Source organism: Suncus etruscus, chromosome X (assembly GCF_024139225.1).
Source record: "Suncus etruscus isolate mSunEtr1 chromosome X, mSunEtr1.pri.cur, whole genome shotgun sequence".
Classification (NCBI taxonomy): domain Eukaryota; kingdom Metazoa; phylum Chordata; class Mammalia; order Eulipotyphla; family Soricidae; genus Suncus; species Suncus etruscus.
Genome location: NC_064868.1, coordinates 54,221,070 through 54,284,985, shown reverse-complemented (window position 1 = coordinate 54,284,985; position 63,916 = coordinate 54,221,070). Strand labels below are relative to the sequence as shown.

Here is a 63,916-nt window from a genome sequence, read left to right as displayed (position 1 = left end):
CCATTAATTACAAAAGACTGATTACAACAACAGTGATGGAATAGAATTCCTAGAACCATAAAGACTCTATCCTAGCCTTCATCCTATGACCTGTGCAAATACCAAGATCTCTAGCTACAGAAGTCTGATACTATTATCCACAACTGAGCAGAAAATTTCCTGGCACCATAAAAAGACCTTAAGGTGTGAAGATGAGCGTGTATGGAGCCTGTAGTAGTTCCCATGGCAGTATGCTTCAAGGGCAGAGAAACACTGTATCTCTTAGGCCAAGGGAATTCCCTGTTTAAATTTCCCAATATTTACTGTGCCTATGCAAAAAAAGACACAAAACTTTGCCACACCATTTTTTCTTTTTCTTCTCTTTTCTATTTTTCTTTCCTTTTATTCTTTTTTATTATTTCAATTTTTTAATTTACTTTCGTTCTCATGGTTATTATATGATGGTGGTTGATTTTTAGTAGCTGAGTGCCTTTTTCTTGTTTTGTAGATGCTGATTTTTTGTCTTTGTTTTAGTTTTAGTTTAGTTTTATTTTGTTTATTCCTTCTTCACTTTCTTCTTTTAAAGAGATATTTATAAACTCTAGAAGGAATCCTCCCAGTTTTGTGGTTGTTGCTATTGTTGTTTTTGTTTTTGTTTCCAACAGAACCACATAACATGAATAATCTTGTTCTGCTTCATGAATTGAGGGGAGAAAATGGAGGGTACCATGAGTGGAAATAAAAAATGATCAGACTCAAACACCAAACCCAAAGTCAGTATCAACAGAATCGATACCCAATCTACAATAAGCTATACACAGAAAGGAGCAGTTAACATTAGCAGATCGGGGTTGGGGAAGCAAGAGTGGGAGATATGGGATGCATGCTGGGAATAGGGTTGGAGGAAGGACAACACTAGTGATGAGAATGACCCTGATTTATTGTCACCATGTACCTTAAATATTACTGTTACAGTGAAAGATTTGTAATTCACTTTGGTCACAATAAAATTATTTAAAAATGGATCAAAGTGAAAAATTTGCCAATATTTTATATGTATATTATTTGTGTTTTTATGAATGAAGCTGTCATTATTTTTTATGCTTACAATCATAAGATTTGGTTATTTCCTTTTCTTTAAAATTGATATATATATGCACTGTACATTTTCACTGACTTTTGTATATTTACTAAAATATATCAATTAGGGGCCATGAGATAGCATGGAAGTAAGGCATTTGCCTTCCATGCAGATCGACAGTGGTTTGAATCCTGGCATCCCATATGGTACCCCGTGCCTGCAGGGGCAATTTCTGAGCGTAGAGCCAGCAGTAACCCCTGAGCACTGCCAGGTGTGACCCCAAAACCAAAAAAATACAAAATAAAATAAAATATATCAATTAATAAATAATAGACTGATAGAATTTTAAAATATTTATAGTTATGTTAACCTATTAGTTCAAACTTGTGTTCTGAAAGGGTCAACAGTATATTCAAAGATATCTACTAAGTAATATAAATAATCTTATTATGATAGAAAAGACAGTGAGATTTATTGCAGGGTATTTTCATAGATTTCACTGGGTATACTAAGTAATGTGTTCCAGTCTCAATTTTTCAGGTTTAACCTACATATTCCCAACTGTCTTAAGAATTATTATACTTGGGGGCCAGAGAGATAACACAGCGGTAGGGCATTTGCCTTGCACGTGACCAACCCAGGAGGGACAGTGGTTTGATTCCTGGCATCCCATATAATCCCCTGAGCCTGCCAGGGGCAATTTCTGAGCACAGAGCCAGGAGTAATCCCTGAAGTCTACCGGGTGTAACCCAAAAACAAACAAACAAAAATTATTATACTGTAACATGTCCCAGGGAATAAATCATTTTATTTTTAAACCAATTTAATATCTGTATTTATGTCTATGTAATGCATTCATCTGAAAAAGTATGTACTGAACATATTTATGTAACATATTATAAAATTCTGTATATGGAATCTAACATAATAGTAATGGAGAAAATGTTTATAATTTTATTTCTAGAAAAGGTAGTACATTCACATAATACAGTTTGCTTAAGTTGTGAAAAGATATACAATTAGCTATTTCCCAACTTCATTTTCCTAGTTACTCACTTCCCCATTCTTTTCCCAGAGGTAATCATAAATCCCAACTTCTTGTATATCTTTCCAGAGATAGTTTATACATATACTCTTAATTATGAACTTACCATTTATTCTCTTTATGTACAAATGGTAGCATTTTATACCACTATACTCATAATAATAAAGTATGTTGGACCATAAAAATGGTATCCAAGCCACTAATATTTTTATTTATTTGCCTACCATTGAGTTTTCTGTAAGAACATAATAGTTTTGCTTACCAGAACCAGGACATGTCTTCTAGGCAACTTCAATTTTTTCTTACATACAGTATATAACAAATACCTCTATGTTACTATTTTGTACATGCACAAAAATTTATACTCATACAAGTAGAATTTCTGGTTCATATGTCATGTACATTGTGGATTTGATTACTTTGGAATCATTCCTTTCTGAATAAAAAATTTCCTGGACTTTTAGTTGGAAGCCATGTAAAATAAAGCCATATTTTTGGAAGATTATAATTTTTCTTACATCTAGTATATTTTCAATGTGGCAGTTCTTTTAGAATCTATAGCTCTGGATTTGATTAACAAGAATATTGCAGGTATCTTCATAAGAAAATCCCCTACACTTGTACATAACTTTACTCAAGAGTACAGACTCTGAAAATATGGCTTATATTAGTGATTCCTGTTTAATATCTCATGTTGTCTTTTCTCAGCCCTCAAATAGGCATAGGAAACACCCAACCTCCCACATGCTCATACACTCTATTACTGTTGTTGTAAATATGTGTTTGACCCTATGTTATATTAATATATATATTCATATATATATGGACTCAACTTACATTTTGAAACTCAGCTAAGTCTTTATTAGCTGTCTTATAAGTATAGTCTAGAGCAGGGGTCTCAAACTCAATTTACCTGGGGGCTGCAGGAGGCAAATTCGGGGTGAACCTTGAGTGTAAAGTCAGTAGTAAGCCTTGAACATTGGGGGGTGTGATCCAAACAACTAAAACAAAACAAAACAAAAAAGATTCCTCTAGGGCAGGGCCACAAAAAGTTGTACGAGGCCATGAGTTTGAGACCCCTGGTCTAGAGTGATCTCTGAATTCTCCTGTGCTGGCTCTTGTTTTCTTCTGCCAGTCTTCTAATCTAATACATACATTATATTTCTGCTCCTTTTCTTACTTTGTATCCTTTGAATGAAGACTGAGATGAAAAATTAAGATAAAAATTTTGCTTTGGGGCCTATACCCAGAAATGCTTCGGGACTACTGCTAAGCTACTTCTCAGTGCTTAGGTATTATTAAGAAGCTATAAAAGTATATCTGGTGCCCAGCATAGGAATCAGGCCTTCTGCATACAATAGATACCCAGTACATTGAGCTCTCTCCAAACCTGAGATAAAAAATTTGAAAAGGCTGAAAATATTCTCCATAAATCAACCAGAAGTTCAGAATATAATTCAAAATTATGATTAATGGATCAAAATAATAACAGTAGGGAAGGCATCTACTTCAACACAGCCGATCAAGGCTCAATCCCTGCCATCCTATATGGTACCCCCAAGCCAGCCAAGAGTGATTTCTGAGCACCACCAGTGTGACCATAAACCAAAAAATAAAATCTTCCTTCAGAAAAAATAATAGGCACTCTTAATTTAACTTTTAATGCACACTGAGCTTTGATTTCTGGGAGTGATTTTTCCCACAGGCTTTCTTTCCTGTATGTGTTCTCTGATGTACAATAAGATTTGATTTCTGGGTAAAGGCTCTCCCACATTCTGTACATTTATAAGGTTTCTCTCCTGTATGAGTTCTTTGATGTACAGTGAATGTTGATTTTTCTCGGAAGGCTTTGCCACACTCACTACATGGATAGGGTTTCTCTCCTGTGTGTGTTCTCTGATGTATTATGAGCTGAGATTTCTGACTAAAAGCTTTCCAACATAGCGTACATTCATAGGGTTTCTCTCCTGTGTGAATTCTCTGGTGTATGATGAGCTTTGATTTTTCTCTAAAGGCTTTGCCACATTCATTACATTTATAGGGTTTTTCTTCTGTATGAATTCTTTGATGTATAATGAGATATGACTTCTGAGAAAATGCTTTTTCACATTCATTGCATTCATAGGGTTTCTCTCCTGTATGACCTCTCTGGTGTAACATGAGATAGGATTTCTGAGAGAATGCTTTCTCACATTCATTACATTCAAAGGGTTTTTCTCCTGAATGAATTCTCTGGTGTACACCAAGATTAGATTTTTGAGTGAAGGTTTTCCCACACACATTACATTCATAGGGTTTCTCTCCTGTGTGAGTTCTTTGATGTACAATAAGAGTTGACTTTTCATTGAAAGACTTTCCACATTCAGCACATTTATGAGGCTTTTCTCCGGTGTGAGTTCGCTGATGTATAATAAGAGTTGACTTATCACTAAAAGTTTTCTTACACTCATTACATTCATGTGGTTTCTTTCCTGTATGAGTACTATGGTGTATGATTAGGTCAAGCTTTTGTATAAAAGATTCCCCACATTTAGTGCATTCAAAGGTTTTCTCTCCTGCATGTGTTTTCTGATGGACAATGAGATTTGATTTCTGAGTGAAAGCTTTTCCACATTCATTACATTCATAAGGTTTCTCACCTGTGTGAGTCCTATAATGAATAATGATGGTTGACTTCTCTCTGAAAGCTTTTCCACATTCAGGACATGCAAAGGGTTTCTCTCCTGTATGAGTTCTCAGGTGTATAATAAGCTGAGATTTTTGGCTAAATGCTTTTCCACATTCAGTACATCCAAAGGGTTTCTCACCTGTATGAGTTCTCCAGTGTACAATGAGGTGTGATTTCTTGTTGAAGGTTTTCCTACATGCAGTGCATTCAAAAGGCTTCTCTCCATTTTTAATTCTCTGATGCAAGCTTAGAACTTTATTTTTCTTGAGGACCTTCCCACACTCTTTATATCCATAACGTTTTACTCCAAGATTTGTTTTCTCAAATTCATTATGAAGGAATAATTTTGCACATCCATTATCATATTTCTCTCCTACAGAGCTGCTACTAAACAAGTCTAAATTATCTACCATATTATTTCCAAACGACTCAGGTTTATAAGGTCTTTGTATGGAAGAAATAAGGTTTGTACACAGATGAAAAGTAGTGCCAAATTCATTATAACCATTCTTGATGGGGGTAAATATTCTCTTGTTAGGGAATCCAATATCCATCAACAAGCAATTATCTTCATTTTCCTGGTATTGTCTCTCAATCTGTTCTTCTATTTGGTATAATCTCTCAATCTGTTCATCAACATGATATTCTTCTGAAATAAAAAGTATAATAAGACATTTTTATAACCTAACAATAGGAAAAATACATTCTTTAGAAACTTCCTGCCATATGAAAGCCGATACTATCTCAGTTTCTAGAGAATCTTTATTATGAAATTGTTGCATCTTTATTAAGTGATGATTAAATCTTTCCTAGATATTTCAATCATTTTGGGTATCTTAACCTAGGATATGAACTCTTAGTTGTACTCTAGTTATACTATATCCACATAGATAGAATATAGTGTTAATTCATTGACTTAAATCTTAAAATGTGGGGTTGGAGCTGGGCTGGAGCAGTATGTAGGGGACTTGCCTTGACATAGCTGACCCAGGTTCAATCTCTGGCACCTCAAATGTTCACCCGAGCCTTCCAAGAGTGATACTTCAGCATACAGTAGTAAGCTCTAAGTACTTCTAGATGTGGCCCAACAACTAAACAGAAAAATAATAAAATATTTGGGACGGAGAGATAGCACAGCGGTAAGGTGTTTGCCTTGTATGCGGAAGGGCGCTGGTTCAAATCCCGGCATCCCATACGGTCCCCCAAGCCTGCCGGGGGCAATTTCTGAGCGTAGAGCCAGAAATAATCCCTGAGCATTGCCAGGTGTGACCCAAAAACCAAAAAATATATATTATCAATGCTGAATGCACATTCTCAATGAATAATAATGCCCTAAAATAATTTACCAAAATCAATGAATTTACCAAAGCAGTGAATAACCTAAAATCTTTTCACAAGCTAAATTTACCTTTCTATGTATCCAAGTTTTGGACCAGGTATAGCCCATAATAATTTTTAAGTACAAACTTAAAGGCAAAGTATATCCTTTCAAAAGAAAAAAATGTAACATGTTATCTCTTGACTAGGAACCCAGGTTGTTTTATTCATTTTCCTTAAACTTCTTAAACCAAAATCAAGCTGAAATTTTTCTAAACTAGTTAACGAGTAGTTCTACATTTAAAATTTTTATTGGGAAAAAATATTAGTAGATCAATTGTCAAAATTTAACATAAAGATATCCAAATTATTAAAGTGTTTCTCACACTCAAATTGCAACTTAAACTCAGTCAAAATTATACAATTGAAGGCTAACTAAAATATTATGAATAGGTAGATTAGTAAATTAGTATTCGAACATGAATTCCTCAATAATGCTTAAAATATTTTATTAATTTAATGTATATTATTTAGATTTAAAACAAACCATTTATACATCTAAATAAAAACTGCCATAGGAAATGTAAACAAATGACGATTTTTGTACACTGTATGAGTTTAACTCAATTATGAATAACTTTATCTATGAAAAAACTATTATAAACATCCTTGTAACCACATTTAAATTGAAAAAATTGCAACTTACAGCTTTGAGAAATAATTTCCTAAAATTTCTGCATGCTCTATGTTTAATTACTTAGTGGATGACTCTATTTAAAATTAAATTGCAGTAAATTGTACTAAGCACTAAAAGAATGCTAATTTTTAGCTTTTGATGTATGTGTAAATATATAAAGCAGCTGAAATTATAATTTGGAGTAAGAGATGCATTAGTTTAATTCATAATAAAGATCAAGTAATAAGTAAATACTTGGGTTTATAGTTCTACAAATGATACTTTAAAAGAAAATTAGTCACCTTTGATGCTATATAATTTTATATATTAAAGGAAATGCATTTTAGAAGTATTTCACTCAACACAAATGGAATAGCAGAATATGATTTTAATATTAAATAATTTGTATCTAAGCAATAATCACTAATGAATCATGAAAAAGAGACAACCATCCACTGTACATAGTAAAATCCTGTATCTGAACAAGCTCTAAGTGCCAAGTTTTAAGAAAAAGCAGAGGATTGAGGAGTATATAAAATATACCAAGGATTCTTAACCAGGAAATACAGAATGTGGGATCTTAATGAATAGTGAATTAAAAAATAAAGACATGATATGTGAGACCAGTAGGAGCAGCCATAAGCAGTGGCCAGAGATTTCATTTAAAAGGTGCTAATTGGAAAATGGGAAAATCTTACATATAGTAAGTTCTTATCTAATAGGGAGAGTAACTCATAAATTTTATAGTGCAGGGCTGCCTTTCACATTGAATGTTTGTCATAGAGACTTGACTTTGGCCTCAATGGATAGGATAGCTATTGTATAACCCAGAACCTCAGATCCCAACATTGGTACCTGAAAAGTTTATGGCATCAGCACCAGAAATAAAACTTCCCCTGGAGGCCCATGTGCCACCCTGGAATCAACCTGACGATGACAAGGAAACAGTTACAACTTGATATGCAGGTAAGTCACCCTACCTCACCACCCAACGGTGAGATGAAATTGGAAGACACTGTCCTAGGATCTGTGCAAGAACCAAGATCTCTAAGTACACAAGACTGACTACAACTGCAACTATGCAGAATTTGTCCTAGGGCCAGGAAAAAAGACTTAAACCTAGGCTTCATCCTAGGACCTATGCAATAAACAAGATTGCTAACTATAGAAGACTGACCTTGACAACCACAACTGAGCAGAACTATCTCTGGGATCATAAAGAGAGAGATTGGGGTTAGATAACCAACAAATTTGGGACTTGTAGTCAGTTTTTTGACAGCTTGGTACATGGGTGGAGACAGCCTATATCTCTTTGGCTGGTAGAATTTATTCTTTAATTTCCACAATGTTTGCTGTGCCTATGCAAAAATAAAGAAAGCCACATCTGCCCCTCTAGCTCTACCCCCTTTCTTCTTTTCTTTTTTAATTTTATTTATATTATATATAGAAGCTCCTGCCTTTTTCATAAAATCATAGAACTTGAGCCATTTTCATCTGTCTCATATTTCTATGTCTTCCTACAAATTGAGGGGGGGAAGTGAATTGGACCCAGGGGCCAAATGGTCCCAGGAGCATTGAGTGGTAAAAAAAAAGAGATCACATCTAAAAACCCATCCCAAAGTCAATGAAAATAGAATCAAGAGACCCAAACTACAACAAGCTACACACAAAATGGACCTGTTACACTGGTAGTCCTGGGAGCAAAGGGTGGAGGTATAGGATGCATGTGATGAACTAAGGTAGAGTGAGGTCAACACTGGTGGTGAGAGTGGCCCTAAATCACTGTCTCTGGTACTAAATGCCTGAAATACAACTATGAAAGACTTGCAATTCACAATGATCTCAATAAAAATATAGTGCTAGTGGAATCAACCTCCAGACCAGAAGTAGCTGTCTGTCAATTGTGGTTAGAGTTTAGGCGGGGGAAGCCCAAAATTCTGAGATGGGTGAGACCAGTAGGAGCATAAGCAGTGACCAGGAATTGGTTTTAAAAGCATTAGTTGGGGGGCCAGCAAGGTGGCGCTAGAGGTAAGGTATCTGCCTGGTAAGCACTAGCCAAGGAAGGACCACAGTTCAATCCCCTGGTGTCCCATATGTTCCCGCCAAGCCAGGGGCAATTTCTGAGTGCTTAGCCAAGAGTAACCCTTGAGCATCAAACGGGTGTGGTCCGAAAAACCAAACAAAAGCATTAGTTGGAATCAAACCTCTGGTCCTTGAAACCATAGGTAACTGCCTATCATTTTTGGGTGGAGTTTGAGAAAAAACAAGCCCCAGTTTAAATCCAGCTAAGGTGGGTGTGAATAGCAGGAATAGTCATAAGCAATAGTCAGAGACTGAATTTACGAAGTGCCAGTTGGAATCAAACCTCTAGTACATAAATCCAAACACAGTTGCGTGCTGGTTGTGGGCAGAGTTTGGGGGATGAGACCAGCAGGAAAAGCCATAAGCAGTGGCCAAATATTAGATTTAAAGAGTGCCAGTTGGTATCAAATCTTCAGTATGTGAACACAGATGCAGCTGCCTTTCGGTTGTGGGAAGAGTTTGGGGGGTAAGCCCCAGTTTGAATCTAGGTGAGACGAGCAGGAATGAAACTGAGCAGTGAAGAAAGATTGAATTTTAAATGTGCCAGTTGAAACCAAACTTCCAAGATGAAGCTGTCTGTTGAGAGAAAAGTTTGGGAAAAACAAGCCCCAGTTTGAATCCAGCTGAGGTGTGTAAGACCAGGAGGGAAGTTGCTCTGCTTTACTCCATGGCTGTGCATTTCTTCCAGTCAAGGAGCTGCACCACAACACTTAAGAACAGTGCCATACACCAAAGATCACAATGAGAAAACTACACAAAACCAAAACACAACTTGTTACTGAAAGTGCTAATTCTGGAGACCAAACACCTGCCGCCTACATTAAATCTCCAATCAGGACTTTATATATATATATATATATATATATATATATATATATATATATATATATATATATATATATATATGTTAAGGATGTTCAAAGAACTTACATGATGGAATGAACAACTAATGAGATTCAGGATGATATAAGAGTAGAAATGAGAAAACTACCAACTGGAAAGCCTCACCAGCAGAGTTGCAGCTGCTGAGGACATAATCAGTGATGCAGAATATTAGCTGCATGAAACCTCCATACAAGAGAAGAGACTGCATTAAACCTCCATACAAGAGAAGAAGCTAGACAAAATACTCAAAGAAAGTAAACAGATGTCAATAAATGTCTGAAGTAACCTCAATAGAAACAACATAAGAATTATTGTGGTCTCAGACACTGGAAAAAAAAAACCATAAATAGTCAACAGTCAGGGACATAATTGATAAGAAATTCCAAACTAAAACATGCATGCAAGCACATACTGGATGCCCAAAGAGTACCAATTAAAGAGACACAAAGAAAAGCAGCCCACGGCACATACTACTCATGATGATGAAAACCAGATAGGGATAGAATATTGAAAACTCCAACAAAAAGGTAGCATTTAATCACATGACATTTATTTATCTCGAAGTCAATGGTTCACTCAAAGTCAATGCATCAATTAAAAGACAGAGTGGTAAAATGGATCAAAATATTAAATTCAGGGCCAGAGAGATAGCATTGAGCTAAGGCATTTGCCTTTCATGCAGAAGGACGGTGATTCAAATCCCGGCATCTCATATGGTCCCCCGTGCCTGCCAGGAGTAACCCTGAGTGATGCCAGGTGTGACCACCACCACCACCCAAAAAAAAAAAAAAAAAAATATATATATATATATATATATATATATATATATATATATATATATGCAGAGCAAGCATAGACACTAACTCAAAGGGTGGAGGATAATTATTCAAACAAAGAACTCCCTTAAAAGGCAGGTGATCATTATCACTATGTGCCTTAAATATTACTGTGAAAGATTTGTAATTTACTATGACCACAATAAAAAAATCAGGTGAGGTGCCAGAGCGATAGCACAGCTGTAGGGTGTTTGCCTTGCATGCAGTCAATCCAGAAAAGACAGTGGTTCGAATCCCAGCATCTCATATGGTCCCCCAAGCCAAGAGATATTTCTGAGTACATAACCAGGAGTATCCCCTAAGTGTTACCAGGTTTGGCCCAAAACAAACAAAAAAAGGGCAGGTGAGGCCATATTAATATCAGTCAAGACAGATTTTACCCTTAAAAGGCTATAAGAGACAGAGATGGGGCAGGCTTCTGGCAGATCTCTGTATGTGCCAGAGGCCTCTTGGCCCGGCCTAGGGTAGGGGGGCCCGGACCTGGGTCACCCGACCCCCCTCTCCCTCTTTCCTCTGGATCCCCAAGGTGGGTTCCTGGGAGGACCTGATGGGGCACCCTGGGTTTTCCCCACTTCCAGGCCAGATCTGGAAATTGGCTTAGGGGGTGGTGTTTGATCTGGGGGGTGGCAGATAGCTGCTCAGCTATACTCAGGCTGTCACTGGCAATTTCATACCAGTCTACATGTTGCAAACCGCGCGGGGGCTAGCGCCCCTGCTTGAACATATAATCCTCCCAACCATCAGTACCCCAGATTTTCCCTTCTTAACTTCAGAAACACACAGTTCTAATCTCAGATCAAAGACATACAGTGGATCTAACAATCCCAGAACTATTTAGAAGGACATAAATTGAACACATATCTTTTGAATATTTTATGTGTATTTTCTTTAACAGCTATAACTTTCTCTATATATTCTTCTACCATGATGTTTCTATCCACTTTTCATCTTGTCTTTCCTTTGTAAGCTGTTCAGTAAGGATTGTTGGTGGAACTGTCCCTCAGTTTAATGCCTATGATTGAACTATGTCATGGAAATTGCTGGTCTTGTTCCTATTGCCTCCAGATGCACTGATAACGCTACATGGCACTAATCCTTGTTTGCATAGACACATTAAAATGGGAAAACACTATACATACAGATAAGTTCTTATCTAATAGAGGTAGAAACACAGAAATCTCAGTTCAATGTACCTTACACCCTGAACATTGATATAATGACCTGGCACAGGTCTCAGAAGAATGGGCATCCTCCATTCACGCCGGAACCAGGCAAGCTATCTACGAAACATCCAAGGTCTTTTATAGCAACAACTGGAAGCAATCTTCTACCAGGAAAGACACTACCAAGGGTCTGACATCAACCTCCTAAAAAGAGACTTCCCTTTACACTGAGAAGACTTGACAACAACAATGACCTGCTCTACAGGACATGGTTCTCTCTATTGCCCCTTAAGTGTAAGGTGAAACGAGAGGATGCTCTGCACCATCCTGACTGCAATATGGGATATGCAGACTCCAGGATCTTTAATACAGAAGCATGATACCAACAACAGAGACTACGTGAGGAATGGAGATGTATTGCCACTACAGACGATGACTTGGATTGGACAACTAGTTTGCCTGGAGCCCAGAGTCAGTCCTGTGCCAGGAAACTTCAGGGGTAGGGTCTCCTTGTATTTAGGCCATAATGTTTCTTTCCATGTCCCTTATATTTTGGTGGGCCTATGCAAACAAATGCCATAACACCGGTTTTTACTATGTTCCCTTGACTCCAATCCTTAAGAAAAACAACCCACTAAAAATCTTGAGGTTAACTTAAACTAGTAAGCATGCGCATGGAACTAGATGAATGTACTTTGCCCTCAATGTTTAAGGAGTTACATAAGTCTAATGTCTTTAGATTATATTATGTGCTGCTAAGAAATAGTATGTACTACAACTGAGGATTTGAGAGACAAAGTAATTGTATTGTACATGGGTTCAGTTTTGCTTTTCTTAAAGTTCTTTGGCTGAAAGTTCAAGGCTGGGATATCATCAATGGGACTACCGAGAATTCTGTTTATGGGTGATTCTGCTTCCACTGTAACTTTACCCTCTCCTCTTTCTTTGCATCTTTGTTGTCATAATTAAAATTTAAAAAAAAGAGACAGAGATGGATAATTCTTTTTTTTTGGGGGGGGTCACATCCAATCGCGCTCCAGGTTACTCCTGACTCTGTGCTCAGAAATCACACCTGGAAGGCTTGGGGGACCATATGGGATGCCAGCATTCAAACCACTGTAAGTCCTGGATAGGCTGAGTGCAAGGCAAATGCCCTGCCACTGTGCCATCTCTCTGGATTCTAGATGGATAATTCTTAATAATCAAGGGATATCTACAACAGGAAGAAATCTATCTCCTTAAAAATATATGTACCCAATGAGTGGCCAACAAAATATTTAATACAATTGCTGATAGATTTTAAGATATCAAAAACAATAAAATAAAAGTGGGAGAAAAGTACGCCTGCCCAGTGGGGCCAAACTGTGAAAAATTGTGAGTGCTGCCTGTGTGTGTCTGTCTCCTGTCCTGTCGCGTGAAACTCTTGGGAGTGGGCCGAAAAGAGGCTCCAGAAAACTAACTCTCCCAGAAGCTCATTCTAGGGCGGGAATGCCAAGGAACTGCTTCATAATGTGAAAACCGGCGATAAGCAGTACTTTGCAGAAGCCAGGTCCCCTGTTTGTGACATCAGGCTGGGAAAATCTACAAAACTACGCCTGCGCATTGGGGCCCGACTGTGAAAAATTGTGAGTGCTGCCTGTGTGTGTCTGTCTCCTGTCCTGTCATGTGAAACTCTTGGAAGTGAGCCGAAAAGAGGCTCCAGAAAAGCACTTTGCTCCACTTCGCTACACGGCCGTGCGCTCTTTCTAAGGAAAGAACACCATTGTAACAAGAAAAAAAAATCACACTAAGAACTGTGCTGGATCACTGAAGCCCAGCATTTTCTCCGGACTGTCTTCTCTGCTGCATACTCAGGCCTAAGATTTGATCCTGTGAAAGGCTTCATCCATGGAGGACTCCCCTCCCTTGGAGGCAAGTCAACCCACCCAGAAAAGGTGGAGCCAGAGGAGTGTGGCTGCCTACATCATTTAGCCAATGAATACCACCACAACACGTAGAAAAACCCACAATAATTAATCTCTTCAAGGCGTGTCTCGCTGAGGCGTGTGTTTTCTGTTGGAGTTGTGGATTGTGCTGGTTTCTTTAGCTTGGCAGACATTTGGGGACTTCTCCTGGCATCCCCTGACGGCTTGCCTCGGCTGAGGTGAGTGTTTGGGGGCCGGAGTTGCGGATCAGGCTGACTGCTGGACCCCTAGGCCCGGCAGACATTTTGGGACCTCCCCCAGCCTGCATAAACCTGGGAACTTTGACCTCCTTCAGCATTAATCTCTTCAAGGCGTGTCTCGCTGAGGCGTGTGTTTTCTGTTGGAGTTGTGGATTGCGCTGGTTTCTTTAGCTTGGCAGACATTTGGGGACTTCTCCTGGCATCCCCTGACGGCTTGCCTCGGCTGAGGTGAGTGTTTGGGGGCCGGAGCGCGACCGCGCACTCCACCTAGCCAATGAGTACCACCACAACACGTAGAAAAACCCACAGCGTAAGCGTGACAATGGGGAGACTACGCAGACCAACTTCAACCATAGAGAATGAAGATGGAAACTCTGATGACCCAACAACGACCAACTACCTAAGCAGTCTTTCAGAAATGGAGTTTAGAGACGAAATATGGAGGTTGCTAACAGATATCAAAGAAAGTATAAATCAGAACACTAATAAAAATCAAGAGAATATGAAGATAGAAATCAGAAAACTCCAAACTGAAATATCAGATCAGATAACAGGTCTGAAAAACTCAGTAGACGAATTGAAGAACATAATGGATGAGCTTTCCAACAGGTTAATAGCAGCTGAGGATAGAATTAGTGCTTTAGAAGACGAGATGCATAACAACTTTACACAGCAGAAGAGATTGGAAAAAAGCCTCAAATCAAATGATCAGACAATGGAAAATTTACTCAAAGAATATGAGAAGATGAAAATAGAAGTCTTTGATAAGCTCAACAGAAACAACTTTAGAATCATTGGAGTTCCAGAGACCCAAGAAGAAAATCTTCAGGAAGAATCAATGGTTAAGAACATCATCACAGAGAAACTACCAGAGCTAAAGAAAACATGTGACCAAATCCTGCATGACCGAAGAGTACCAGCTAAAAAAGACCCCAGTAGAAACACCCCAAGACATCCTAGTCACCATGATGAAACCCACCGATAGAGATAGAATACTGCAAGCAGCAAGATCGAAAAGGGAAATTACATTCCAGGGAGCATCCTTGAAATTTACAGCAGACCTGTCACCAGAAACACTCAAGGCCAGAAGGCAGTGGTGGGACGTAGTGGCAAAACTCAATGAAATAAATGCTTCGCCAAGAATATTGCACCCAGCAAAACTAAGTTTCAGGTTTGACGGATGTATACACGGCTTCACAGATAAACAACAGCTCAAAATCTTTGCAGACTCAAAACCAGCCTTAAAAGAAAAACTAAAAGATCTACTCTAAAAACAAGACAGAACAAAAAACACACCAAACTTCTACACAAAGATGGCAATAAATCCCATGACAATTATTTCTCTCAATGTCAATGGACTAAATGCACCAGTTAAGAGGCACAGAGTGGCGAAATGGATCAAAAAACTGAAGCCAACCTTCTGCTGTCTACAAGAAACACACCTGAATAGTGAGAATAAACATAGACTCAAAATCAAAGGCTGGAGGAAAATCATTCAAGCAAACAACACCCTTAAAAAAGCGGGGGTGGCCATACTAATATCAGATGACACAAACTTTATACTCAGAAAAGTTGTAAGGGATAAAGATGGATATTATGTACTAATCAAGGGATTTGTACAGCAAGAAGAAATCACTCTCCTAAACATATACGCACCGAATGAGGGTCCAGCAAAGTATTTAATACAATTGTTGACAAATCTGAAGAAGGATATCAATAATAACACAATAATTGTGGGAGACCTCAACACAGGCTTGTCAACACTTGATAGGTCAACCAAATGGAAACCCAACAAAAATATACTAGACCTGCAAAGAGAAATGGATGAAAGAGGCCTAGTAGATATATATAGGGCACTCTATCCTCAGAAACCTGGATACACATTCTTTTCCAATGTACATGGATCATTCTCCAGGATAGATCACGTGCTGGCACATAAAACATAACTCCATAAAATAAAAAAGATAGACATTTTGCAGGCTGCCTTTGCTGACCACAAGGCTCTGAAGTTAGATGTGAACTGCAAAGGGACACAGAAGAAAAAATTTAACACCTGGAAGTTAAACAGCCTCATACTCAATAACCAGTGGGTCCGAGATGAAATCAAGGAGGAAATCAAAAGGTTCCTGGAAACAAATGACAATAAAGACACAAACTATCAGAACTTATGGGACACAGCAAAAGCAGTACTGAGAGGAAAATTTATAGCTTTGCAAGCACATATCAGGAAGAAGGAGCTTACCTGAGTAGCTTAATGACACAGCTAATAGAACTAGAAAGTGCTCAACAAAAGGACCCAAAAATAGGGAGACAGAAGGAAATAACAAAGCTGAGAGCAGAAATCAACGAAGTGGAAACCCAAAAAACAATCCGAAATATCAACGAAAGCAGAAGTTGGTTCTTTGAAAAAATAAACAAGATTGATAGACCATTGGCAAAACTCACAAAGCAAAAGAAAGAGAAAAACTTGATAACGCGTATTAGAAATGAAAAGGGGGAGATCACTACAGATACTGCAGAGATTCAAAGGGTATTCAGAGAATACTTTGAGAAACTCTATGCCACTAAATATGAGAACCTGGAAGAAATGGATAAATTTCTGAACTCATATAACCTTCCATGGTTGAATAAAGAAGAGGTAGCATAACTAAACACCCCCATCACTATTGAGGAAATTAAAACTGTAATCAAAAATTTACCCAAAAACAAAAGCCCAGGCCCTGATGGATTCACGAATGAATTCTTTCAGACCTTTCAAGAGGAACTACTACCAATTCTGGCCAGGCTCTTTTATGAAATCGAAAAAACAGGAATACTTCCAAATAGCTTTTATGAAGCCAACATCACCTTAATACCAAAACCTGATAGAGATGCTGCCAAAAAAGAAAATTACAGACCAATATCCCTGATGAACACAGATGCAAAGATCCTCAACAAAATCCTGGCGAACAGGATCCAGTGCCACATCAAGAAGATCATTCACTTTGATCAAGTAGGTTTCATCCCAGGAATGCAAGGATGGTTTAACATCCGTAAATCTATCAATATAATACACAACATAAACAACAACAAAAATAAAAATCACATGGTCATATCAATAGATGCAGAAAAAGCATTTGATAAGGTTCAACACCCATTCTTGATGAAAACTCTCAGCAAGATAGGAATAAAAGGAACCTTTCTCAATATAGTCAAAGCCATCTACCAGAAGCCAGTGGCAAATATTATCCTCAATGGAGAAAAACTAAAATCCTTTCCTCTAAATTCTGGTACAAGACAAGGCTGTCCTCTCTCACCACTCCTATTCAACATAGCACTGGAAGTACTTGCTATAGCGATTAGGCAAGAAAAAGATATCAAGGGAATCCAGATAGGAAAGGAAGAAGTCAAGCTCTCACTGTTTGCAGATGACATGATACTCTACTTAGAAAACCCTAAAGACTCTACCAAAAAGCTTCTAGAAATAATAGATTTGTATAGCAAAGTGGCAGGATACAAAATTAACACACAAAAATCAATGGCCTTTTTATACACTAATAATGATAGGGAAGAAATGGACATTAAGAGAACAATCCCATTCACATTAGTTCCACACAAACTCAAATATCTTGGAGTCAACCTGACTAAAGATGTGAAGGATCTATACAAATAAAACTACAAAACACTGCTCCAAGAAATAAGAGAGGACACGCGGAAATGGAAACACATACCATGCTCATGGATTGGCAGGATCAACATCATTAAAATGGCAATACTTCCAAAAGCATTGTACAGATTTAACGCGATTCCTCTAAAGATACCCATGACATTTTTCAAAGAAGTTGATCAAATACTTCTGAAATTCATCTGAACAACAAACAACCTCGAATAGCTAAAGCACTCCTTGGGAAAAGAAATATGGGAGGCATTACTTTCCCCAATTTTAAGTTGTATTACAAAGCAACAGTTATAAAAACAGCATGGTATTGGAATAAAAACAGACCCTCAGATCAGTGGAATAGGCTTGAGTACTCAGAGAAGGTTCCTCAGACATATAACCACCTTGTTTTTGATAAAGGAGCAAGAAATCCTAAATGGAGCAGGGAAAGCCTATTCAACAAGTGGTGTTGGCACAACTGGTTAGCCACTTGCAAAAAAGTGAACTCAGACCCACAGCTAACACCATGTACAAAGGTAAAATCCAAATGGATTAAAGACCTTGATATCAGAACTGAAACTATAAGGTATATAGAACAACATGTAGGTGAAACACTCCAGGACATTGAGACTAAAGGCATCTTTAAGGAGGAGACAGCACTTTCCAAGCAAGTGGAAGCAGAGATAAACAGATGGGACTATATTAAGCTGAAAAGCTTCTGCATCTCAAAGGAAATAGTGCCCAGAATACAAAGGCCACCCACTGAGTGGGAGAAATTATTCACCCAATACACATCAGATAAAGGGCTAATATCCAAAATTTACAAGGTACTGACAGAACTATACAAGAAAAAAACAACTATCCCCATTAAAAAATGGGGAGAAGAAATGAACAGACACTTTGAAAAAGAAGAAAGGCAAATGGCCAAAAGGCACATGAAAAGATGTTCAACATCACTAATCGTCAGGGAGATGCAAATCAAAACTACTATGAGGTACCACCTCACGCCACTGAGATTGGCACACATCACAAAAAAGGAAAACAAGCAGTGCTGGCGGGGATGTGGAGAGAAAGGAACTCTTTTTCACTGCTGGTGGGAATGCCGTCTAGTACAACCTTTATGGAAAGCGATATGGAGATTCCTTCACAAACTGGAAATTGAGCTTCCATACGATCCAGCTATACCACTCCTAGGAATATACCCAAGAAACACAAAAATACAATACAAAAATCCCTTCCTTACTCCTATATTCATTGCAGCGCTATTTACAATAGCCAGACTCTGGAAACAACCAAGATGCCCTTCAACAGATGAGTGGCTGAAGAAACTGTGGTACATATACACAATGGAATACTATGCAGCCATCAGGAGAGATGAAGTCATGAAATTTTCCAATACATGGATGTACATGGAATCTATTATGCTGAGTGAAGTAAGTCAGAGGGAGAGAGAAAGACGCAGAATGGTTTCACTCATCTATGGGCTTTAAGAAAAATGAAGGACATTTTTAACAGTATCTCAGAGACAAGAGAGATGAGGGCTGGTAGGTGCAGCTCAGGACATGCAGCTCATCACACAGAGTGATGAGTGCAGTTGCAGAGATGACTACACTGAAAACTATCATAAAATGTGAATGAATGAGGGAAGTAGAAAGCCTGTTTCGAGTACAGGTGTAGGGAAGTAGGGAGGAGGGAGATCTGGGAAATTGGTGGTGGGAATGTTGCACCGGTGAAGGGGGGTGCTCCTTACATGACTGTAATCATACAACTATAATCATGTTTGTAATCACAGTGTTTAAATAAAGATAAAAAAAAAGAAAAACCCACAATACAAGTGTGACAATAGGGAAACAACGCAGGCCAGCATCAGACATAGAGAATGAAGATGACAATTCTGATGAACAGATAATGACCAACCAACTAATCAATCTCTCAGATAAGGACTTTAGACAAGCAATATGGAAGATGCTCAGAGAACTCAAAGAAACCATGGATCAAGTTGAACAGAACACTAACAAGAACCAAGAAAATATGAAGACAGAAATCACAAAACTCCAAACTGAAATAAGATGTCAACTAACAGGCCTGAAAAACTCAGTAAACAAAGTGAATGACAAAATGGATAAGCTCTGGGACAGGGTAACACAAGCTGAGAATTGACTTGGTGCTGTGGAAGATGAGATAAATAACAATTCCATACAGCGGGAGAGATTGGAAAAAAAACTTAAAGCAAATGAACAGACAATGGAAAAATTAGTCAAAGAATGGGAACAGATGAAAATAGAAGTCTATGATAAGATCAACAGAAACAACTTAAGAATCATTGGAGTCCCACAGACCCAGGAAGAAAATTTCCAGGAAGAATCAATGGTCAAGAACAACATTAAAGAGAAACTTCCAGAGCTAAAGAATATATGTGATCAAATCCTGCATGCTTGAAGAGTACCAACCAAAGGAGACCCCAGAAAAAATACCCCAAGACACATCTTATCACAATGACGAATCCCACAGATAGAGACAGAATTCTGAAAACAGCAAGATCAAAGAGGGAAATTACATTCAAGGGAGCATCCTTGAGATTTACAGCAGACCTGTCACCACAAACACTCAAGGCCAGAAAGCAGTGGTGGAATATTGTGACAAGACTGAATGAAATGAATGCTTCACCTAGAATACTGTACCCAGAAAAACTTACATTCCGGTTTGACGGAAGAATACATGGTTTCACAGACAAGAAAACAGCTCAGAAACTTTACAGACTCATAACCAGTCTTAAGAGAAAAACTGAAAGACCTAATTTAAGAGAAGACTAACCAAAAGACACACCAAATTTTGATATAAAGATGGCATTAAATTGCAGGAAAATTCTTTCTCTCAATGTCAATGGACTAAAGGCACCAGTTAAGAGACACAGAGTGGTTAAATGGATCAAAAAACTCAATCCAACCTTCTGCTGCCTACAAGAAATGCACCTAAATAGTCAGAACAAACATAGACTCAAAATTAAATGCTGGAGGAAAATTATCCAAGCAAACAACACCCATAAAAAAGCTGGAGTGGCCATACTAATATCAGATAATACAAACGTTATACTCAGGAAGGTTGTAAGGGACAAAGATGGACATTTTATATTAATCAAGGGGTATGTAGAACAGGAAGAAATCACTCTCCTAAAAATATATGCACCGAATGAGGGGCCAGCAAAATATTTAATACAATTGTTGTCAAATCTGAAAAATAATATCAATAACAACACAATAATTGTGGGGGACCTCAACACGGCTTTGTCAACACTGGATAGACTGAAACCCAACAAGAACATACTAGACCTAAGGAGAGAAATGGAAGAAAGAGGCCTACTGGATATATATATATAGGACACTCCATCCCCGGAAACCTGGATACACATTCTTCTCCAATGTACATGGGACATTCTCCAGGATAGACTACATGCTGGCACATAAAACATACCTGCATAATATCAAGAGGATAGAAATTTTGCAGGCTACCTTCGCTGACCATAAGGCTCTGAAATTATTTGTGAATTCCAAAGGGACACAGAAGAAAAACTTTAACACCTGGAAGTTAAACAGCCTCATACTGAATAACCAGTGTGTCCGAGATGAAATCAAGGAGGAAATCAAAAGGTTCCTGGAAACAAATGATAATAAAGACACAAACTATCATAAGTTATGGGACACAGCAAAAGCAGTACTGAGAGGAAAATTTATAGCTTTGCAATTACACATCAGGAAGGAAGAAGGGGCTTACCTGAGTAGCTTAATGACGCAGCTCATAGAACTAGAAAGTGCTCAACAAAAGGACCCAAAAATAGGGAGACAGAAGGAAATAACAAAGCTGAGAGCAGAAATCAACGAAGTGGAATCCCAAAAAACAATCCAAAAGATCAACGAAAGCAGAAGTTGGTTCTTTGAAAGAAATAAACAAGATTGATAGACCACTGGCAAAACTAACAAAGAAAGAGAGAGAGAAACTTGATAACTCATATTAGGAATTAAAAAGGAGAGATCACTACTGATATGACAGAGATTCAAAGGGTAATCAGAAACTACTTTGATAAACTCTACGCCACTAAAAATGAGAACCTGGAAGAAATGGATAAATTCTTGGACTCTTATAATCTTCCACGGTTGAAGGAAGAGGATGTAGCATATCTAAACACCCCCATCACCAATGCCATCTAGTCCAACCTTTATGGAAAACGATATGGAGATTCCTCCAAAAAACTGGAAATTGAGCTCCCATATGATCCAGCTATACCACTCCTAGGGATATATACTAGGAACACAAAAATACAATTCAAAAATCCCTTCCTGACACCTATATTCATTGTAGCGCTATTTACAATAGCCAGACCCTGGAAACAACTAAGATGCCCTTCAACAGATGAATGGCTAAAGAAACTGTGGTACATATATACATCGGAATATTATACAGTTATCAGGACAGATGAAGTCATGAAATTTTCCTATACATAGATGTACATGGAATCTATTATGCTGAGTGAAATAAGTCAGAGGGAGAGAGATAGACACAGAATAGTCTCACTCATCTACGGGTTTTTGTTGGAGACAGTGTCCTGTCAAAGGATCAATTTTTCTGTCTTCTGTCTTTTATGCAGCCTTTTACCTAAGGCTGCCCATCTGCTGACTTTGCTGTAAGCTTTTGAGCTAACAGGAAAGGTATTTCACAGCTGAAGGAGATTTTTCTTTGAAGCCAAAGAGAAAAGTGAACACCCCCAATGCTAGTTCCAGATCTAGACCACTCCCTTTAGCTTCTTTCCGGAGTTAATAGCTACCTTCAAAAACCTGCCCCCTTTACAGACTGATGTTAGCCCAGATAAGCAGGCTGCAGATCCCACTTTGGAGACATAAGGTCTCCCTCCCTTCTGAATATTTTACTGCCTTTGTTCTATAACCTTCGCGCCAAAAAAGTATGATTGACATGTCCTTTTTCCTGCCCATTTCTCCTCCTCTATATAAGAGTTGCTGAACCCAATAAAGGTACCTCTGATCGGATATCTCGCCTGAGGTCTTCATTTACTAACCTCTCTCAGATTTTTTACAGGTGTGGTTGTTCTTTTAACCCAGCCAAATAAAAGTGCGGAAGTCCAAGAGCCTCCCAGCCGTTTCCCCGCTGGCCGGGCCCCTCCGGGGGGCTTTAGGACCCCGCATTTTGGCGCCCAACGCTGGGCTCGGAGACCACCACACTCGGACGACCAGAGAACGGCGTGTCCGGAGCTGTTTCATAAAACGAGGAAGAAAACCCCATCCGGGTAAGTGTAGAAACAGTCAGCCTTGATCAATATAAACTGCAGTATATTCGTCGTCCCCCCGCCGCCCCCTAATTGGCTTTTGGGGGCTTCACTCATTGGATCCGCGACCATGAGTGTTACGCTAACTGAACTTAAATTCATTTAAAATACACAGTCTGAATTAAAAAGCAGACGCGTAGAGGTTACCAAAAAAGATATTTGTAATTTCTTAATGTTTTGTTCATGATCATTGCCAGAAAGTGTTCCGAGGTTCCTGTCACTTTAAATCTCTCAGTTCCCTCCCTCCTTTAACCCTTCATCTTCGCTTCTGCTGCTTCAACCTCTGTGCTAATCCTGTTAAAGCCGCCGCTTTTTTCCCTTAGCTGCTCCCGCCGTCGGGCGGGCGAAAATCCTAGTCTCTGAGCTCTTAAAGAAACAACACACTTTTTCCAGGTCCTAGCTTGTCAGCAGCTCCGGGCCTAAAAGTCACTCTCCAAAGTGCTAACCCCCGCCGCCACTCCCTTCTCTACGCCTGCACCCCCCTCAGCCCCCCGCGGGGCAAAGTGCCGGCGAGCAAAAAGCTGCAGGCTAATGGATGCTGCAGCCGGTTCTATCAGGCCTCACCTTGCCATTACGGTGGGAGGCAAACCCTTTACAGGCCTTCTTAACTCTGGTACAGACATTACCTGTTTCTCCTCTATTAACTGGCCCACTAATTGGCCTACGACAAGCTCCCATGACACTATCTTTGGGGTCGCAGGCACCGTCACACAAGCCCTTGTCAGCGCCAATGAATTGCTGTGGCAGGACGACAACGGAAACACTGGCTTTATTCGCCCATATATTATCCCTGACCTGCCCATTAACTTGTGGGGCAGAGACCTCATGAAGCAAATGGGTGTCTTTTTCATTAAGTTCAAAAATTCTGCGGTTTTGAAACAAGTAATACGTTAGGGCTACACGCCCTCTACAGGCCTAGGTAAAAATTTACAAGGCATTCCCAAACCCATTTAGCTCGCCCCCATTCCTGAACGCCTGAACTAAATAAATTTGTTCATAAATTAATGTTCATAAAATTAAACCTTAAGTAGCTTTGTCCTTTTTCTTAATTTCAAGCCTAATTTTAAACTCAAAGGTAAGTAAAAATAATTTTGCATTTTCCAAGTTTAATCTTAAATTGTCTCTGTTCATGTTATGGTTAGCCTTTTTTAAAATAATATTGTTAATTAGTATCATAAAAGTAACTAAATTTTATAAGCAAATTAACAAGTATTAAAAATAATTTTGGTCTTAAGCTCTAGGTGTGAAAATACATCAAATGCCTTTAACTATATTTTATAATGTCTGAACATCTTGTTAATTTGGTATCTAATATTTTTTACAAATTATTCACTTTAAGTCTTCATAGTAAAAACAGTTGTTTGTTTTTTAAAGTCAGTTTTTTATACCTTTAATAATCATAGTTCATGCTCTCGTGTTTAATCATAAAAATTTTAACACTTTATTACAGCTGTCTTACTATTCTACTGTGAAACCAATTTATAACAAACCTGTTCCTTTACAGCAAATAATATCATACTTCAAAGTTAAAACTCCTTCTACAGTGCTCATTTTTTAACTGCTAACATTTTCCTTCATGTTTTAAACTTCAAATTACAATTGTTTTAAAAATGTTTGGTATTAAAGATAAACCTTAAAATTTATTTTCAGCAGTTCCATTCCAGCTACATTAAAATAATTTTTTTTCTTCTTCTTTTCTCTCACATATATGCCGGCTAAATACTTTCAAAGCGCTTGTCAATTTTTCTAATGCAAGTTTTCATTCAATCCTTTTGTTCATGTGTGCGTGTTATGAGTGAGAGTGGCCACAATGTTGTGTTTCATGTTGTTTTTGTTCTGTCTGTTTATTTGTTATTTTTGCATTTCATAATAAATACAATTTTTATAGCCTTATCCATTTTTAAAATTTCAATTAATTTTTTTATCTGGCTTAGTCTAGTCATCTATAAACTGTGAAATCCTGCCAAAAATCCTGTGCTAAGCTAGCTTTGTCCTATCAGCATGGCATAAAAAGTGGGAATTGGTAAACCCCAAAATTCTCAAATGGCCATCAGGAATAACTTTTTCCTGGAGAATTTCTGGACTTTGCAATCCCCAACTTTCTATGTGTAGTTAAGGCCAAAAGTATAAGGCCAAATGTAATTAAAAAAAAGCATCTAGCTTTAATATAATAACTATAAGTTTAATAAAAATCATTTAGGTTCAGTTTTTAAGTTTTTAAAAAAATTTAGCTATTGTTAATTATAAAAATTTTTTCTTGTGCTAAAGTCTAACAATGGTCAGAAGGCATTCCCGTGGCATTCAAAAATAACCATTTTGTCTCCTGCCAAGCAGTTTCCTTAGCCTCTTGCAGTCCTCTCTTCATCCAGCCCACCATTCCTGCCGAACCTGTTTCTAACTGACTCTGCCTAAAGGAAATGCTAAATGATACTCTGCCTGGCAGCCCTTCTATAAACCTTCAGCATGCCCACTGCTACCAACGACCCTGCTAACCTCCACTGGGAAGCTGAAACTCATCAAGGCACAACACTTCCATCTTCATTGAAGCCCCCAACTCCACTGAACATTCTCCCAATATTGTTACTGAAATGTTTCTTGCTTATCATAACTATTAGCTTTGTTAATGCCTAGATTAACCATCAAACCTGTTGGTCCAGTTTCCACCCCGAACCTCATCCTGCAGCTGGTCAACGCCTCCACCATCACCAACCCTGCCTGCTTTGGCGACCCCCTGCCTGTCTCTGACCCCTTCGCTCTGCAATCCAGCCCCAAGCCTCACTTCAGCATCACCTTGAAACAGGTGGTGAAACTTGGACTTTGCCTTTTGGTACCCAATATGATTCCCCCTATTGAAAATTGTAATCAAATTCTTGTCATTAATTCCTCCTTTCAGTTCATAATTGCCCCCAATTTAACGTTTCCTGCCTGTTTTACTGGTTTATCTCCCCACATTGTTTCACATTTGTTTTTTCAGTCCTAAAACTACTGTGTTTTCATTGTTTTAATGCCTAACTTACCTGTCAAACCTGCTCTCACCCTAGCCTTATTCATAGGCCTGGGTGCTACCGGTGTAAGCACAATAATTTATTCATTGGTTCATACTTAAAAATCTGTTACTGCCTTAAGTATAACTGTTGTTACAAATGTTTCAAACTTACAATAAGTTTACAATACTTAAAGCACACTATTGTATCCCTAGCAAACATAGTGCAGCTAACCACTGTGGTTTACTTTGGTATTTTTCCTTTTTTTTTAGGAAGGGGGAATCTGTGTAGCCCTTAAGGAACAATGTTGTACAGTGTTCAACACATTGGTGATGGTATGATAGAATTTCTGAACCGTTTTAATCAAGAACAAAGTTGGTACCAGGGCTGGTTTTTCTCTTCTCCTTGGCTTCACACAATACTGTCCACTGTTTTGGGACCCCTCATTAGCCTCATGCTGCTCCTTTCCCTTGGCCCATGGGCTCTACGCAAACTCACGGACCTTGTTAAAAATCTGGCAGATGATAAGGAAAAAACCTCTGTTCAGGTTCACTGCCAACTAGCCCCACGTGTTTCCTGTGAAAACTTGGCTATAGTCACCAAGCCGCCCTTCCAGCCACTAAGTTTCCAGGAGATTGAGCGCATCGCTAACAGACGGAGTTCGCTCCGGTCTTTGTGCTCTCGGCTGTGGAGATGCCTATGACGGGATTAGTAGGGTCCCAGTTAGGGCATGGCCCCAAAAGGCTACGGCATATAATTCGGACCTCCATGGACACCCACCGCGTCCGTAGCCATCATTTTAAATGCGGCTGATGGCCATGTCCGACCTGGTCAAACCCTGCAGGCCTAAGACACGGATCTTCCACCCACTCACGACTTTCCTTCTTTTATTAGAAGAGAAAGGGGGAGATGTTGGAGACAGTGTCCTGTCAAAGGATCAATTTTTCTGTCTTCTGTCTTTTATGCAGCCTTTTACCCTAAGGCTGCCCATCTGCTGACTTTGCTGTAAGCTTTTGAGCTAACAGGAAAGGTATTTCACAGCTGAAGGAGATTTTTCTTTGAAGCCAAAGAGAAAAGTGAACACCCCCAATGCTAGTTCCAGATCTAGACCACTCCCTTTAGCTTCTTTCCGGAGTTAATAGCTACCTTCAAAAACCTGCCCCCTTTACAGACTGATGTTAGCCCAGATAAGCAGGCTGCAGATCCCACTTTGGAGACATAAGGTCTCCCTCCCTTCTGAATATTTTACTGCCTTTGTTCTATAACCTTCGCGCCAAAAAAGTATGATTGACATGTCCTTTTTCCTGCCCATTTCTCCTCCTCTATATAAGAGTTGCTGAACCCAATAAAGGTACCTCTGATAGGATATCTCGCCTGAGGTCTTCATTTACTAACCTCTCTCAGATTTTTTACAGGTGTGGTTGTTCTTTTAACCCAGCCAAATAAAAGTGCGGAAGTCCAAGAGCCTCCCAGCCATTTCCGGGGGGCTTTAGGACCCCGCAGGTTTTAAGGAAAATTAAAGACATTATTGTAATAATGCTCAGAAATAATAGAGATGTGGGCCGAAAGGACCGGCTCACAATATGAAGCAAACCACAGAGTGATGAGTGCAGTTAAGGAAATAACTACACTAACAACTATCATGACAATCTTAATGAGTGAGAGAAATAGAATGCCTGTCTCGAATACAGGTAGGGGTAGGAAAGGTGGGGAAGGCATTGTTAGTGGGAATGTTGCAGTGTTGAAGGGGGGGGTGTTCTGTTTATGACTAAACCCCAACTAAAGTCATGCTTGTAATCATGGTATGTAAATAAAGATTCTATATATAAAAATGAAAAACAAACATATAGAAAATAAAATTAAAAAAAGAAAAATAGTAAAGCATACAGGGAGGGGGTTAGCATTTACACGTATCTATGGTAAACAAAGATGTGCAGAAAGATGTAGGTGAGCACCAACTAGAATGTGGGTGAGCACCAACTAGAGAAGAGGGTGTCAAAATTTTAAATAGAGGCCAGTTTACTGTCCCTCGGACCACTGGAAAGCCAGGCTATAGTTTACAAAAACTATGAACGAATTCCTATGCACACTGCACATGTCTTATTTTAAAGAAAAAAACAAAATGGAAACAAATCAAATAAAGTATTTAAAATGAAGAGCCAGCAAATTTATATCAACAAACTTATCAGTGATTAAATGGGGTTTGAGGACCCCTGGCAGAGACTTAGAGGAAGAGTCGAGAGACAGAGAGAAAGAGGGAAGTAGGAAAGTGCAGCACATTGCAAAAGGGGGCACTGTGGATCCAGGACGAATCAACTGCTAATCAGGACAGACAGCAAGGGCAACAACACCCAGAGGATAAATGTCTTTGGTGGGTACATGTGGCCCATGGGCTGTAGTTTGAGGACTCTGAACTAAAGAGTGAATGGATGTGGGGAAAGGGAAGAAATGCCCATGTTATGTCTGAGTGTGTTTATGTCCTATCCTTCAACACTATCAAAGACCAAAACATTTTGATTCTGTTATACTTGAAATCTGAAATCTCATCCACATCACCTCACACTTGTGAGGGGAAGGGGAATAATTCCCCTCACAAGAGACCTAGTGCTGATACCTACTCAGTCATCATAAACCTTGGGGAAGAGAAGACCTGAAATAGAAATAGAAAGTAACCAGAGTCTCACTCCTCAGACAACAGAGTAACATAAATAATAATAATAATAACAATAATAACAACAATAATAATAAAAGGAACTCAGGCATATCAAGAGGGTGATAGAAATAAAATGGAAAAAACTTATTCAAATAGAAATAAAGGAGCTAAGAAAGTCTCATAAGCAAAATGAATGATAATTGTTTTTTGTCAAAAAAAAGCTTACCTGGGAAGTTCCAAATGGGGATTTTTCCTTCTTCCCAGAACAACTTTTCTAATTCCAGTTTGAGTATGAGGTCTGGTTTGGTAACTTCCTGCCCTGTTAATGAGAAAATATGGCAAAAAGACCTTTGAGAAACAGGAAAATAAGAGTTAGGGGCAGTGCATGGACATATCTCTTGACAGAATGGTAAAATCAATCATTTCACCTGAATGAAAATTAAATTTACAAACACCTTGTAAGAATAGCAAAAGGGAGAAACGAGCTTTGATCTCTGCAATATCACATTTCTCAAGCAATTTAGACATTGCAAGTTTCCAGTATTGACAGAGAAAAGACTCTCCTGGATAAACAAAAGTTTCCAATAATGACAAAGAAAAGGCTCTCTCTAGGGGTTGGGCGGTGGCGCTAGAGGTAAGGTGCCTGCCTTGCCTGCGCTAGCCTTGGACGGACTGTGGTTCAATCCCCCGGCGTCCCATATGGTCCCCCAAGCCAGGAGTGACTTCTGAGCTCATGGCCAGGAGTAACCCCTGAGCGTCACCGGGTGTGGCCCAAAAACCAAAAAAAGAAAGAAAGAAAAGGCTCTCTCCTGAATAAACATAAACAATGAAATTACTTGACAATCATTCTTACCCACAGAAACCAGGTTGCTGTATGTCTCCAACATCACATCTCTGAACAGAATCCTCTGCAGAGGGTTCAGGTACTGCCACTCCTCCTGGGTAAAATCCACAGCCACATCCTCAAAAGTCACTTGTCCCTGTAATTGCACATTTCTTTTATGATAAACTGCTAAATACTGAATGACGCGAATGAAATGTAAGGAAACTACTGTCTGAACTATCTCAATTCATAATGAGGACTTAATGCACAATTTTTACATTAGATAAAACTTGTTACCTATTTTATGTAGAATAAAATCATGGTTGAGGCTCAAGATAGTACAGTAGATAAGATGCTTGCCTTGCATGCAGATGACTTGGGTTCAACCTTCCACTATCCATATGATCCTTCAAAGTTACCTGGAATAATCCCTGAGTACAGAGCCAGGAATAAGCCATGAATATCTCCAGGTGTGGCTCCTCACATGGAAAATCATGGTAGAAAAGTATTTCATTTAATCACAATGTGTAAATGTGATATAAGTATGTAAATAGACAAATAATCTAGTTAAATTAGTATCCAACGATGCATGGACACCTGAGTTATGGCAAAGTTGTCAGAATAATAAAGTGGGGGAGAGAATGATTTTTTGCAAGTAAATGTGCCTATACTACTGGTAATTTCTATGGGAGAAATGGCATTTAATCATGAACTTCCAACAATTACAGCTAATTGTAAATATACTCAATAATATATCTACAGAGTATAGCCCTGGCAGAATTGATAACACAATGCAAACAACAGGAGACATACCCCTTCATCCCAGCCAAATTCCCCTCAAAGAAGACCTAGAGCTGACACCTTCTCAGTCATCATGAACCTTGGGGAAGAGAAGATCTGATTGTAGAAATAGAAAGTAGCTAAAGTCTCTCTCCTCAGAAAACTGAGTAACAGAAACAATAAAAATAAAGGAACTCAGCCATATCAAGATGGTGACAGAAATAAAATGAAAAAAATGTACTCAAATAGAAATAAAGGAGCTAAGGGATACAGTAATAAGTCTCATAAGCATAATGGATGATGCTGAAAACAGAATCAGTAACTTCATAGAGTACGTAACTCCATCAATAAATAAAAAGCAGGGGCCGGAGCTGTATCACAGCAGTAGGGCTTTTGCCTTGCATGCAGCTGACCTATGACAAACTGTGGTTTAATCCCCACAGCGTCCCATATGATCGCCCAAGCCAGGAGCGATTTGTGAGCACATAGCCAGGAGTAACGCCTAAGCATCACCAGGTGTGACAAAAAAAAGGCAAAATAAAATGAGAAAAAAAATGACATGAGATATTATTAACAATACTAGCAGGGGGGCCGGGAAGGTGGCGCTAGAGGTAAGGTGTCTGCCTTGCAAGCGCTAGCCAAGGAACGGACCACGGTTCAATCCCCCGGCGTCCCATATGGTCCCCCCAAGCCAGGGGCAATTTCTGAGCACATAGCCAGGAGTAACCCCTGAGCGTCAAACGGGTGTGGCCCAAAAACCAAAAAAAAAAAAAAAACAATACTAGCAGGAACAACTTCAGAGTCACAAAAATTCCAGAGACAGAAATAAGAAGAAGTGAAGAAAAGCTAGATGAAAAAATAATCGGTAAGAACTTCCTGGTCTGAAAAGGTAGAGGGAAGCAATTATTCAAGAGATACAAAGAGTGTCAATCAAAGCAAAAAGAACAGAACATCAAGACACATTAATCAAAATGGAAAGAACCAAACAAGGAGATAGACTTCTTGAAAAAAAGAGAAATATAGAGATGCAAGTCAAAACAACAGTGAGGTACCATCTCAAGCCACAGACACTGGCACAAATCACAAAATCAATCAATGGTGGTGGGGATGTGGAGAGAAAGGAAGTCTTATTCACTGCTGGTGGGAATGTCATCTAGTCCAGCCTTTATGGAAAACAACATGGAGATTCCTCAAAAAAACTGTAAATTGAACTATGATCCAGCTATACCACTCCTAGGGATATACCCTACGAACACAAAAATCGAATACAAAACTCCCTTCTTCACACCTATATTCATTGCAGCACTATTTACAATAGCCAGACTCTGGAAACAACCAAGATGCCCTTCAACAGATGAATGGATAAAGAAACTGTGGTACATATATACAATGGAATAGTATGCAGCCATCAGGAGAGATGAAGTCATGAAATTTTCCTATACATGGATGTACATGGACTTTATTATGCTGAGTGAAATAAGTCAGAGGGAGAGAAATAGATGCAGAATAGTCTCACTCATCTATGGGTTTTAAAATTCTCAGAAACAAAAGAGATGAGGGCTGGAAGGTGCAGCTCACAACATGAAGCTCACCACAAAGAGTGATGAGTGCAGTTAGAGAAATAACTGCATTGAGAACATCCTAACAATGTGAATGAATGAGGGAAGTAGAAAACCTGTCTGAAGTACAGGTGTCGGTGGGGTGGGAAGGAGGGAGATTTGGGACATTGGTGGTTGGAATTGTTGCACTGGTGAAGGGGGTTGTTCTTTACATGACTGAAATAATACAACTAAAATCATATTTGTAATCAGGAACACTTCTAAATAGCTTTTATGAAGCCAACATCACCTTAATACCAAAACCAGATAGAGATGCTGCCAAAAATGAAAATTACATCCCTGATGAACACAGATGTAAATATACTCAGTAATCCTGGCAAATAGGACCCAATGCCTCATCAGGAAGGTCATATGGCAGGAGAGGTGGCGCTAGAGGTAAGGCACCTGCCTTGCAAGCACTAGACTAGGACGGACCGCAGTTCAATCCCCCGGCATCCTATATGGTCCCCCAAGCCAGGAGATATTTCTGAGCACATAGCCAGGAGTAACCCCTAAGCATCAAACGGGTGTGCCCCCCACCAAAAAAAAGAAGGTCATACAGCACGAATAAGTAGGATTCATTCCAGGAATGCAAGGGTAGTTTAAAATATGTAAATCAATCAATATAATATACCATATCAACAAAAGAAAAAAGAAAACCATATGATTATATCAATAGATGCAAAGAAAGCATTTGGTAAAGTCCAACACCCATTCTTGATTTAAAAAAAACTCCCATCAAGATGGAAATGGAAGGAACTTTTCTCATTATAGTCAAGGCCATCTACCAAAAGTTAATGGCAAGCATTATTCTCAACGAAGATAAACTAAAAGCCTTTCCTCTAAAATCTGCCTTCTCTCATGACTCCTACTCAACATAGTGCTAGAAGTTCTTACCATAAAAATCACGCAAGAAAAAGATATCAAGGGCATTCAGATAGGAAAGGAAGAAATCAAGCTCTTACTGTTTGCAGATGACATGCTACTATATTTAGAAAACCCTAAAGACTCTACCAAAAAGCTTCTAGAAACAAGAGATTCATACAGCAAAGTGGCAGCCTACAAAATTAACATGCAAAAATCAAAGGCTTTCTTATACACCAATAATGTTAGAAAATAAATGGACATTAAAGAATAATTCCATTCATGCTAGCATCACACAAACTCAAATACCTTGGAATCAAATTAACTAAAGAGGTGAAGGACCTATACAAAGAAAACTATAAAACACTGCTTCAAGAGGCCGGAGAGATAGCACAGTGGTAAGGTGTTTGCCTTAGACGCAGAAGGTCAGTGGTTCAAATACCGGCATCCCATATGGTCCCCTGAGCCTGCCAGGAGCGATTTCTGAGCATAGAGCCACGAGTAACCCCTGAGCGCTGCTGGGTGTGACCCAAAAACCAAAAACCAAAACCAAAACCAAAAACCAAAGACACAAACAAACAAAAAACACTGCTTCAAGAAATAAAATAGGACACAAGGAAATGGAGGCTCATTCCCTGTTTATGAATTGGGAGGATTAACATCATTAAAATGGCAATACTCCCCAAAGCATTGTACAGATTTAATGCAATCCTTCAAAGGATACCCATGACATTCTTCAAAGAAGTAGATCAAACAATCCTAAAATTAATTTGGAATAATAAATGCCCAAGAATAGCTAAAGCAACCCATAGGAAAAAGAAAATGGCAGCCAATGCTTTCCCCAACTTTAAATTGTACTACAAAGCAATAGTCATTAAAACAGCATGGTACTGAATTAAAGACATACTCTCAAATCAGTGGAATAGTCTTGAGTATTCAGAGAATGACCCTCAGACATACAATAAACTAATCTTTGATAAATGGGCAAAAAAACACAAATTGGAGCATGAAAAGCCTCCTGAACAAGTGATGTTGGCACAACTGGTCAGTCATATGCCAAAAAGTGAATGCTGAACTTTATCTAACACTGTGCACAAAGGTCAAATCAAAATGGATTAAAGACCTTGATATCAGAACTGAAACTATAAGGTATATTGAAAACATAAAGAAAACAATCCATGACATTGAGACTAAAAGTATATTCAAATAGGATACACCACTGTCCAAATAAGTGGAAGCAGAGATAAACAAATGGGATTACATCAAACTGAGAAGCTTCTGCACTTCAAAAGAAACAGTGAATAAGACACAAAGGCTACCCATAAAAGGGGAGAAACTATTCACACAACAGCCATCAGACAAGGGTCTAATATCCAATATATTCAAGGTACTAACAGAACTTAACAAGGAAAACACCTCTAACTCCATCAAAAATGGGGAAAAGAAATTCACAGACATTTCCTCAAAAAAGAAATACATATGACCAAAAAGCATATGAAAAATGCTCCACATCACTAATCAGCAGGGAGATGCAAATCAAAACAATGAGATATTGTCTCACACCACAGCGACTAGTACACATACAAAGAACAAGAACAACCATTGCTGGCATGGAGGTGAGGAGAATTGGTCTCTCATCCAGCCTCTCAGGAAAACAGTATGAATATTCCTTAAAAAACTGGTCATTGAGCTCCCAGATGATCCAACCCTACCACTCCTAGGGATATACCCTAAGATCAAAAAAATACAACATAATCATGCCATCTGCACTCCTATGTTCATAGCAGCACTATTTACAATAGCCTTAATCTGGTAACAACCAGATGCCCTACAACAGATGAGAGTCTAAAGAAACTGTGGTACAAATATACAATGAAATACTATGCAACTGTTAAAATTGAAGCCATAAAACTTGTCTATACATGAATGCATATGGAAACTATTGAGTGAAATTAGTTAGAGGATAAACACAGAATAGTTTCACTCATATGAGGAGTTTTAGAAAAATTATAAAGCAGTATTATAATAATACCCAGAGGCAATAGAGAAGAGCTCGGGAAAGACCAGCCCATGATATAAAGCTTACCACAAAGAGTGCTAAATGAAGTTAGAGAAATAATTACACTAACAACTAGGGAGAGAAATATAATGCCTGTCTCAAACATATTCATAACCATGGTGCTTAAATAATTTTAAAAATAAAAAATAAAATATTTTGTTCACTTTAAAAAAGATTGTGGTGTATATACAAAGTGGAATACTATTCAGCTATGAAAAGATGAAATGATACAATGTGTCACTACATGGATTGATCTAGAGGGTATCAGGCTGACAGAATAAATCCTCATATGTGTAGTATATAAAAAAACACAGTTAAAAAATAAATGGCCAAAGGCAACAAAACCCAAGAGCTGGGTATACAGAATTGAGCTTTCCTGGGTGGAGGGATGCTACGAAAAATGTGGAATAAAGTGGCATTCTGTTGATGGATGTGATGTTGAAACTTCCTATGTATGAAACTATAATTATCAGTATTGTAAATCACCATGTCTCAGCAAAAATGGGGGAAGATATGTTAAAAATCCTTATGTTATTTATTTTATTTGAGTCAAGAACAAACCCCAAGAGTGGCCTAAATCACCTAACCACCAGGTTAGGCTTAAAAGAAACAAAAACATTATATACATGTAATAGTGCCAGTGTTCAGACCTGGGGCTTCATGCATGCAAGTCAAGTAGTCTAAAACTGAGCACATCTCTGGGATATAATTTCATTGGGATAAGAGGTAATAAAAATGTTCTAGTTACGGATATTGGTGCACTATTAGTGTTGCTCTATAAATATACTAAAAACCATCAAACTGAATATTTAAATGGGTAAATTTTATGACATGTAAATTATATATCAATAAATTTATTTTAAAAATTTGGGGTGTTAGGGATCTAATCCTGGCTAGTCATGTGTAAGGCCAAAATTTGCTGTATTTCCTCTCCAGTGCATATATACTTTTACAAGATATTACAATTGAGGGAACTAGCAAGTGTTCCTGAGATGATATATCAATTATTTTCACAAATGCATCTCAATCGATTATCTCAAAAAAACCTTAATTTTTAAAAAAAATCTTATACTGGGCCAGAGCGATAGCATGGACGACAAGGGCTCTTGTCTTACAAGTGTCCAACCTGGATTTGATTTCCAACATTTCATATGATACCCTGAACCCACCAGGAATGATTTCTGAGCATAAAGCCAGGAGTAACCTCTGAATAAAAACAGTCATATATTATATGATTACCTTGAATTTATTACACAACTATTATTATACTTATTAGATCTATAGGTAGGGGAGGATATGTCTATAAAGAGATAGCATAAAGCACATTTTGAGGGTGATAAAACAATTCTCTATCCTATAGATTGGATATACCAATCATACATGTATTAATATTTCTAAAAAATGAGAGAAAATCATTGTATTATACACTATTTTTGAAAAAAAGGGGGACTGTGTAGATAACTCGAATGAGTGGTCCACAGGTCTTACATATGCAAGATCCTTAATTTGCCCCCAGGCACCACATGGTCAATCCCTAGCATTAAATAGGTATGGCCCCCAGCACTATCAGACAGACACTAGTCAGGCCTGCTTTAGAGAAACTGTAATGGCTCCTGAGTTCCCAAGCCCCACTGTAAAGCCCCTATCAGAAAACCACATTATTTGTAAGTGAATTTTTAAAATGGTGGTAGTATATAATTATCCGCATTATTTTTCATCTTTGGTCAAACAAGAATCAAAATCCAACTTGAAAATAATTACCCGACAATTATCTGGAAGATAAGCAAGTTACATATCTTACTCTCAAATTACATTTTGTCATTATGTGGGCAGCCCATTGAGCAACAATATAGAAATACCTGTAGGATAATAGGAACTGCATTTATCACTAGGTTATAACTGAAAACAATTGCATCTTCACCATGAAGACCTGACAAATGCCTTGAAAGGGAATTACAGGAAACCTTTATTTCCCTGAAGATGTGGTAGTCTCTAATCAGATGAGTAAAGTGACCCATATTAATGGTTACGTTTTCCTCTGTCAAAGAGTCATTTGTAACATATCATCTGCTACAACCCTAAATCTTCCACTTGTTTAACAAGCTAACTTGGTACTAATCTGCTGTCATGCTTATTTATAAAGAATTTCCTATTTTATGTAAAAATCCTACATGGCTCATCACATGGGGTAAAATTGAGCAAGGAACAGACAACACACTTACCCACGGTTCAACCATTTCCTGCTCTTCCTGGGAAAAGGCAGAGACGTGTGAAGCCTAAGCTGAAAAGTGGAGAGTAGGAGAGCATATGAGTGGCTTATCTAGGCTTCCAATGCCCAAAATTATCTGTCTAGAAATCTCACGTTAGCTTGCTAGAAGCAACCTGTGGATGTTTGGGAATCATGTGGTTTTAACCACCACATGATGTACATTCGTAATTTTTTCATGTATTTGAGTTCTTTCTTGTATAGTATTGTTCTGACGCAAAAATTATATTCCTAGGAAGTATTTTAATTTCTCTGTAAGGGCCTCAGCATTTATTTTAACAATAATATCAAGTTTAGATGATCCTATATGACCCTTAATATGTGATTAATAAGAAACTACAAGGGTGTACTATTTAAAATCATTTGCACATGCTATCAACATTTAGAAAAATATTAAAGTTACAGAGTAAATTTTCAGGTTAAATTCCAATTTCTTCTGGATGAATCAAATGGTAAATAATACTGTGGGGACTCGTCTAAGACAATATATTTAGCGTTTAAAAATACATACTAAACCTCTTAAATATGGGGGGATAAACTTACTTTCCTTTCGACTTTCTTTTCTTCTATTTTCTAACTAATCTGTAATTCGAATAGAATATTTACATTTTAATGTTCCCAAACACTTAACTTTAAAGCTAGCTTTCCCCATAGTGCTTTTAGCCCAAGTCTCCCCAACTCTTAAGTATGAAGCCCCATTCACCCATCCCAAGGTCTTGCGTGGCTGCAGGTCAAATGAGGCCTCTTGAGTGTCTCTTTTTCCTTTTCACCTTTTCCCTTCTCAGCTTCCAGGTGCTGGAAACCTTGGAATGCAGAATCCCGTCAGGGGGAGCATTCAACCCAGGCCGGGGCTTGGTTCATGGGACAGGAGAGAAGAGGTGCTTATGAACCCGTCGTGCAAGTCACTGTTCTGGGAAACGTGTGCAAATCAGTCCTGACCAGCCATACAAATTTGGCAATTTTTTTTGTTTTTGGGCCCCACCCGGTGACACTCAGGGGTTACTCCTGGCTAGGCGCTCAAAAATCGCCCCTGGCTTGGGGAGCCTATGGGACGCCAGGGAATCGAACCGCGGTCCCTCCTATGCTACAGCGGGCAAGGCAGACACCTTCCCGCTAGCGCTACCGCTCCGGTCCAACTTTAGCATCTTTTAAATAACCTCTAACCTCCCGGTTCTCACTTATTCGACCCTCAAGTCCCCGTATCAATGACTCCCACCTCCTCCCTTCATTTTTCATGTCTCCCTCTTCGATGGTTCTGGACTCCTCATCACTCCTGGAACTCACCGTCTGGAATCTCACCCTCACGTTCAACAGTTCTCAGCTCCAGGTAGAGGAAACCATTATAAGAATTGGCCCCTTACACGCACTTCCATTTCGGGACTTACTTCGATTCTGAAACACAGAAAACTGCAGCGGTCAGTTCTGCGCAAGCTCAGTCTGAGCTTTGAGCACCTCTCGCCAGTAGCTAACATGGAGCCTCCTCCCACTCACCCTACTGGAAGATGGCTGATCCACGGAATAGGCGTGGTAAGAGCCAACCAAAGAGGTGACGTCACTTTTGGGGGGTTGGGTCACACCCGGCAGCGCTCAGGGATTCCTCCTGGTTCTGTGCTCAGAAATCGCTCCTGGCAGGCTCCATATGGCAGGACCATATGGGACGCCGGAATTTGAACCACCGTGCTTCTGAATGCAAGGCAAACGCCTATCTCCATGCTATCTCTCCGACCTGGTGACGTCACTCTTAAAGAGATGGTGACACCCACCGTCTTTATTTTCATCCTTGACACTTCCCAGTCAAGCAGATATTTTTTAAGGTGGCTTTCATTTCTAAGACCTCAAAGATCAGTTTCCTAACAACTTGAGGGGAAGTGTCCAATTAGTAAATTTTAACATTCAGCAATGTGGCGTCTTGAACTTGGACATAGTAATCTGATTTGCGGGTGATATTGAACAGGTAGGGTGTGTTGCAGAAAGACTTCTAGGACACAAAGGCTAACAGGTAGAGAAAGGTCACTGGCTCCATCCAGTGGCTAAAACTGGGAGTTTACAGTCTTTGAAAGGCAGTGGGCAAACAAGAAACTAAGGAATGAATGGCGCACGCACACACAAACACACACACACACACACACACACACACACACACACACACACACACACCCTCGGGAATGTTTTAAGTACTTGTTGACAGTGATAAACTGGTAGGGAAGGATGATATTCTTACATCAGAGGAGACAATTAGGTCGACCAAAAGAAACTGATCACACAGTTCTTTGAAGGCAAAAAGATTTGGGGGCATATTCGTGGCAAAGACCATGAAGTACAAATAATCTACAGAAATTGTTTGTCGGAAATGTAGGTAGGCCATATAGTCCAGGAAGAGTAGAGTGCTGGCTAAATTGGGGATGTTTCTATCAGTGGCAGACCTCATATTTAAGTATTGTTTTAATATCTCCAAATTATGACCTTTATTTTTAATTTTTATTGAGGTTCTCTGATTTATAATATCGCTGTTGTTAGTTTCAAATACATACATATATATATATATATATATATATATATATATATATATATATTTTTGGTTTTTGGATCACACCCAGCAGCGCTCAGTGGTTACTCCTGGCTCTATGCTCAGAAATCGCTCCTGGCAGGCTCAGGAGACCCTATGGGATGTCGGAATTCGAACCGCCATCCTTCTGCATGTAAGGCAAATGCCTTACCTCCATGCTATCTCTCTTGCCCCTTCCATGACCTTTCTTTCTTTTTAATTTGTATTGAATTATCTTGAGCACATAGTTCAAACGTTCTGGATGGTTGAGTTGCATCATTCAATGTTCCTTTTTTAGTATACATTTCCAGGCATCAATTTCCCTAATTTCCCTCCTCCCCCACCCAAGTCTACCTCTATGGCAGACATTTTTGTTCTCTATCTATCTATCATACTTTTAGAAACTGTGCTTTGCAATGTTGTTACTGAAGGGGTATCATGCGTATCATTTTACTTCCTTTCAGCACCCAATTCTTGTTCAGTTATAATTTCCAACTAATTATTACATTGATCCCTTCTCTATCCTAACTGTACTACTACCCCCATTTAATTCTTACTTAATAGGGTTCCATGGGAATCTAATTACATTAAAAAATATTTAATTTCATGTTGAATGCTTGTCTTGCACCACCAGAATGCTGGAACATGACAACCAATACTTGTATTAGTACATCTAGAATGCTAGATATTTGGATTGTGGTATGGAAGAAGAGAATAAAAATAACATAATAGACACTGCTTGGTTTTAAATCCACACCTAACAGTTGTGTAACATTGAGTAGGACTCTGACTTCTCCATGCTAGATTTCCCTTATCTGTAAATGGGGAAGATGGTTGTATAGGTTTATAACAATGCCCGGCACTTAGCAAGTGATGTATTTCGTACTGGTGATTGTTGTTGTTGCTGTTACATAAAGTTAGATATGTGTGAAAGTTTTTTTTCAATAAAAAGCATAAAATAGAAGTGGGTAGTGACATAAGGCTCTTAAAAACAGGCCCAGAGGGGCCAGAGAGATAGCATGGAAGTTCGAATCCCTGCGCCCCATAGGGTCCCCCGAGCCTGCCAGGAGCGATTTCTGGGCATAGAGCCAGGAGTAAGTAGCCCCTGAGTGCTACTGGGTGTGACACACACACAAAAAAAAAAAAAAACCAGGCCCAGAGTGTTATTATAAGGGCTCAGACTTAGCTCCATATTTCCTGTATTCCAAGTGCTGTGTGGAGCACATGACATAACCTGCCTTAGATGGCCCCATATTGGTGAAGACTCAGTCTATGGCTCCCAAATATCAGGTGAGGAAACTGAGTCCCAGAGATACTAAATGACTTATCCAAGGTCAAATAGTTAATTAATACTCCATTTGTACTCATTGAATTGATATCCCAACAACTTGCATAATATATCCGAAAGATCTAACTACAAAACCACTAAAACTAGCCAATGAATATGTAAACTAGTATTGAGATATCTTACACCACAGATACTAGCATGCATCACACACACAAAAAAAGACTAACCTATGCTGGTGAGGCGAGGAGAAAAGAACTCTCATTCACTGCTAGTGGGAATATAGACTTTTTGGAACACAATATGCATATGTCTCAAAAAAAAAATATGAGAAATTGAGCTCCCAAAAATACCACTCCTAGGAATATGCCATAGGAACCCAAAAACATCATGCAGAAAAGCCCTCTATATTCCTATGTTCATTGTAGCACTGTTCACAATAGCCAGAATCTGGAAACAACTGAACTGTCCAAGAAAAGATGACTGGATAAAGAAATTGTGGTACATCTACACAATGGAATACTTTGCAGCTGTCAGGAAAAATTAAGTCATGTAATCTGCGTGTACATGGATGGAAATGGAGATTATTATGCTAAGTAAAAATGAGTTAGTGGGAGAGGGATAGACAGAATAATCTCACTCATTTGTGGAATTAAAAAATAAAATATTGTTAATTATATAATTATAATTATATATAAAATGTATATACAATTATATGTATTATATATAAATGTTCATAGTGTCTCACTATTACCCACTTTTATTATCCTCATGGCTCTATCTGGAAACCTCCGATATAAGCAGTGGCCATAAATGACAACGTCAAGCCTATTATCTGAATAATTCATGGGCTGTTTATTATTAAGAAGACTGGTGTAAGGGGCCAGAGCGATAGCACAGGAGTAGGGCGTTTGCCTTGCATGCGGCTGACCCAGGATGGACCTCAGTTCGATCCCAAATGGTCCCCCAAACCAGGAGCGATTTCTGAGTACATAGCCAGGAGTAACCCCTGAGTATCACCAGGTGTGTCCCAAAACCAAAAAAATAAAGACAGGTGTAATTTTCATTTGAATTATATGAAATGTTTTATAAGCAGTATAAATATATTAGATAATTTTTCATCTTCTACTCCATTTTATCAATAATAATTTAAATGGTAACATAATTTTAAGCTTAAATATAAAACACTAAGCTTTCAAAAAATAAAAAGATATGATGGTAATAATATCCAGAGACAATAGAGATGAGGGACAATATAACCAGTCCATGATAAGAGGCTTACTTCAAAGAGCAGTGAATGCGGTTTGGATAGAGAAGGATTCACTATAACAATGATAATTAGAACTAATCACTCTGGACAAGAACCGGATGCTGAAAGGGGATAATTTGATATGCATATACCCCTTCATTAATAATAGTTAATGGGGGAGGGAAGAGTGAAACTGGGAACATTAGTGGTGGGATATGTGCACTGGTGAGGATGGTGTACATTGTATGACTGAAACTCAAGCACAAACAACTTGAAACCACAGTGCTTAAATAAAGTAATTATTAAAATAAATTAATTAATAAAAATAAAGGTATGGGGCCGGCTAGATAACATGGAGGTAAGGCCTTTGCCTTCCATGCCGAAGGACAGTGGTTAAAATCCCAGCATCCCATATGGTCCCCCATGCCTGCCAGTGGCGATTTCTTAGAGTTAGAGCCAGGAGTAACCCCTGTGCATTGCCGGGTGTGACCCAAAATAAATAAATAAATAAATAAATAAATAAATAAATAAATAAATAAATAAATGTATGCTTATTCCTACATTCCTAAGGTATTTTATACATTTCCAACAATAAATTATTCTCTTGCTTATATTGGTTAAAATACTTAGCAATCAATCATTATCACTTGATTTTTATTTATTTTCTGATCATTTCTTTTGCCATTCCTTTAAGTTTTGTTGGAAGAAATAATATGAAATAAATTTGTTTGTGCCTACCAACTGGGCATACTGGGTAGTGGAAGGGAATCTAGTAATATTGTACTCATGGTGCCTTGATAAAAATTAAAAATATAAAATATAAAAATTAAATAATGGTGTCTTGATAAAAATAAAAATATAAATAAATGTAGAAAATACAACATTTTTTGGCTTTTTGGGCCACACCCACGCTCAGAGATTACTCCTGGCTATACACTCAGAAATCACTCCTGGATGGGGAACCAAGGTCCGTCCTTGATTGGCTGCGTGAAGGTAAACACCCTACCACTGTGCAATAGCTCCATCCCCAGAAAATACAACTTTTAAATAAGTGGTTGAGAAAAATAATATTGAATATGGGCTTGATCATGTCAATATTTCACATTTAATATCTTAAATGTAATAAAATTAGTTGACAAAAGTAACTATATATATACTCCCCCCCTTTTGAGGGGGGCCACACTTGGCAGTGCTCAGGGGTTATTCCTGGCTCTGTGCTCATATATCTCTCCTGGTAGGCTCGGGGGATCATATGGGATGCCGGGGATCAGACCCAGGTCTATCCTGGGTCAGCTGCATTTACCGGCCCCTAGATACCCTTTATTAAAGTATTGTGATACTCAGAAAAATATGTAGGAGAATGTGGGCCAAGTATAAGGCCTAATATCTGAGTCCTATTTTTTCCTTATGTGTCCCCAACCCCCCCCCCCATCTTTTTCTCTCTCTCTCTCTTTTTTTTTTTTTACTTCTTTAGGCCACACTCGGTGATGCTCAGGGGTTACTCCTGGCTATGTGCTCTGAAATAGCTCCTGGCTTGGGAGACCATATGGGAAGGGGGATCGAACAGCAATCTGTCCTGGATCAGCGCATGTAAGGCAAACGCCCTATCACTTGCACTACCGCTTCACCCCCCCATCTGATATCTCTATTTCTCCCTGTCTTTGGATCCATCTATCTATGTATATTTCCCTTATCTTGTATGTCCTATGACAACTAACACTGAAGGTGATGTGACTTCAGTTTCAGTATCTATCAATTGTTTGCTCATAGATTTAAAGTTCCAATGTGTTCTTTATTCTAAACACTTCAGTGTGGAGTCTGAAGTAAGAAGTCATCTAGGAGGGTTTATGTGAATCAGAATGCAGTCTTGGGCCTCCGCATTGATGATCCTTACTATGATGATGATTCTAACTGTCTATGCCAGAATCTATGACCGCTGTAAATTGGCACAAAAGCTGGAGAATGAAGGCCTCAGTGGCTTCATGGGTTACAGCATTGAAGACTGTGAGTCCCCAGTTGCCCCAAATTATCCCCCATACTTAGCTTCTCACTATAATCACGATCAGTCTCTCTTCATTTGTCACTCCCTAGGCTAAGATATTATCCTCTTTATCATCTTGCCACTGGCTGATGAGTGCTTTAATTATAAAGTCACAAGTATCATTAACTTTACAATCAACACTATCATAAGCACCATCACTACCATTTATATCATACCTGCCATTATACCCATGAATATCATTACTACTGTTGTGACTACAAAATCAGAATCACCAATATCAATATCACTACTAGACTAAAAGCATTACCCAACTGGAAAGATAACCACCTTTCTCCCAACCCTCTAATCCTTCCCTCTCCTTTTCCCATGCTCCATACCTCCTCTCTACACCAGGGCTGTGCATGGCACACTATGAAAGTGGATTTGATACGTCTTTATTGAGCCATAATATTGATGGCAGCAGTGAATATGGCATTTTCCAACTGAATTCTGCATGGTGGTGTGATAATGGCATTACACCTACCCATAACCTCTGCCACATGAATTGTCAAGGTGGGTGATGAAAAACTGGGACAGGGGCCGGAGAGATAGCATGGAGGTAAGGTCATTGGTTCAAATCCCGGCATCCCATACCTTTTATGTATTATTACTGCACTAAAATTTATCAAAATCAAGAGAACTTAGAGACCCAAAACCTCATCCAGAAAGTATTTTGAAGTTTTCTGAAGTAGAAATTTCCCTAGTTAAGAATTGTAATTGATCAGATACTGAGTGAAGAAACAGCTTCTACATGTACAAATAGAAGCAAGTTCCATGTAGAAAGGAATTCACTTTCTATAGAAGAGTGTGGTGCTATTGAAGACAAATTAAATTGTTGTGGCCAAAATGGTATTTGAGATTTGCCAAGATAAATCAAAAGAGAGATTATTCGGTGCCAGCTCAAATGGAGGTGAAAGTTGCTTGACACCTTTCACAATGATTAAAGACAGCCCAGATTGGTCAGTTTGAAGGTTGAGTATACTGGCTACTATGGAAATTTGAATTGTTCATGAGAGAATAGTGTAAATATTGAAATAGTTAAGACTAGCTAAAAAGGGTGGGGGCAAGTGCGATATCACAGCAGGTAGGGCATTTGCCTTGCACGCAGCCAGCCCAAGTTCGATGTTCGGCATCCCACATGGTCTCCCAAGCCTTCCAGTAATGATTTCTGAGCTCAGAGCCAGGAGAAGCCCCAGAGCACTGCTGAGTGTGGCCCAAAAATAAAAAGACTAGCTAAAAGGAAGGTTAGGATTATTCAGTTGACACCAACTGGAATTTGATTTGTCAAAAATGAAGGTTGAAGTCTTGGTCCAGTCAAATGAAGATAGAAATTATTTTTAATATTATATATTTATTTTATAATAATTATTTTATTTAAGCACTGTGATTACAAAATTGTTCATGCTTGAAATCAGTCATACAATGTAAAATATCATTCACCAATGCATATTTCCTGCAACCAATGTCCTCAGTTTCCCTCCCTCTCTCCTCTGCATCCTTTTTTCTCTTTAACACGGTGGTTTGCATTATTGTTAATGAAAGAGTACCATGCATACCACTTTATCCTTGTTCACCACCCAGTTCTTGTCTATAATGATCAGTTCCAACTACCATTGTCATAGTGGAAACTTTGCTACCAAACTGCACTCAACACTTTTTGTAGCAAGCTTTCTACCACACACTGGTCCTCCTGACCCTCATGTCTATTGTCTCTGTTTATTACTACCATACTATCTTTTACTTTTTCTTATATCCCACAGATGAGTGGGATTATTCTATGTCTGTTTCCCTTTGACTCATTTAACTCAGCATAATATTCTCCATATTCATTCATGTATAAGCAAATTTCATTACATCAGTTTTACTGACAGCTGCATAGCATTCCATTGTGTATATGTACCAGTTTCGTTAGACAATCATTGATTCTCGAGCACTTCAGTTGTTTCCATACTCTGACTCTTGTAAATGGTGCTGTGATGAAGATACAGAGTTCTTTTCTGCATGGTGTTTTTGGGTTCCTAGGGAATATCCCTAGGAGTGGTATTGCTGGATCCTATAGAAGCTAGATTTCTAGTTTTTAAGAAATATCCATATTGTTTTTAAAAAAAAAAAAGCTGGACCATTCTACATTTCCATCAGCAGTGAATGAGAGTTCCTTTCATTCTCATCCATGCCAGCACTGGTTGTTCCACTTCTTTATGATGTGTGCCAGTCTCTGTAGTGTGAGATGAAACCTCACTGCAGTTTTTTATTTGCATCTCCCTCATGATTCAGCATGTTCAGCATTTTTTCATGTGTCCTTTGCCCATCTGTATTTATTCATTGAGGATATGTCAATTTCTTTTCCCCATTTTTGGATAGATTTGTGTGCCTTTGGCCATCTATATTTCATCTTTGTGAAAATGTCTGTTCATATCTTCTCCCCATTTTGGGATGCAAGTAGATGGATTTTTCTTGCTAACTTCTATTAGTAACATATGTGTTAAGTATTAATCCCACAGTTTATGGGTATTGGGTAGTTTCTCCCATTCCACGGGTAGTCTTTTTATTCTAGTCATTGTTTCCTTTGAAGTCCAGAAACTTCTCAGTTTAATGTGGTCTCATTTGTTTCTATGCTTCCATTCATCTGGGCAGTAGTGTTTCATCCCTTGCACACTGCTGACAGATTTCAATCCTCAGATTCCATATAGTCTCCCAAGTTTCATCAAGAGTAATTCCTGAGTGCAGAACCAGGAGTAATCTCTGAACATAACCAGGTTTGGGCCCCAAAACCGAAAAAAAATTTAAAAGATAAATTCATGTCATGAGAAGAAAGTAATTCATTCTCAAAAATATATCACTTGTAGGTAGAGCATATTAAATACCCTGAGAAGAGGATTAAATTAATCATGGTCCAGACAACATGATAGTTGAAATAATGTTGGTCCAGATTCCAGCATAACTGAGATAGAATAGTGCCAGGGCCCACCCAGGGACACCAAAATGTAGCAACTCAGACCACTGCCTGAGCAGCCTGAGAGAGAGAGAGAGAAAGAGAGAGAGAGAGAGAGAGAGAGAGAGAGAGAGAGAGAGAGAGAGAGAGAAAGAGAGAGAGAGAGAACCTTTTGTTTCTCTGCATCTTCTAAAATCTACCTGGAGGCATTAAGCTAGAGAGAAAGAGATTGCAAGCTGGAGAACCAGGAGGAGGCGGAGGAGGTCTGTAGTTCTGTCCATGAATTGGGAGGATTAGTATCATTAAAATGGCAATACTCCCCAATGCAATTCTTCAAAGGAGATATATACATATACATATACATCATATGTATATATAGAGAGAGATGGGATGATAAAGGTGGAACAAGTTGCATCTTTCTTGCCAATGCTTTATCTCAGGCCCAATCCCAGAGAACCTGGGCCTTCAGCCCCCATCTCCCATGGGTCCACAGGCTCTGCTCCAGTCTTTACCCTGGGCCCCCCTAACTGCCAGGTTTTTACTTTTTTATAGTAGAGCGGTTATCCATTATAGGGAGGCATGTCCCACTGTAACTGCCATTACAAGGGGGTATCACCCCTTAAAGGTACATTGACTAATTCCCTTACATAGGCCAATATGTAGATTGAGTTCATATGTTGCTAGTAAAAATTATGGTTGAGGGGCCAGAGTGATAGCACAAGAGTAAGGTGTTCACTTTACACGCTCCAACACAAGTTGGACCCTGGTTCGATTCCCAGTATCCCATATAGTCCCCCAAGCCTGCCAGGAGTGATTTCTGAGTGCAGAGCCATGAGTAATCCCTGAATACAACCCAAAAACAAACCAAAAAATTATGGTTGAACTTATCTAGCACATGAGAATATCAAGTTTGAAAGCATCATGACTGACCATACTTAGAGCTAAACATTTTCCTGGTCAGCCAACATGATGGTTGAGTGGCGATTATGGTAAGCCACTGCTGCAATTGAGATCATATAAATTACACAGAATGACAATTAAAGTCATCCAGACCTGTTGAACAGAACCGGTCAAAATAGCATTACCATTATTCATAAACAACTGACAAATGAATCAAGATAGTAAATAATAAAGTGGTTGACATTATTCAGACCCTAGTGAAGCAAGAACCCTGGGGATTTCATATTCTGTCACCCTGTTCTGCAAATACCACATGACTAGATCCTTCTCTTCTCCCAGATCTGCGTAACTACCATATTAAAGATGACATCTTATGTGCAAAGAAGATTGTGACCTTCCATAGTGGAATGGGTGCCTGGTAAGTTCAAAGGACATGGTTTGGACCTTGGGCAGCTGGAAAAATAATACAGTTTCTTCATCAGTCTGTTCATTTACTCCTTCCCTTCCATCATTTCCCAGGGATACTTGGACAAACTACTGTTCTGGTTATGACTTATCTAAATGGACCAACGGGTGTCATATGCACTTAAGACCTAATTAGAGAAACACTGGCTCATGAATTGGATGTTCAGAGATGAAGGTTTTCTTCTCCTTCTTCTGTAGATTTAATAAAATATGACACCCATAAACAATGCAGAGACCTCTCTGATGCTTGACTTTCCTTTTTTCCGTGCTTCATGATCCCCAATCATATCCTCCACATATTTGAAGCTATAATTTGTGGACACCAAACAATTATGTGTTGGGAACAGGAGGCAAATAGTGTGAAGGATAGCATATGATTATGAATTTAGGTTGTCCTAGGTTCAAATACCATTTCTACACCACTTACTGTGTTGCTTTGGCCAAGGTACTTAATTTCTCTGCTTCAGTTTATCTTTAAAATCAGAACAATAGGGTCTGGGGCAATAGTACAGGAAATAAAGTACTTTCCTTGCATATACTAAATTTCAATCCACTGCATCCCATATATGGTCCTCGAAGCACTGCCAGGGGTGATCATTGAGCAAGGTGTAAGTGCTGAGCACCACTGGGTATGGCCAGTAAAACATAATTATAAAATAAAAATTAAAATGATATAACTATCTCATGGGATTTGGAGGAGAACTGTGATAAGAGCCTCATGTGCCAAGACCAGGACATTAGAGAGACGCGGGTCTGGAAGCAAATGCCAGTGCAAGAAATAATCCAAACACTCTGAAGGGGGTGAAACTGGTTCACAAATTCCAACATGCAAGCCTACCACTTCTAAGAAGAAGATAGCTCAATAAAGGAAATCTGGAAATGTGTGAGAGTGTTTTCCTGAGACCCAAGATTTTTATTAGAAGAATCCAGACCACATCTTGGGGTGGATAATAGAGAGGGACCTAGGGTGGAGAATAGAGAGGGGCCTGGTTAATCTGATATATCCCCCTAAATGACTTTATAGAAAAGTGCAGAAATATGAAGTAAAACAAAGTATTTTGCATCCCAAGGTACTAAGAAAAAGGCAGATGTTATCACTAAAAGATAAAGGGGTTGGCAAAATAGGTACAACCAAAGTTGGAAAAATAGAAAGAAAAAACTTTTGGTCTAAAAATAGGGTATCAGTACCCACAAATCATAAGACCAACTACAGCATCCAGGCATATTAATTTTTCTAACCATAAAGTGTTTTTTCAAGGTCACAGGAAAATTTCTCTACAATCATGGTTTTCACTGTCAGGTATCAGTAATTGGAGATTATTAGCATATATCTTATGTCGAAGTCAATATGACATGAGGTATCTCCTAATTTTTTTATTTTTAATTACTTTATTAACAATGTGATTACAAGGTTATTCATAATACAGTTGAGTATTAAGTTTCAGTCATACAATGTACAGCATCCTAGTGGACATTTCCAGCCACTAATATCCCCAGTTCCCTGCCTACTTATTGGGCAAAGGTCCCCTTCCCATTTCTTATTCTTTCTCTCTTTCTTCTTTTTTATACACTGGTTTGCAAAACTTGTTACTTTTTTTAACTTTGAAAGCATAGTATTTTTTATATATTCATGCACATACATATTAAAGTTAACATCAAAAGTTTAAGAGGTTTTTTTTTAAGGGCTAGTCAAAAGGGCACAGTGAAAACGGTGTTAGAGTGGCAAATATTGTTTGCATAGGCCCACCAAAATATGGGGTCATAGAAAGGAATATCCTTGGTCTAAATACAAGGAAACCATTACCCTGAAGTTTTCTGGCATAAGACCAACTCTAGGCTCCAGGCAAACCAGTTTATTCAATCCAAGTCATTGTCTGTAGTGCCAATACAGTTTTATTTTTTCACGCAGTCCTATTGTTGGCATCAGGTTTCTGTATTAAAGATCCTGAAATCTGCACATCCTACGTTGAAGTCAGGCTGGTGTGGAGTATCCTCTAGTTTCATCTCACAATTAAGGGGCAATACAGCAAGCCCTGTCCAGTAAGCAGGTCATTGTTCTTGTTAAGTCTTCTCAGTGTTAAGGGAAGTCTCTTTTGAGCAGATCGATGTCGGAGCAGCTGTAGGGTCTTCCCTGGTAGAGGAATGCCTCCAGGTGATGTTATAGACAAGGTATCTCCTAATTTTATCTCACCATTATGTGGGGAGGCAGGGAAATCTGTCTTCAAAGCAAGTAGTTGCTGATTTCCAAGCCACAGTCATGTTAGCATGAGAGCCCACCCTAGGACAAGTATGTGCCAAGAAAGTTCCAGGGTTCACCCTGATAGAAGCCTGCAGCCTGGAGCAGCGGCAGCAGCAGCATTGGTGGTGTCCCAAGTAGCCGAATCATTCCAGAAAGCTCTGGGGGGACAAGTCGCCAAGGTACAGTCCCATGCAATGTCCAGTTCATCTCCTTTGCTGCCAGGAGAGTGAGTTCTGAGTACCTCCTCCTGCAAATTCTCTGGAAAGCTCTGATAGGTCATTCTTGCTGAGACTGGATCCCCAGCTCCCATCCTCCCCCATTGGTCGTGTTCTGGGTAGATCTAAGCAGTCATGTTCACTCAAGTTGGGTAATCCTGGTAGAGGTACCTACCTGGTAGAGATATTCTGATGTACGTGCAGAAAACTGTGCCAGATCCAAAGATGAGACCCAAGGTTCAGGGTAATCGGCAGATGTCCAAGAAACTAAAGCCCAAGTCATTTTGGCAAATGTTCAATGTGGAGGACATTCTGTAACAAAAAAATTCTGATTTCTTATCCCTAATAAATAAAAACTCCACTTAGTATCAAATATTTTCTGATTTTAATGCACCCATGCAAAAAAATGGTGCCACATTGGAGCCTAAAGGGAAAATAATAGCAAACCTAACAATCCCTAGAACTTAGTTTTATCAAAAGTACAAAACTCCCAAGGGTACTATCTATACAATCTTCTATAAATTTCTACTACAAATCTAAAGAAAGGGGGGAAAGCTATAATTACATAATAAAATCAATAAAGAATATACATAGTAAAGAAATACCCTTAAGAAATATACAAATGAGATATACATATCCCCCATAAGTCTTTTTGAAATACTCTAAGGATAAATTCCAGATCACAACTTTAGTCAGCAATGTAGTCTTGTAGAGTCTGAAAAATGGCTTGCACTGTCACAAATCCACACTGGGGTGGATAATAGGGTTAATCATATTGGTTAATCCAATAAGAACTAAATGAGAAAATTTGGGGACCACTACTGTAGGTGCTCAAGAATTACTTCTGGCTCTGTGCTCAAGAATCACTCCTGGGGGCCAGAGTGATAGCACAGCAAGTATGGCATTTGCCTTGCACTGGCTGACCCAGATTTGATCTTCAGCAACCTAAATAGTTTCCCTAGCTTTCCCAGAGTAGTTTCTGAGCACAGAGCCAGGAGTAACCTCTGAATGCTACTGAGTGTGTCCAAAAAAACCAAAATGACACTCCTCACAGTTCTTGGAGGGCCATATGGGGTGCAGGAGATTGAATTTTGTCCAGCCACGTGCATATCAAATACCCTAGCGACTGTACTATCACCCTAGCCCATAAATGAGGGGTTTTATAGTGAACAAATGTTGGACCTTTGTTGTTTAAATATAAATTAATGAATGAGTCCTATAGTTGGTGTGGTGATGGTGAGGACCTTTCTCAGCTCAGCCTAGCTCCTGCAGCCCCTATGGCCTAGCAGGCCTGAAGGTTGCAGGGTGAGGGCGGACAGATTCACAAAGCAGTCAGATGAAGTTCCAATAGTCAGCCAGCTTTATTTCATGATCCTAAACTAACGTATACATTTCCTCACATGGCTTCTATGCTAAGCCTTTTCCTAGTAGCTACTTCTCTACTCCTTCTGGCTCTCTTGGCCTCTGCCTCCCTTTCAGCTGCTTTTTTCCAGGCATCTTTGCTGACTCTTTGCTGAATCTGGTGTTTAATTGATGATACTGAATCTAATGCTGAATCTCTCTGTTGAATCTCACTGTTGATTCTCTTTCTGCTCAGACCTTGCCAAATGCTTTCTCTGCACCTATTGATATGATTATTTTATGATACAAACTCTCAATAATTATCTAAAAATATATAAAACTTTTAAAAAAATCAACAAAATGGAAGTAGAAGGAACTTTTCTCAATATAGTCAAGGCCATTTACTACAAGCCCACGGCAAACATTATACTCACTGTGAACAAGCTAAAAGCTTTTCCTCTAAGATCTGGCACAAGGTAAGATTATATTCTCTCATCATTTCTATTCAATAAAGTACTAGAAGTACTTGCTGTATCGATCAGGTGAAAAAAGATATCAAGGGCATCCAAATAGGAAAGGAGAAAGTTGAGTTACACTGTTTGCAGATGACATGATGCTATATTTAGAAAATCCAAAGTATTTTATCTAAAAGCTTCTAGAAACAATAGATTTGTAAGGTGGCAGGCCACAAAACTAACATGCAAAATTCATGGCTCTTTTATATATAAATAATGAAACAGGAGAAACAGATATTAAACTGCAGGGTCCAGAAACCCCCCAGGGGGGACCCGGCCAGCAGGAATTAGCTGGGAAGGCTTCTCAGACGACTGCACTCCTATTTTGCTGAGTAGAAGAACAACCACACCTGTAAAAAATCTGGGAGAGGTTAATAATAAAAGATCCAAGGCAGCGTCTCACTGCTCAAAGACATTTATTGAGGTGTAACCTCTTCTTTTATAGTGAAGGAGAAGGGGGCAGTACAAGGTGTTGTCAATCATACTTTTGGCGCGAAGGCTCATAAGGAAGTGGGCAGTGGGCTAGGGCTGGATGACCTTTAAGCTATACTGAACGTGCTGTTTCAATGGAAACTTCTAGTGTCCTTCTAGCTGCATTCCTAATTGCTTGACTATCAGGAAATGGTGCAATATGTGCTTGCCTAGTGATCTTGAACAGACAATATAGCATATACTTATTGATAACAGCCTAAATTACTCCGGAATGTGGTCTTAAGGAATGGGGCCTAGTTTCTGATAACTGGACCAGGCAGTTTTTTCTCTCCTCCGGGCTTATAGCTAAATTAAGTCCTGCAGCTACATTCTTTTCTCTTAGCTCAGAAATTTACAGCAAGATTGCATATTGCTTTTAGGTGAAAAGCTGGGCTATGGCAGAGAGAACAGCAAAATGTCCTCAAACAAGTCAGTCCCCAACATCTCCCCCTTTCTCTTCTAATAAAAGAAGGAAAGTCGTGAGCGGGTGGAAGAACCGTGTCTTAGGCATACAAGGTTTGACCAGGTCGGACACGGCCAAAGCCGCATTTAAAAGGTGGCTACAAACGCCGTGGGTGTGCGCAGAGATCCGAATTATGCGTTGTAGCCTTTTAGGGCCGTGCCCTAACTGGGACCTTGCTAATCCCGTCGTAGGTGTCTCCACAGCCGAGAGCACAAGTGCCGGAGCGAGCTCCGTCTGTTAGCTATGCGCTCTATCTCCTGGAAACTCAGTGGCTGGATAGGCGGCTTGGTGACTAGAGCCAAGTTTTCACAGGAGTCACGCGGGGTTAGACGCTGGTAGTTAACCTGAATAGAGGTTTTTGCCTTTTCATCTACCTGGTTTTTAATAAAGGCAGTAATTTTGCGGAAAATCCATGGGCCAAGAGAAAAGAGCAGCATGAGGCTAATAAGAGGGCCCACAACGGTGGACAAGATTGTGTGGAACCAAGGGGAAGAGAAAAACCAATCCTGGTACCAACCTTGTTCTTCATCGAAATGTTTTTCAAAATCTTTTATACCATCACCAATATGTTGAACGCTATCTCTAACTAAACCTGTTTTGTCTTTAAAAATACAACATTGTTCCTTAAGGGCTACACAGACTCCCCCTTTCTTCAAAAAAAAAGGAAACCAAATTAAGGCATGGTGGTTTTGCTGCACTATCTTTGCTAGGGATTTAACAATGTGCTTTAAGTGTTGTAAACTTAGTTTAAGTTTGTAAACATTATTAACAACAGTTATACTTAAGGCATTGACAGATTTTAGAGTATGAACCAATGAATAAATTATTGTGCTTACAGCGGTAGCACCCAGGCCTATGATTAAGGCTAGGGTGAGAGCAGGTTTGACAGGTAAGTTAGGCATTAAAACAATGAAAACACAGTAGTTTTAGGACTGAAAAAACAAATGTGAAACAATGGGGGAGATAAACCAGTGAAACAGGCAAGAAACGTTAAATTGGGGGCAATTATGAACTAAAAGGAGGAATTAATGACAAGAATTTGATTACAATTTTCAATAGGGGGAATTATATTGGGTACCAAAAGGCAAAGTTCAAGTTTCACCACCTGTTTGAAGGTGATGCTGAAGTGAGGCTTGGGGCTGGATTGCAGAGCGAAGGGGTCAGAGACAGGCAGGAGGTTGCCAAAGCAGGCAGGGTCGGTGATGGTGGAGGCGTTGACCAGCTGTAGGATGAGGTTTGAGGTGGGTGAATAGCAGGTACCGAAGGCGTTTGCATCTGGGCGGAGGGCGGAAGCGTTGATCATGACAAGGATGAGCTGAGAAGAGGAGGGGGGTCCCGAGGACAGCATGGGCTGGAAGGGTGGGGAAGCCGGCAGAGTCCTGAAGAGCTCAGGGCATGGGAGAGGTTGAGCTGACATAGCCAGTGTGTCCTGGGGAATGGGTGAATGGGCCAGGTTGTGGCAAAATTGATTGGGGGTGTAGGGCTTACTCTATCCTTAAAAGGGGACGGGAAGGAACCAGAGGTGTTGCTATTGTCTTGCAAGGGAGTGAAGTGGAGCAAACAAATTAATGAAGCCTTGGTTCGAAGGGGGTGGTTGGAGGCAGCCAGGCAGAGTACCAAATTCAGCATTGTCAAAGGTGGAGTCAGTCAGAAACAGGTTCGCAGTAATGGCAGCTAGCAGGTGGGGTGGCAGGCTTTTTTGAAGTGAATGAGGACAGGACTGCAGGAAGCTGTAGGAGGTCTATAAGAAAACAACTTGGCAGGAGGTAAAATGATTATTTGTGAATGCCACAGGAATGCCTTCTGACTTTTGCCAGACTTTAGCACTTTTAAAAAATCTTATAATTAATGATAGCCAATTGTTCAAAAACCTTTAAACTGAACTTAAATGATTTCCTTTAAACTTCTTAGTTATTATATTAAAGCTAGATGCTTCTTTTTCTAGCCAAATTTGGCCTTATAGTATTGGCCTTAACTACACATAGCAGAAAAACTGGGGATTGCAAAGTCCAAAAATTCTCCAGGAAAAAGTTATTCCTGATGGCCATTTGAGAAATTTTTGGGGTTTACCATCCCCTACCTTTTTTGCCATGCTGATAGAACAAAGCTAGCTTAGCACAGGATTTTTGGCAGGATTTCACAGTTTATAGATGACGAGACTAAGCCAGGTAAAAAAATTAATTGAAATTTTAAAAATGGATAAGGCTATAAAAATTGTATTTATTATGAAATGCAAGAATAACAAATAGACAGACAGAACAAACACGAAACACAACATTGTGGCCACTTTCACGCATAACACACACACATGAACAGACAAGAGGACTTATTCAAAATTTGCATTGGAAAAATTGACAAGCGCTTTTAAATATTTAGCCGGCATGTTTGTAAAAAAATTGTTAACGTAGCTGGAGTGGAACTGCTGAAAATAAATTTTAAGGTTTAGCTTTAACACAAAACATTTTTAAAACAATTGTAATTTAAAGTTGAAAACATAAAGTAAAATGTTAGCAGTTAAAATTTTGTTAAGTAAATTGCTTAGTGAGCACTGTAGAAGGAGTCTGCACTCTGAAGTATGATATCATTTGCTGTAAAGGAACAGGTTTGTTATAAATTGGTTTTACAGTAGAATAGTAAGACAGCTGTAATAAAGTGTTAAAATTTTTATGATTAAACACAAGAGCATGAACTATGATTATTAAAGGTATAAAAAACTGACTTTAAAAAAAACAACTGTTTTTACTTTGAAGACTTAAAGTGAATAATTTGTAAAAAATATTAGATACCAAATTGACAAAATGTTTAGACATTATAAAATATAGTTAAAGACATTTGATGCATTTACACACCTAGAGCTTAAGACCAAAATTATTTTTAATACTTGTTAATTTGCTTATAAAATTTAGTTACTTTTATGATACTAATTAACAATATTATTTTAAAAAAGGGCTAACCACAACATGAACAGAGACAACTTAAGATTAAACTTGGAAAATGCAAAATTATTTGTACTTACCTTTGAGTTTAAAATTAAGCTTGAAATTAAGAAAAGAAATAAAGCTACTTAAGGTTTAAGTTTATGAACAATAATTTATGAACAAATTTATTTAACTAGTTATCATATTGTTTTTGTTATTGAAATGGCTTTTATGCCACTATTTGAACTGCCTAACCACTTTTAAGGTTTAGATTATTTGGTTTAAGTTTTTCAAATGGCAATGCTATTTTGCTATATTTATATGCATTCAAAAGAGCTTAGGCTTAGCTTAGAGTTTTGGAATGTTTATACATTATTGTTAAGGAAAGCTGACCAACTTATTTTGCTCACTTGTATTATTTTAGTTCTTAAAAAATTAACTTTCTAAACATGTGCAGTAATTTTAACAAAGGAGTTTTGCTTTTTTTCCCAATGCAGAGGTTCTTAAAAACAAAGTTAAAAATGTTACAAAATGTTATTTAACTATTAGATTTGAATGGCAAACATGGGAAGGAAAGAGCAATTAAAAAGACAAAATATAAGAAATATTTAAATGCAGATTAAGGAGCCTAAGCTACTAAAAAATGCCCATGACATGAACTATTTTACAAACTTCATATACTTTTAAGATTAAAAATAATTTTAAAAAAGACTTAAATTTTAATATTTGTGTGTTTGTTTAAGTTTTAAAGCACGAAAAGGTTTTTTGTTTACTGATAATTTGTTATTACAAGTAACAGAATTATGACCTTACTTTAAAATTTTTGAGAGGCATGAACAAGGGTGTTTATTGCTGTTATTTTCCTGTTGCTGTGACACAGACTTTGGAGAGTGACTCAGGCACAGAGCTGCTGACAAGCTAGGGTTTGGAAAATGTACACTGCGCCTTTAAAAGCTTAGAGGCCGAGCTTACAGCGCAGGGAAGAGAGAAAAAAAAAACGGCGGGCTTTTTTTTTTTTTTTTTTTTTTTTTTTTTTTTTTTTTTTTTGCATTTTAGCTACATAGAAACTTAGTTTTAAAAACAGGTACGTCACCTTTGCGTAGGTTAAACTTATTATGACATTTTGTAACACATTTAAGACTTTTTAATTTTACCAACTGTGGCCTTTATACTTAGAAAAACATTTCAACTTAGGCATCCCAACTCAGGAAAAGGGAACAGTTGTAGCACCAGAGAGACAAAAAGCCTGAGGGAAGATAGGCATTTGTATAGTAAGGGATGGGAGGTTTTCGCCCTGCTCGCTGAATTTTGCTGAAGCTGCCGCATGGCCAAGAGGGGGGGGGGGAGTAGCAAAAGTTTGTTGCTACGTGTGGAACCGGGTTTAAGCTGGGATTTGGAAAATGGGCGCTGTCCCTTTAAGGTGAAGCCAGCGATGAGCTCAGAGATTAGAATCTGTGCTTGCTTGCTGGAAGGAAAGATTTTACTGCGGAGAAAAAGTTAACTTTGCAAGAGTTCAGCTTTTCAGCGGGAGAGACAGCGCCGCCCCCAATAGATTTCAATCAGGAGAGCGTGTAAGGGGCTGGGGTCACACGGCTTGAAACAGCTGTGAGGCTTTTCCAATTAAAGGCTTTGTATTGTTGCAATTGCTGGTTAAGGAGGGGAGTTGGTGGAACAGGGACGGAGCTGAAGCTAGGGAAGTGAAGGGCTGTTTAGGATTTTGCACAGAGGGTGCAGCGGCAGAAGTAAAGATGAAGGGTCAGAAGAGGAAGGAAACTGAGAGACAGAGTTAGAGCGAGAGGGAGCCCAGGAACACTAGATTTTTGGCAAACATCATGAACAAATATTAAGAAATTACAAATATCTTTTTTGGTAACCTCTATATGTCTGGCTTTCAACTCAGACTGTATATATTTAATGAATTTAAGTTCAGTACTCAAAGAATTACCCATGGTAGCGTATCCTATGGGTTAAGCCCCAAAAGCCAATCAGGGGCGGCGATCGGAACGACTGGAAAAACTGCAGTTTAAATATTTGATTAAGGCTAACTCGTTTCAACGCTTACCCTGATGAGGTAATTTCCGCGATTTACGAAGGAGCTCTAGACTCGCCGACCTGTAGTCGTTCGGAGTGTGGCGGTGATCTTCGAGCCCCACGTTGGGCGCCAAAATGCAGGGTCCAGAAACCCCCCAGGGGGGACCCGGCCAGCAGGAATTAGCTGGGAAGGCTTCTCAGACGACTGCACTCCTATTTTGCTGAGTAGAAGAACAACCACACCTGTAAAAAATCTGGGAGAGGTTAATAATAAAAGATCCAAGGCAGCGTCTCACTGCTCAAAGACATTTATTGAGGTGTAACCTCTTCTTTTATAGTGAAGGAGAAGGGGGCAGTACAAGGTGTTGTCAATCATACTTTTGGCGCGAAGGCTCATAAGGAAGTGGGCAGTGGGCTAGGGCTGGATGACCTTTAAGCTATACTGAACGTGCTGTTTCAATGGAAACTTCTAGTGTCCTTCTAGCTGCATTCCTAATTGCTTGACTATCAGGAAATGGTGCAATATGTGCTTGCCTAGTGATCTTGAACAGACAATATAGCATATACTTATTGATAACAGCCTAAATTACTCCGGAATGTGGTCTTAAGGAATGGGGCCTAGTTTCTGATAACTGGACCAGGCAGTTTTTTCTCTCCTCCGGGCTTATAGCTAAATTAAGTCCTGCAGCTACATTCTTTTCTCTTAGCTCAGAAATTTACAGCAAGATTGCATATTGCTTTTAGGTGAAAAGCTGGGCTATGGCAGAGAGAACAGCAAAATGTCCTCAAACAAGTCAGTCCCCAACATCAAACAACAATCCCATTCACAATTGTGCCTCAAAAAATCAAGTAACTTAGAGTCAACTAAAGAAGTGAAAGATCTATACAAATAATACTACAAAATACTGCTTCAAGAAATAAAAGATGGCACAAGGAAGTGGAAGCACATACCCTGCTCATCAATTGGGAAGGTTAACATCGTTAAAATGGCAATACTTCTCAAAACATTGTAAAGATTTAATTCTAACCCTATAAGAAAACCTATAATATCATTTATAGGAATAGATCAAACACTCCTGAAACTCATATGGAATAATAAACTTCCATGAATAGCAAAAGCAATCCTTAGGGAAAAGATGATGGGAGGTATCACTTTCTCCAACTTCAAACTGTAAATAGACTTGAATATTCTGAGACTAACCACCAAATATACAATAATTAATCTTTGATAAAGTTCAAGAGATACAAAGTGGAGCAAGAAAATCCTCTTTTTTTCCTCTCTCCTTCCCCTTTTAATCCCAAGGAAATCCTCTTTAAAACTAGTGATGAACATATCAATAAAAGAAAAAAAACATAGCTATTCATAAATTCTATTAATACAGATTATCATAAGCTCACATAGCATAGTGTTCTTGGGAAGGTGTGGGGGAAAATTGAAGCAAGTCTGAATACTTAAAACGTAATATTCTTTTTTTTAAGTTTAAGTGGGTTTTTATTTTTAAGGATTAGAGTCAAAGGAGCACAGTAAAATGGTGTTAGAATGACAATTGTTTGCAGAGGCCCACCAAAATATGGGGGACATGGAAAGGAAAAGCCTCAGCCTAAATGCAAGGAGACCCTACCCCTGAAGTTTTCTGGCACGAGACCAACTCTAGGCTCCAGGCATACTAGGTTTTCCAATCCAAGTCATTATCTGTAGTGCCAATACACTTTTATTTTTCACACAGTCGCTGTTGTTGGTGTCAGTGTTCTATTTTAAAAATCCTGGAATTGGGGCCAGAGATATAGCATGGAGGTAATGTGTTTGCCTTGCATGCAGAAGGTCGGTGGTTCAAATCCCGGCTTCCCATTTCGTCCCTCGAGCCTGCCAGGAGCGATTTTTGAGCATAGAGCCAGGAGTAACCCCTGAGTGTTGCCAGGTGTGACAAAAAAATCCTGGAATCTGCATGTCCTACATCGAAGTCAGGATGATGTGGAGCGTCCTCTAGTTTCACCTCACAATTAGAGGGCAATGCAGAGAGCCCTGTCCTTCAAGCAGGTGGTTGTTGTTGTTGTTGTTGTTAAGTCTTCTCAGTGTTAAGGAAAGTCTCTTTTGAGTAGGTCTATGTCAAAGCAGCAGTAGGGTCTTCCCTGGTAGAGGATTGCTTCCAAGTGATGTTATAGATAACCTTGGTTGTCTTCCCTGGTTGTCTTCCTTGGTTGTCTTCCCTGGTCTTTCTTGGTTGGCTTCCCTGGTCTTCCTTGGTTGGCTTCCCTGCTTCAGGGGTGAATGGAGATTCCCCATTCTTCTGAGGCCTGCACCAGGTCATTAAAAACATACTATTCTTAAGAGTAAACCATGGTGGATTCTATCTTCCTTGCAAATTTTATTATGCAAAATGCAACTTCCCATTCTTTAATTATTTCATGTCCATCAAACCACTGTTTCTGTGAGTAATAAAATGAATGCTGATCTCTAAAAAATAAATAAATAAAAGAGGTGGTGGGAAAACTTGACAACTACGTGCAAAAAAGTGAACTCTTGGGGACCGGAGAGAAAGCATGGAGGTAGGACATTTTCCTTGCATGCAGAAGGACAGTGGTTTGAATCCCGGCATCCCATGTGGTCCCCAGAGCCTGACGGGAGCGGTTTCTGAGAATAGAGCCAGGAGTAACTCCTGAGCACTGCTGGGTGTGACCCAAAAGCCAAAAAAAAAAGTGAACTCTCAAACCTTTTTTTTAATGCCATGCACAAAAGTCAAATCAAAATGGATTGAAGACCTTGATATCAGACCTGAAACCATAAGCTAGAGGAAATGTAGCCATAATATTCCATGACATTCAAAGTAAAAGTATCTTCAAAAATGCAACACCAATAACCATACAAGTAGAAGTAAAGATAAATAAATGGGACCACATTAAACTAAGAATTTCCTGCATCTCAAAGAAAATAGTGATGAGGATAAAAATATTACCCACGGAATGAGAGAAACTATTCACCCAATTCACATCTGATATCTAAGATATATAAAATAAGATATATAAAAAATGGTGAGTAAGAAATGGCTGGCTGTGGGGGTTGCCAGGCAGAGTGCTGATTGCTCTACCTGAAGAGTCTCCGCCCTGCTATGCTTCTTCTGAGGAAACTGAGGACCTGAAGGGAGCCCTGTCCTGTGCTTCTCTGTCTTTCCTGAATTCTTGAAGCTCTCCTCAAAGCCCTGGGAAGTGAACCCAAAAAAAACTACATTCTGAAGCTACCCAGCGAGTGAGTGAGTGAGTAAGAAATGGCTGGCTGTGGGGGTTGCCAGGCAGAGTGCTGATTGCTCTACCTGCAGAGTCTCTGCCCTGCTGTGCTTCTTCTGAGGAAACTGAGGACCTGAAGGGAGCCCAGTCCTGTGTTTCTCTGTCTTTCCTGAATTCTTGAAGCTCTCCTCAGAGCCCTGGGAAGTGAACCCCAAAAATACTGCATTCTGGGGCCGGGCGGTGGCGCTAAAGGTAAGGTGCCTGCCTTGCCTGCGCTAGCCTTGGACAGACCACGGTTCGATCCCCCGGTGTTCCATATGGTCCCCCAAGCCAGGAGCAACTTCTGAGCGCATAGCCAGGAGTAACCCCTGAGCGTTACCGGGTGTGGCCCAAAAACCAAAAAAAAAAAAAAAATACTGCATTCTGAAGCTGCCCAGCGAGTGAGTGAAAACTACGCCGGCCCAGTGGGGCCCGACTGTGAAAAACTGTGAGTGCTGCCTGTGTGTGTCTCTCTACTATCCTGTTGCGTGAACCTCTTGGGAGTGGGCAGAAAAGAGGCTCCAGCAGAGCACTTTGGCTCCGCTTCGCTACGCGGCCATGCACTCTTTCTAAGAAAAGAACACCATCACAACAAGAAGAAAAAATCACAGTAAGAACTGTGCTGGATCACAGAAGCAAGCATTTCTCTCTGGACTGTCTTCTCTGCTGCATGCTCGGGCCTAAGATTTAATCCTATGTGAGGCTTCATCCATGGAGGACTCCCCTACCTTAGAGGCAAGTCGGCCCATCCAGAAAGGGCGGAGCCAGTGGAGTGTGCTGCCTGCATCATATAGTCAATGAATACCACCACAACACGTAGAAAAACCCACAATACAAGTGTGACAATGGGGAAACAATGCAGGCCAGCATCAGACATAGAGAATGAAGAGGACAATTCTGATGACCAGATAATGACCAACCAACTAATCAAACTCTCAGATAAGGACTTTAGACTAGCAATATGGAAGATACTCAACGAACTCAAAGAAATCATGGATCGAGTTGAACAGAACACTAATAAGAACCAAGAAAATATGAAGACAGAAATCACAAAACTCCAAACTGAAATAACATGTCAACTAACAGGCCTGAAAAACTCAGTAAACGAAGTGAATTACAAAATGGATAAGCTCTGGGACAGGGTATCAGAAGCTGAGAATAGACTTGGTGCTGTGGAAGATGAGATACATAACAATTCCATACAGCAGGAGAGATTGGAAAAAACTTAAAACAAATGAACAGACAATGGAAAAATTAGTCAAAGAATGAGAACAGGTGAAAATAGAAGTCTATGATAAGATCAACAGAAACAACTTAAGAATCATTGGAGTCCCAGAGATCCAGGAAGAATCAATGGTCAAGAACATCATTAAAGAGAAACTTCCAGAGCTAAAGAATATATGTGATCAAACCCTGCATGCTCGAAGAGTACCAACCAAAAGAGACACCAGAAAACCACCCCAAGACACATTGTAGTCACAATGGCAAATCCCACAGATAGAGACAGAATTCTGAAAACAGCAAGATCAAAAGGGGAAATTACGTTCAAGCAAGCATCCTTGAGATTTACAGCAGACCTATCACCAGAAACACTCAATGCCAGAAAGCAGTGGTGGGATATTGTGACAAGACTGAATAAAATGAATGCTTCACTCAGAATACTGTACCCAGCAAAATTCACTTTCCGGTTTGATGGAAGAATACATGGTTTCACAGACAAAAAACAGCTCAGAAACTTTACAGACTCAAAACCAGTCTTAAGAGAAAAACTGAAAGACCTAATCTAAGACAAGACTGACCAAAAGACACACCAAATTTCGATATAAAGATGGCATTAAATCCCAGGACAATTCTTTCTCTCAACATCAATGGACTAAATACACCAGTTAAAAGACACAGAGTGGCTAAATGGATCAAAAAACTCAATCCAACCTTCTGCTGCCTACAAGAAACGCACCTGAATAGTCAGAACAAAAATAGACTCAAAATTAAAGGCTGGAGAAAAATTATCCAAGCAAACAACACCCATAAAAAAGCTGGAGTGGCCATACTAATATCAGATAATGCAAACTTTATACTCAGGAAGGTGGTAAGGGACAAAGATGGACATTTTATATTAATCAAGGGGTATGTAGAGCAGGAAGAAATAA

At 39.1% G+C, this 63,916-nt stretch overlaps 2 protein-coding genes across 2 annotated transcripts; one reads left to right on the top strand and one right to left on the bottom strand.

Moving 5' to 3' along the window:
• Positions 1-3,193: 3,193 nt before the first annotated feature.
• On the bottom strand, positions 3,194-36,901 carry LOC125999330 (zinc finger protein 182-like). The gene is made up of 5 exons (XM_049767409.1): positions 36,852-36,901; positions 29,359-29,485; positions 28,732-28,824; positions 11,347-11,354; positions 3,194-5,393 (listed from the first exon to the last, which is right to left on the bottom strand). The coding sequence occupies exons 1-5, from the start codon at positions 36,864-36,866 to the stop codon at positions 3,765-3,767; spliced, it is 1,872 nt and encodes a 623-aa protein (XP_049623366.1). The 5' UTR covers positions 36,867-36,901; the 3' UTR covers positions 3,194-3,764.
• A 6,803-nt stretch (positions 36,902-43,704) lies between these two features.
• On the top strand, positions 43,705-48,448 carry LOC125999299 (sperm acrosome-associated protein 5-like). Its single transcript, XM_049767379.1, has 4 exons — positions 43,705-43,978; positions 44,370-44,528; positions 48,187-48,265; positions 48,367-48,448. The coding sequence occupies exons 1-4, from the start codon at positions 43,834-43,836 to the stop codon at positions 48,446-48,448; spliced, it is 465 nt and encodes a 154-aa protein (XP_049623336.1). The 5' UTR covers positions 43,705-43,833.
• Positions 48,449-63,916: the final 15,468 nt, after the last annotated feature.

What these genes read in the sequence shown, in the direction of transcription:
- LOC125999330 (XM_049767409.1), bottom strand. An exon ending in CAGCAACCTGGTTTCTGTGG is followed by an intron (nt 28,825 to 29,358) that starts GTAAGAATGATT and finishes TCTCATTAACAG; the next exon opens with GGCAGGAAGTTACCAAACCA.
- LOC125999299 (XM_049767379.1), top strand. Translation starts at nt 43,834, where the DNA reads ATGCAGTCTTGGGCCTCCGCATTGATGATCCTTACTATGATGATGATT. An exon ending in CTGCCACATGAATTGTCAAG is followed by an intron (nt 44,529 to 48,186) that starts GTGGGTGATGAA and finishes CTCTTCTCCCAG; the next exon opens with ATCTGCGTAACTACCATATT. An exon ending in CATAGTGGAATGGGTGCCTG is followed by an intron (nt 48,266 to 48,366) that starts GTAAGTTCAAAG and finishes ATCATTTCCCAG; the next exon opens with GGATACTTGGACAAACTACT.